Below are 72,089 nucleotides of genomic sequence, written 5' to 3'. Positions count from 1 at the left end.
CACGCCTCCACAATTTGTTTTGTTTTTAACCCCTTCTTAACCCTAAACGTACATTGAAAATACACGCAACCCTAACTCAAAATGCCGGACATTTGAGGCATTTAATCATCAGCAATCATCAGGCATCATTTGCCTGATGATTGCTAGCTAAACTTTGTCTAAATCAATTGAAGTACTTTTTTGTATTTGTACTTCAGGTGTGAAGCAGCGTCGGCACAATAAATGTCAATTTGTCTGTCCATCTATCATATACACAAAATTATTAGGCACTACGACACTGATATCACAAAAAATATATATACAATATTAAAAAAAATTCAGAATTAATTGAGTCTATTGGGCTGCTAAAAATGCCAGGAGTTAATCAATAATCGATAGTGTTGAGCTTTTAAAACAAGTCATTACGAAATGCATGTTTTTTTTAGGAAGTTAGATTGTGTCAGGGTTTGTTGTTTTTTTGTTTTTTTATTGCTGCTATTTTGATGTCCTTTGTTTTCATTAAAAAATAGTTTGTTTCTGTCAGCACAGAGCCTGCCCTTGCTTTTAAGTGGACAAAATCAACCAATCAATATCCTTTATTTAACCAGGTAAAAACTCACTGAGAATAAAATCTATTTTCCAAGAGTGACCTGGCCAAGAGGGCAGCAAAATAAAGTTACAGAAATACATATAAAAACAACAAAAACAAGCAGTCACACACCACATTAAAAATAAATGACTTACTAATCCATCCATTTTCTACCGCTTGTCCCTTTTGGGGACGCGGGGGGTGCTGGAGCCTACCTCAGCTGCATTCGGGCAGAAGGCGGGGTACACCCTGGACAAGTCGCCATCTCATCGCAGGGCCAAAACAGATAGACAGACAACATTCACACTCACATTCACACACTAGGGACCATTTAGATATATTAACATAAAAACAATGTATACAATGTTTCAGTAAAAACAACTTAAAAATAAGTACAATGCCCAATAAAAACAGTTTCTCGATCCTTTAAAAAGGCCTGAAATTCCCCCAAAGTGATCGGTCGGCTCAGATAACCTCAAATCCTTTTTGTAAGTTATTTCATGACCATGTTTGAAGTTTGATAGTTTTTTTAACAGCCTAATGAAAAGCACAGTTATAGTATAAATAAATATTCCTGAATGAATAATCATCTTTGTTAGTTAGCGTATGCCTAAAATATCTTAAGGTGAATTTAAAAGCAGATGGATAAATTCCAGCCACTGAATAGATGTATGCTTCATAAGAGGGGTTAGTGCGTCTGCCTCACAATACGAAAGTCCTGGGTTCGATCCTGCACTCGGGATCTTTCTGTGTGGAGTTTGCAAGTCGTGACTGCGTGGGTTCCCTCCGGGTACTCCGGCTTCCTCCCACCTCCAAAGACATGCACCTGGGGATAGGTTGATTGGCAACACTAAATTGGCCCTAGTGTGTGAATGTGAGTGTGAATGTTGTCTGTCTATCTGTGTTGGCCCTGTGATGAGGTGGCGACATGTCCAGGGTGTACCCCGCCTACCGCCCGAATGCAGCTGAGATAGGCTCCAGCACCCCCCGCGACACCGAATGGGACAAGCGGTAGAAAATGGATGGATGGAATCCGATTAATCGACTAATCGTTGAGATAACCCCTGACTAGTCAACTATCAAAATAGTCGTTAGTTGCAGCCTTAAAGTACATTGGACTTACATTAAAGCACATATCATCTTCTCAACCAGCAGTCAGTGTCATCTTGAAATAATTTTTTTAATGTTTTCCTTGAATGCACATCATTTATTCGCTCAAAAGTTGGTAAAGGTTTTATCCAAAGTCTTGTCAAGGGATATTTTGTAGTCAGAATCTTTTCACTCAGATTTGATCCGACGTGTGCATTGAACTGATCACTGACTGTATAACAATCATCCCTGGTTAAGGTATAAGAGCATCTATGGTCAACATCAATTATTTGATTAATCTGCATTGATGTGACCATTTTTTGTGATTAATCACGTTTTCACACTTATTTTTGACATCCATATTGTTTATGTTTATTATCTTTTTGTCTCCCAAAACGTCCTTAAAAAGTCATGGCCAAATATGCAGCCAACACAGTTCTGTGGAAAACACTAATATGTATTAACGTTACGTGTCTCGACATACCTATGTGCCCAGGGGACTGATAACATGCAAATCATGTTTCTGAGTAAAGTGGGCGAAGACATAATTCAGTGGAAGACAGACTGAAGAGGAAAACAACTACTAAAGAAAGTGAACAAATAGACTTTGCCCATAAAGTACATTTGACTAACATGAAAGCTCGTATCCTATTCTTAACGAGCAGCCGATGCTGCTGTGGGGTTGTTTGTAACGTAAACAAACAATTTAAAAAACGACGGAAGAAAGTCATTTTATATTTTTAAATATAAAGAGATACTTTTTTACTTACAGTAGATTTAGAAGATTTTAAACCAGCACAATCCATAAAATATTTGGGCGTGATTTTTAGACTTAGACTTCCTTTTATTGTCATTCAAATTTGAACTTTACAGTACAGATAAGAACAAAATTTTGTTGCATTAGCTCGTTGTAGTGAAGGATAAAAGAGCAATAATGTGCAGATATAAATAAATAGATTACTGTACAGATAAATATATTGCACTTTTGCATATGCATCCACGTTTATGGATATATGTTATATTGTCTTTATATTCCAGCGAGTTAATCCATTTTTGGGGGAATTGAGGGAATTATTTTAATGCGTTCAAGAGTCTGATGGCCTGGCCTAGCTGTTACAGAACCTGAAGGTTCCGCTGCGTAGGCTGCGGAACCTTTTTCTAGAGTCCAGCTGTGAAAACAATCCTTGGTGGGAGTGGGAGGAGTCTCTACAGATTTTCTGAGCCCTGGTCAGGCAACGGCTTTTTGCGATTTCCTGGATAGGAGGAAGAGGAGTCCTGATGATCTTTTCCGCCGTACTCACCACTCTCTGGAGAGACTTCCAGTCTGAGGCACTGCAGGCTTCAGTCCAGACAGAGATGCAGTTGGTCAGTAGGCTCTCTTTAGTGCCTCTGTAGAATGTGGTGAGAATGGGGGGAGCTGTGCTCTTTTCATCCGACGCAAAAAGTGCATGCGCTGCTGAGCTCTTTTTATAAGAGCTACGGTGTGTAGGGACCAGGTCATACTGTCAGTTATCTGCACCCCCAGGAACTTGGTGCTGCTTACGATATCCACTGCTTTGCCATTGACAAAGAGTGGAGTGTGGCTGGACAGGTACCTCCTGAAGTGGACAATGATCTCCTTGGTCTTGTCGATGTTCAAGACCAGGTTGTTGGTTCTGCACCAGTCAAACAGATGTTTCACCTCCCATTTTGAGTCTGAGCTGGTTTTACCCCATCAAATATATTGCAAAACTATTTTTTGTATCATCTTAAGAACATAAGCAAATTATTTATTACAAAACTCAGCTGCATGCATGCTGAAGAGGACCAGAGGGCGGGACCACATTACACCAGTTTTAAAGTCGCTACATTGGCTCCCCGTCTGCTTCAGGGTCAATTTTAAAGTTCTACTTTTCCTTTTTAAATGTCCTAATGCATTCCTATCGGCTGCTTATGGAAGTCAATAAAACTTCTTGTCCATCCAGGGCCATAACCGGGATATGACAAATACTGATTTCAAAAACTGGTGGTCCAAGAGGAGTTTTGAAAGGCTGAAATCATTGGTTTCCCAGCAGCCCATAAATATGGGTACCTTGAGCAACACAATGAGTTTCCAGAATAACAAAAGCCTTCATTGAGGTAGAACTATAACGTGTTATATTATTTAAAATCTGTGACAATCAGCATGATTTTGTAACAATCTACTTTTTTTCATTAATAGGCTGAAGTTTAGCGTATTAAACAATCTTAACATTATTAAAACATACATTTAAAAACCTTGCTAAAATCCCATCTCCGAAAGACATTTAAACTCAAGACCTTCTGAATCTGTCCTCACATTGTTATTATCAGTGACAGAGCTAGGTGGCTTCTCTTTCTTCCCCTCCATTTTTCTGCATTCTTTCGTATCTCAAATTATCATTACGTATATGTATTGTTGCATTTGAACAATTGTATTGTTGATAATAAAGGTAAAGTACTGGTATTGTTTATTATCAATAGCACTATTTCTATTGGTATTCATATTGCTCCATTTTTAGTGTAATAATGCTCATTGTCATTTCTGTATTTTTTTAAAAATTTTCGCTAACTGCTTATTTGCTATTACTTTTACCATCATATTTGTACATGTCGTATTTGCTGATGTTGCTCTGTTGTTGTTGTTGTGTTTGCTGTTGTTGTTTTTGTCTCTCTGTCTAATCCCCCTCTTGTCCCCACAATTCCCCCCTCTGTCTTCCTTTTTCTCTCTTCCTATCCCCTCCTGCTCCGGCCCGGCTGCACCAAATGATAATATAAATACATTTAATAAAGTCAAAATACAAGTAAGGCAACAAGAGAAGTATCCTACACGTCTCTTTTGTAAAGTAAATCTGAACAGCCGATATGGGCATCTACATCTGCTATATGATTTGCCCGAGAAGCTGGGCAGGACATTATAAAAAAAAAAAAAAAAAAAAAAACCTTGCTAAAATCCCATCTCCGAAAGACATTTAAACTCAGGACCTTCTGAATCTGTCCTCACATTGTTATTATCAGTGACAGAGCTAGGACTACGTTTGAGGTAAAATTTTATCTGAACCGCCTTGTCATTCAATAACTTACATTTGACATACGCTTATTCACGCAAAATGGGGTCCCCCACGGATCGCTAAGCCATACGCACAGCGCGTGTTCTGTGTTTTGGGCAAGGCAGCTTTGATATCTGTGAACAGAATAATCACCTGACTGACATGACAAGAGAAGAGAACAATTTATACGGCGTGGGGTTACAGTTACGTTGTCCGCAGCATTCAACATCAATTTCATTCAGGAAACCAACATTAGTTACGTCAGAATAATCTGATGTTAAAGTTATGTTAACAGCACATTTCCGATCAGATGATGTTTAGAGTGAAAGTGGACTTCATTACCTTGTCTGGAGTTGTAACGGGCTGTGCATAACCAAAGATCGTTTATCGAAAGGGAATTATCTACCGCACGGTGATGTACAGCGCAGACGATGTCCTACACAAAGTATATTTGCAGTCAGTCATTTTATCTTCTTCCTGTCACCTAAAAAATATAGAGGACATGACCTTGCCGTCCTCATTGGTAGTTACGGCCATGTGTCCATCGTCTCCATCTTAAACAAATGTTAAGTGAATTAAATTCTATGGCCAGAGCTTCTTATTGTGCAAATCTTATTACTTCTAGGGTCAGATAACAACATTACTGGGTCAGAAACACCAGTTATTCTGTGTCTTCTGATAAAGACACAGTAATTATTTTTGGGCTCTGTACCGCGGATGTCGTTGTGGCTTGTGCAGCCCTTTGAGACACTTGTGATTTAGGGCTATATAATTAAACATTGATTGATTGATTGATTGATTTTATTTTTGTGTGAACCAAGTTGCCCGTGTAAAGGGCAGTATAATCACCGTCCATCTTTTTCCCGGACAATGAGGAACGGATAAGTCCCGCCTTAAGCGAGGATTCTATGTAATCCTTCATGGCTTGTCTCTCGGGACCTGAGACCGAGTACAGGTGCCCCTTGGGGATGGTAGAGCCTGGGATGAGGTCTATTGCGCAATCGTATGTGGTGGGAGTGATGTAGCTTTAGCCTTATTAAAGGCTTCCTTAAGGTGGTGGTAGCAGGGAGGTATGGAGGTCAAATTTGGTTCCTGTAGTTATGTGGCAGAATGAGCAGAAACAGAGTTTATATTCATGGCAGTCTTTGCTGGAGCACTACCCCTTGTACATTTCCCCCCACAGTTCCTTCCCCAACCCCTGATCTTGCCTGTGGTCCAGTCTATGGGGGATAATGGTGAATGAGCCACGGATGTCCCAGTACCAGGGTGCGTGCAGGTGAGTGGAACAGGAAGAAGTTCATTAGTTCGTGGTGGTTATCAATGTCTATGGATACGGGTTCTGTGATGTGGGTCATCGAAAATAAAGCACTACCGTTAAGGGCGCTAGCTCTAAGGGGTGGTGGGATGACTCTGGTTGTTACTCCCAATTTCTTGGCTAAACCTCAGTCCATCAAGCTCTCATCAGCCCGCGGGTCAATTAAAACCTCTAATTCCATGCTAACTGAGTGGTTGGTTACCTTAATGGGTGTCAAGGCACGCGAGGTAGCACTTGAGGCAGGGACCTGATTCCCTGCCTGGATCGACTTGGAATGGCAGGCGGCCACAAGATGCCCCACCTACCCGCAGTAGAAACATCGCCCCTCCTTGAGGCAACGCTGGCGCTCTGCCAGGGAGAGTCGTGCCTTGCCCAACTGCATGGGCTCCTCTCCGCTCTCGGGCAGGGGATGGGGAGGCCATACTGTTGGTTGAAGACCTGGAGTATAGCTGGCGGTGATAGGAATCTGCGACTGGCGATCTGAATCCATCGGATCTAGGTCCACAGGTAAGTCTGTGGGTAGCAGTCGCTCCAGAACAGGGCCGGCCAGCCCCTTGAGGAAGACGTTGTAGAGGGCCGTAGTGTTCCATCCGCTCTCTGCAGCCAGGGTTCGAAAATATATGGCGTAATCTGAGACTGATTCTCTCCCCTGACGAATCCCACTGAGCTCTCTAGCCCTTTCACGCTCGAAAGAGACAGGGTCTTTTGGAGAGTCTGTAAAGTCTCGGAGTGAGCTGCATATATGAAAGCCCCTGGACCACTCGGCCATGGCCCACTTCCTTGCTCTCCCAGCCAGATAGGAGATCATAAACGACACCTTAGCTCGATCGGTGGGAAATACGTGGGGCGAGAGCTCAAAATGCATCTCACAGTTCATGATGAATTACTTGCATTGTCCGGGTTCGCCCGCAAAGCGTTCAGGAGGTTCCAATCGGGCTCCAACTCCACTATGAATGGTGGGGAGTACCACAAGGGTTTTATTTATGTTTTTTATTCCATCCATCCATTTTCTACCGCTTGTCCCTTTTGGGGTCGCGGGGGATGCTGGAGCCTATCTCAGCTGCATTCGGGCGGAAGGCGGGGTACACCTTGGACAAGTTGCCACCTCATCACAGGGCCAACTCCATATAACAAAAATGAAACCAACAATGAAAATTATTTGGGTATTGTTTTTCATATTCCGACACCAGAAGCAGAAGGGTCCGTGTACATTCCGCTCATTCTATTTTCAATTCTGAAAATCAAAAAACAAAATTAGGGCCGTTTTTTGATTTTTACTATGTATGGCAGATTTTAAAACAAACAAAAAAGGGTTGATTTTCATTAAAATATTGCCATCAAATTGGATTTTGTGTTGTTTTCCTTTTATGGATTTTTATTTTTCCAGAAAAACACAACAATCGATATGTTCATCCAAAATGCAAAAATGAGTGGTTATCTGTGTGATGACAAATTGAACCGGAAGCAGTATTTTAGCTTTTCCTTTGCGTTTAGCATGTTTTTAGCATGTTCAGCAGCAGTCTTATTGGCGTTTTAAAAAAGTGTCATTAAATAGTTGTCCAACTTTTGTTTCAGAAATAAAAATAGAAAAAATGGCCCAAAGTGTGTTTTTTGATTTGCAATTAAGAATTTGAAATAGAATGAACGGAAGGTACACAGACCTAGAAGTTGCTATTTAAAGTCAAGATCACGGACTGGCTCCTTAGACTTCCTGTGTTCTTCTCTGTTTGTTTACCTGCAAGCCCACGTCTACAGATATCTACTTCCGGGTAAAATTGACGTATCAATGAATTTTGAAAAAATTACAAATGAAAAAACAGACAACAAATCGTTATTCCAATTTCCGATTTTGTACACAATTGAAAAATGGACAAAAAAAATAACAGCCATTTTAGCGTTCGTGAAAATTTACACGCTAGTAGATATCCAGGCGTGGGCTTAAACAAAGACTGAAGTAGAACTGATGGAGTCTAAACCAGTGGTTCTCAAACTTTTTTTGTCATCCCCCACTTTGGACAAGGGGGAGTTTTCAAGCCCCACCTGCCCCCATCGCCCCAACAGAACGCTAATGCCAAGCTTAACATTTTCAAATTTATTGAACATCAAGTAACATCAAGTTTTATACATTCAAACTCAATAACATAAAATAACATCAAGTTCAATAATAAATAAAATAACTGTGCAGCTGTGGTATAACTTGCATCAAGTTCAATATCAAATAAAATAACTTGCATCAAGTTCAATAATAAATAACACAAAAGTGTTGTAACTTCTCCTCTCTGAGCTGCCACCTTACCGTGGTAGAGGAGTTTGCGTGTCCCAATGATCCTAGGAGCTATGTTGTCCGGGGGCTTTATGCCCCCTGGTAGGGTCTCCCAAGACAAACTGGTCCTAGGTGAGGGATCAGACAAAGAGCAGCTCGAAGACCTCAATGAAAAATAAAACCTATGGACCCAGATTTCCCTCGCCCGGACGCGGGTCACCGGGGCCCCCCTCTGGAGCCAGGCCCGGAGGTGGGGCACGATGGCGAGCGCCTGGTGGCCGGGCCTGTCCCCATGGGGCCCGGCCGGGCACAGCCCGAAGAGGCAACGTGGGTTCCCCCTCCAATGGGCTCACCACCCATAGCAGGGGTCATAGAGGTCGGGTGCGATGTGAGCTGGGCGGCAGCCGAAGGCAGGGCACTTGGCGGTCCGATCCTCGGCTACAGAAGCTAGCTCTTGGGACGTGGAACGTCACCTCGCTGGGGGGGAAGGAGCCTGAGCTAGTGCGCGAGGTGGAGAAGTTCCGACTAGACATAGTCTGACTCACTTCGACGCACAGCAAGGATTCTGGAACCAGTTCTCTCGAGAGGGGCTGGACTCTCTTCTACTCTGGCGTTGCCGGCAGTGAGAGGCGACGGGCTGGGGTGGCAATTCTTGTTGTCCCCCGGCTCAGAGCCTGCATGTTGGAATTCAACCCGGTGGACGAGAGGGTAGCTTCCCTCCGCCTTCGGGTGGGGGAACGGGTCCTGACTGTGGTTTACGCTTACGCGCCAAACCGCAGCTCAGAGTACCCACCCTTTTTGGATTCACTCGAGGGAGTACTTGAGAGTGCTCCCCCGGGTGATTCCCTCATTCTACTGGGGGACTTCAATGCTCATGTTGGCAGCGACAGTGAAACCTGGAGAGGCATGATTGGGAAGAATGGCTGCCCGGATCTGAACCTGAACCCTATATATATATATATATATATATATATATATATATATATATGTCCTTACGTAACATCACCAGAATGATTGACAATTAGGAGGACCAATAGTCAACATGATCCACCCATAAATAAATAAAACAAATTGCTTATCGATAAGCCATTTAAAAAAAAAAATGTTTTAATATTTATTTATATGTATCATTATTCTCCTACTCACCTTTCCAGTAGAGGCCTCTCCCCTCTCACTTTAGGTGCTCCTCTGCCCTGACTCCTACAGATCAATAGGGGTTGTGGAGTGATTATTATTATTATCTACTGATGATAGTCATACGTGAATGAGCTCAGCACTGTTCTTCTCCATATGTAAAGTGAGAAACACAGCTGACGCTCCAGAAGGAAGTAACCCCAAAGATAGCAAATGGTAAAAAAGAGTGCACTTTTAACTTTATAAATAACCAGCACCTTAATGATGCATTTCAGGCTAACTATAGCTAACTAAGTAGCAGCATTGTTTTAGAGCGGGAATGTAACTTTTTGTCAAACACAGACCTGTCGTAAAGTGGAGCTAATACATTTTACTACAAGCAGTGATGAATACTTACTTTTTTGAAAAAGTTTCTTATGTCCATTTTGCATCCGTTCACGTTCTTGTTCTGCAATCTGCAGTGCTGTGTGATAATGTGCTCCGTACACCTGCAGGACAGCAAGCAAGGTCGCAGAGAAAATGCGGACTGGATTTTGAGTGATGTGGGCATTTTCTATATGAACAAGAGGAATGGATTGGATACCGACGCACTAAAGGGGCTCTCTACCTTACGCTATGAAGTGAGGGAAAACTGAGCGAATAATGACAGGTTATATGATTATTTATTTAAACTCATATTTGGGCCACTTTATAATGAATATGTCGGCATGTATTTGTAAAAAAAAAAAAAAAAAATATATATATATATATATATATATATATATATATATATATATATATATATATATATATATATATATATATATATATATATATATATATATATATATATATATATATATATATATATATATATATATATATATATATATATATATATATATATATATATATATATATATATATATATATATATATATATACATATATATATATATAACACCAAATTATTTAGGGGGGCTTAAGAATAATTTGAGGCCCCCTAAAATAGGCCTAACAACGCCAATGATGACACATAATGTTGGTTATGTTCTGCTGCTTCTGCTCAGGACTTCTGCATCAATGATAATTTAGAGTAAGCTTTTGTGAGTTGATATACAGCCTAGGAATGGTGCAGTGCTTCTCAAATGCTCTATCTTCAGGAATAATTTTTGTTTCACCTACCATCAAGTCGTGAGCCAATTTTTTTTTTTAAATCATTCAAGTTTATTTCACAGAAAAATAGCACAGTAGACTTATCTTGTTAATCGGTTTGTCTTTGACTAAAATAATCTTGTTTTGTCACCAGAACAATGGCTACAGCTAAAGCATCTTATTTGTCACCAGGAAGATGGCTAAAAATAACGGGTTTTGTTGCCCCAATTAGATTTTTTAAAATATATTTCCATGTCTGTGCTGGAAGAGTGCTGGAAGAGGTGAGGGAGAGATGAAAGTTGATGAGTTGACTATCAATGAATGATGTCCCAATCATGTTATTTTTTTCTTTTTTTTGCCTCAGAGTCATTTGATTTTGAATATCGATGATAGAAATACAAAACCTCCCATATGAGGAAAAAAAAATAAAAAACATTTTGGAAAACAATTTCTTACAGAATGCTTTTTGTCAGGTGACTTTTTTGTCACAAGGAAGGATGGGATAACTTTGTAAACAGAACAGCTTTCGCTATTCTTATAATTCCATGTGAAAACTGAAGACCATAAAAAATGCAGATAGGAGACTTAGAACTATGTACATACTTGTAGGAAGTTGATGGACCTTAGAGAGATATGACACAGAGAGTAGACACTGAGGAACAAATGCATTACCTCAGTACATTTTTGGTGGTTAATCAAAGATCTAGACAACAACACAATCTGACATGATTGAATATTTTAAAGAATTATTTGTTTTTTTATGATAAATAAATGCTGAATATGTTTTTGTTCTCGCACACTTTGCGAGCTCTCATAAATTATTTGTGCCCCAGTACAGTACTAGGTCTAGTAACGCCCCTGATGTAAACCCACTACACCGGTATTTTTTAAATCTTTCAAGGTGAGTCTACTGACAGATATAAGTTAGAACGTTACCTATTGTCTTTTTTTTCTCGTGTCGTCCTCGCCAGTTCCATGTCCTAAATGGCTGTCAAAGTGTACCAACTCGTCGGAATACCTACTCAGACGTCTTCTGTCAAGGTGAGATGCATGATTTATGATCTAGAATAAACTTACAGGAAGCGAGGAAGCAGCAGACCACTAAATGATGTACACATAGGGACACACAGAAGTGATCACGTCGGCGCTACGAATAGTTTGTCTGCGTTAGCGCTTCTAATAACAATATCACTAATATCACAGTATTGCTGGCAGTTATTGAATGGTTATTTATTGGATTTTATGGGCGAATTAGCGGAGCTCCCAATGGCTCCGCTGTCAGCAGACTTTTATTTACAAGATAGAAAGCATTAAAAAAAATTAAAAATCCGTCGTCATGTCTTTTATAATGATTTGTACAATAGGCACAATTCCAAAAAAAAGTGCAGTTCCCCTTTATGGAACCCACAGAGTCCCTGGAATCCACTTCGAGAACCACTGTAAAACAGTAGTCAATCAAACAGTGACCTAAGTCGTTGGAGGTGAGGACATTGGTCTTAAGGTATAAATCAAAACTTTTTTTCGAACGCATCAGGACACTACAATCTCACTCTCGCCATTTTCTGAAACTTGGCAGCCCTGTGATTGGTCTATAATTGGATGCCAGTGTTTTCTGACCAGATTGAAAAATTGGTGTTATCATAGCTATCTTCCAGGATGATGGTCTCTCCTTTGAAGCCAGTGATTGGTTTACTAAGATCTTAATTGGTTTTATCAGTGCTTCAGAATATGTTCTTAAGAACTCTGTCTACGTTCGACACATCCTTCGCCTTGACGCATTTCAATGCAGAAACAATCTTTTTGACTTCTTCCTCAATTATCTGCTCTTGTTCAAAGACGGGTTGAATAGCCATAATTCAGTTTGATTTTAAAATGGCCCTCAGGCCACACTTTGGACAACTCTGCTTTATACCTTCCCTCTCATGTTTAACAACACATTTTGGGAGATCAAACCATCTTTCACTGTGGTTCTCAAACGTTTGTCACCAGGTACCACCATGATGACCACCATTAAAATACAGTAGCATAGTATGCCCAAGTATTAATAAAAAACAAGACAGGTTTTATTCAACAAGTATGTTTAATATTTTTGGCCATTGAAATATTACACCAAATAATCAATTAACTATATATTCAAACACAATGTTACCGTTCAAACAGTTAAAGAATGACTAAACTATCCCACTAACCTTAAAAACTATTTGTTTTGTAAAGAAATCTCTAAGTTACTAATACTAATACATACTAATGATAGAGAGAAAAATAATGTGAATATAACCATTGAAGAGGACATGGAGCTTATTGTGACATAAGAAAGCATGTGGCTTCTCAGTGAAATATGCATACAAAAAGCAACTTCCCCAAACAAAATGACACTTTAGTTAGCTCAAGCAATACCTATTACACGCCACCAGGTGACAGTATATTTCAGCAAACACTTTTAAAGCAGGGGTGGGCAAACTTTTTGGCTCAGGGGCCACATTGGCTTGTGAAATTTGACAGACAAGGCGGGCGAGCACGTGATGCATTGGAACTAAGAGTAGGCTTCTCAAATATGGGCTATTTTAATCATATTACATCTATTTTCAACAATATAATTTCATCAAAGAAACATATGGTATTAAAGGGTTAACACTTGCATTCTCTTTTAGTGGGAGTGGTGTTTTTAATCAGCCATTTTTGTTAGTGCCTCAAAGTCTAGTATCAGTTTTGTTGTGGCACATCTCAAAACAGATCTTTGCTCAATTCTGTTTGAATATTTGGCTTGCCGGATTAAAATTACCGACGGGCCGGATGGGGCCCGTGGGCCGTAGTTAGCACACCCCTGCTTTAAAGGGTAAGTACTTTTTTATTTGACTCGTATCTTTTCTTTCTTCCAATTTGAAGTTCTGCTGCAGTACCTGTTTTTAGCATTGCGGTCATAGAAAAGGCAAAGATTATTGCATAATATAAGCTAAAAGCAGAAATAGGCTACTTGTTGTTTTTAGAATATATACCATGTAACCTATTCTACAATATTAGTAGAATGGTTTTAGACGGTGATGCTGTTCTCCATACTGTTTGGTAACAGGTAAGTGTAAGGGATTTCTATATCAATGTTCCTCTTCTTGAAGGTTGGAGTCAGCACCTCGAGCTCCGCTTTGAACTTCCTCTGCAGCTGGCGGGGGGTCTCTTCAGTGAAGTGGTCCTCTGGGTAGTGTCCCAGGGTAACCTAAGGAATAGTTATCACAAATGCTCCAATTAAAGACTCTATTCAATTAACTGCAATAGTCCAGTGTTTGCCTTATTTTCTCTACTCTCAGCACATTGCCCTAATATTTAATATGCAAATGTTGACAAGTATGCCTTATCACTTGTAAAACATTGGTTCTCGTGTGCAATACATTGGTCAATATATGTAAGAGGTCTGAAACAAATGTTTTTAGATTTAGAAAATCTTTGTGTGTTAGCCTTGAAAGAACTCTGCACTTTTTGGAGAATTTTGGCCTCATCCACAGTCCTTATGTGGGACAAGACAATGGCTTAGTAAGAACCGGCTAACAATGCAGGTGTATGAGATATAAACTATTCCGCCTATGAAGCGCACTAAAAACATTTTAAATCCTCCAACAACACGGTTTTGTATACTGTGGAGGGGGCGTGGTCTGAGGGCCTGCCCCAGAGCGGGGTGTGTAAGGACTGGCCTCAAAGCCAGCGGCAAGTGAGTGGATTGCCCAGCTGGGGCTGGTTATCTAATCACCTGTTGCCTTTATTAGCAGCAGCCGGACTGAGACATGTGGTTGGAGTTGGAGACAGAGAGAGAGAGCACGAACAGAGACACGCCGGACTGAAAAGTTGTAAATATATATTGCTGGAAAGCACACCATACTTGTGTATGAGAAATAAAAGACTTGCTCCAACCTGTCTACCGGGCTCACGAACGATCTGTCGGCACCAGGAGAACCCTCCCACACTGAGAGACTTCCACATCTGGCACCCAACATACCTGAGTGCCGACGATGGCAGTGTCCGACCCCCTGGCAGCGTTGGGAGGATTCTTGCGGAGGTGACAGCGGCCAGTCAACAGCAGCTGGAGGCGGTCCGACGCCAGGTGGCCCAGCAGAGCTATATTCTGCAGTCGCTGGCGGACCGGGTCGGAGCGGCGCCGCCAATATCAGCAGCCGTCTCCGTTCAGTGCATGGGGGAGACAGAGGACCCCCCAGCCTTCATAGACATTTTTGAGGCCACGGCGGCGGCGTGCGGATGGCCGGAAGAGGAATGTCGCTGCTAGCAGGGGAAGCGTAGCGGGCGGCGCTTAGCCTAACGGCGGCATCTCGCGTGTGCTTCCCGGACCTGAGGCGGGTGGTGCTTGACTGTACCGGCAGCGCCAGCGAGGACCACTGACGCCGGTTCAGGGCACTGCGCCTGGGGGCGGAGGACTGTTCGTTCGTGTTGGGATACGCGACGCGCTGGCTGCAGCCGGGCGAAGGCGACGTCCACGTGATGGAGCAATTGATCTTGTAGCAGTTCCTGGAGGCAATCCCAGCACGGACATCGACCTGTGTCCGCTACCACCGGCCCCAAGACCTGGCAACAGCGATGACGTTGGCGGAGGACCACCTGGCGGTGCGCCGCGAGTCGCAGCAGGAGGAGAAGACTGGTGGAAAGGCAGAGCGCCCAGTGCCGCTGCCGCGTGAACTGCGCGCGTCACGGGACGAGGGGGTCCGCTGGTCCCGCGGCGCCGCATGACTGACTCTTCTGTCTTGTTTTCTGCTTCGCAGGTCCCGACGCGCCCAGTACTGGCACCACCCAGGTTGCGCGCGCCACAGGCCGCGGCGGGCCCACCGGTTCCACGGTCCCGGACATTTAATTATCCTTGTGTTTTTTTACAGGTCCCAGCTGCTGCAAATACAGTGCTTCCCGCGCAGACGGCCCCTCAAATGGTCATGTGCGTCAGAGACCTCCGCGCATGGAGGTGGGGCAGGTGATCCGGGTTGTCGCCCTCCAGCGCCCTCCCCCGGCTCGGGTGAGACATACTGTATTCCGGTAAGGATACAAGGGAGTATACACCGGGCGATGGTGGATTCGGGCTGTGAGCAGTCCATGATCCACCATAAACTGGTTTGACCCGGGGCTTTGAGGCAGGCAGCACGGGTGAACATTAGATGTGTTCATGGGGATGTGCACGAATACCCCATGGTGCTGGTGGAAATTAAATTCGACAAACGATTATATAGTGTCAAGGTTGCTGTAAGTGCGCACCTTACGCACCCCTTAATCCCGGGTACCAATTGGGCGGGGTTTAAAAATTTAGTGACACAGTGTGCAGGGGTGCGTTCACGACCAGTAGGAAAGTGGAATATCTGCGCGGTTCTCAGCGGCAACGTGAGTTCATACGACACTGCCAAGGGAGAGGGGGAACCGGCGCTTGAGCAGTCTCGGGATGACACTCTGCGCTCGGCCTGGGACCAAGTGATATCTATAAATGGTCAGCTGGTGCGCCCGGGAACAGCCCGGGTATTCCCTCACTTTACTTTAATCAGGGATAGGTTATACAGAGTGAGTCGTGACACTCAAACAGGAGAGGAAATCACCCAGTTGTTGGTGCCGAAACGCTGTCGGGAAATAGTTTTCCAGGCGGCGCACTTTCACCCCATGGCTGGACACATGGGGTAAGATAAAACACTCCACCGGGTAATGGTTCATTTCTATTGGCCAGGCATCCAGGCAGACGTGCGCTACTGGTGCGCGGCCTGCCCGGACTGCCAGCTGGTCAATCCAGCGGCTACCCCCAGGGCGCCTTTGCGCCCAGTACCACTCATAGAGTTCCCGTTTGAACGGATTGGCATGGACCTCGTCGGACCAATCCACCCGAGCACCCAGGGATATTGTTTTGTGTTAGTCCTGGTGGATTACGCAACTCGATATCTCGAAGCAGTGCCGGATGTGGTCCATCTCTGCAAAGAGTGTGGCGCAAGCAATGTTTCAGGTCATCTCCCGAGTCGGAATCCCGAAAGAGATTCTGACTGACCAGGGCACGTCCTTTATGTCACGCACACGGATTATTGGGAATTAAAGCCATTTGGACCAGCGTCTACCACCCGCAGACTGACGGGCTGGTAGAGCGGCTGAATAAGACGCTAAATCTATGATCCGTAAGTTTGTACACGAGGACAAACCTAACTGGGATAAATGGTTGGATCCCCTGCTGTTTGCAGTGCGGGAGGTGCCCCAGGCCTCCACAGGGTTTTCCCCCTTTGAATTGTTGTACGGCAGGAAGCCGCACAGGGTTTTGGACCTCGTTAAGGAAAGCTGGGGGAAGGTCCAAGCCCCAGCAAAAATTAAATACAATACGTTATGGACCTGGGGGAAAACTCCACACGGTGGAGTCACTTGTCACGCAAGAATTTGCTCCGGGACCAGGAATGTCAGCAGCGCCTGTATAACAGGGGGACGCAGCTAAGAAAATTTTCACCGGGAGAGAAAGTGCTTGTATTACTCCCGACATCCAGCTCTAAATTACTCGTCAAGTGGCAAGGACCCTTTGTGGTCACACGGTGAGTGAATGATGTAGATTATGAGGTCCGGCGTTCGGACCGGGGTGGAGGCACCCAAATTTACCACCTGAACCTCCTGAAAGCATGGTGACGACGGTCGAGGACAGGGAGGAGCTTGGGCCGTAGGTCCCGTGCTCCGCCCAGCCCTCCCCCTCCTCTGTGATAATCAGCTTACACCATCCCAGAAAGCAGATGTTGCCAGGCTGCAGCAGCGCTTTTGTGATGTGTTCTGTTCTGTTCTATGATGTTATGTGTGCCTTTACTAGCAGCAGCCGGACTGAGACACGTGGTTGGAGTTGGAGACAGAGAGAGAGAACACGAACAGAGACACGCCGGACTGAAAAGTCTTAAATATATATTGCTGGAAAGCACAACATACTTGTGTATGAGAAATAAAAGACTTGCTCCAACCTGTCTACTGGGCTCACAAAAGATCTGTCGGCACAAGGAGAACCCTCCCACACTCAAAGACTTCCACATATACATCCCTCCGTTTTTTATAACGTATTATTTACAGTATTTTGGTCATTGTAAACATTACTAGAGCTTCTTTCCTTCCTTCGCAGAAGAAACTAAGGTTACTTCTGTCAATAACTACCACCAATGTCTGTTTGAAATGGAATGACGACTGATGGGATGTTGTATCTTTCAGCATGTGTTCGCCTTTAGCTGCTAAATTTAGAATATTATTCACTCTTCGGATTAAAAAAAAAGACTTCCTAGCAATGTTGAAATTGTTTTATGCTGCATTACATTTGTTGAGAGCCATAGAGTATCAAGTCGGTAGTGTGTCGATTTTCAAAGTTGACCAACTTTTCGGCTTGGTGCCACAACCTTCTACTGTACAGGTGAGATGCATGATTTATAATCAAACATGAACTTTTACTAACTTAAAGGCCATACAGAAGCAACAGAAGTAGCTAGTCGTGGGCTACTCGCGAGTGGTCGGAGAAGCACCAGAAAAGTAGCTTGTCTGTGTTAGCTCCTACAACAACAATGTTGCTATAACTTAGGTAATATACAGGTCACGTGAGCGCTCTAGAGGCAGAACAGATTAATCCATTAACTCCATCATTATCCGCCTATTACAAGTAGTTGTTCATTATTTAAAACGAACAGAAAAGAGACGTGCTCTTGTCTTACATAAGTATTGTCAATGATGGGCAAAAAAAAACTGATGTGAACTTTTTTGAGATCCTTTAGTATTCAACTATGTGATGATATGGTATTATTGTACAATCTATTTGCACCACTTAACTCTATTTTGGACACTTTTGACCAAATAAAATAGAAAATCATATTATTTACAGTATATAACCATACACTTAAGGTAAAATGTATTTAATTGTAAACAGCACACTCCAAAACTGTAGATTTTAATGGTGTCCACTCATAATTTTATTATGTGTTATGTAGGCGCTGTTGATGGCCGACTGAATGGATAACATGTTAACATAGGAGTGATCTTAAAAATACAATTGCACTGAAAATATCGAGCAATTTAATTTTTAAAGCTGTTTTCCAAAAAGCGCAACAACTGATGAGCAGTAAAGGTATCACTTTTTTTTTTTAGGAAATCCCAAACTGTGTCTTGGTGGTCTTTATTTAACCACAGACATAATGAATGGATTGTAAAACTAACAAAACTAAAAGGATAAACGCCATTGTGCCAAATATGTGCCATTTGCTTCCCCAGAAAATAAAATGTATAAATGCACAATCAAATGACTTGTAAAATATATGTTATAATCAAGCAAAGTGTCCTGCGCATTTATCTGATGTATTTAATGATTACAAATTATTATATTGCAAGGTGAAGTCTAGTTTTTGGAAGCAGGTACAGGCATCAAATGTCATATACTACTTATTTTGTTTATGCAAGTTTAAATTCATCCTATTTTAAATCTTTAAGAAACGTGTGTTGATGTTTTTTACATATCTATGTTCTTCTTTATCCCAAATATATTTAAATTGTATTTTCTTAAAAAAGTAAAGTAATAGGTTACACTTTAATTATGTCCCTGAGTTTTCACTCAGTCCTGTTCCTTACTAAACAGATGTTAAACTTAAGGTCACTTTGTGTGGCCTGTGAAAGCTTGGAAATTATCTACATAATAAAGCACTTTATCATTCTTAATAAATTAACTATTTTTTAAATTCTGACAGTAAAATTGCATGTCTTTTAATATATATGTATTTCACATTATCTAATCATGGAAGACCACATATTAACATATATTCCTAAAATGTTTTTGTTAAAATTAAAAAGAAAGATTTAATAAATGCTTATAAAATGCACAAACAATTGTGTTCAATTGCATGTAGTAATATCATGAGGCGATTAAACCATGTATTTTCTTAGGGCTGTCAAACGATTAAAATATTTATTCGCGATTATTGCAGTTTGTTCATAGTTAACTCAAAATTAATCGCTAGATAGTGTACTCTTGACGGATACATTTCAAGTTTTTAATACTATAACTAGACAATTAGTTTGCTTCAGTGAAATATTTTTCAAATGTTATACTTTTCTAGATAGCTCAACACACTTAAAAAAATACCTGCAGTAAGTTGGTGTCTTGCCAAATTTTGTAAGAATACAGAATTTGTATTCCTGCTGTAGAAGCACTTGCATTCAGAGGAGTGGAGCTACACCATGTTTAGATACCCGTTTCACACATTAAGTAATCTGTGATATTTTTACTTAAATAAATGCTTCTGATATCCTGTACATTACATGTTGTACAAGTTAAAGTATTCATATTCATGCATGACAATGTTTTAACCTTCTCTATTTATTATTAAATTGTAATATTTAACCTGCTAAAGATGCTGTAATGGCGGACTATCAATCAGAACAGGTAATAAAAAAAAATATACACTTCATTTAAATCTGGTAGATACATATATCAGATTCTATTACAAAACATCTTTGACAAAGCATGATCGTAACGTAAGACAATCTTTCATTTTGTTATGGAAGTTAGACCGGACGTGACTCGTAGCGCTATTATTGTAAAGCCAGAAGTGTGTGATTGGTATATGAGAAGAGATGTCTTGACATGTTTTGACAATGTCAAAGTCTCTAAAAAAACGACTCTAGACTTCCTCTCTACTGTCTTTTTTTCCACTGAGCTTGGTTTCCGTCCTACTGAAACAGTTAGTGTCACAATCTACATTTTATGTTATCAATGCACTCAACCGTAATCCAAACACAGAAGTAAAGCTTTACCTCTCTGCTAGCGGCAAAGCCCACCAACAGGCTGTTGCTGCAGTGATGTCGTCTACCGGTGATCAAAGATAAAATAGACTTGTCTTGTCCGGAGAACAACTTGCCATGGCTTTTAATGTACCCTTTTCATTGTGCATTTCTGCTCGCTATTTTCGAGATTGTATCTCAACAGCAACTGAACGTGATTATATTTCCCCATGCCACGGAATGGACCGAGGGTCAAAAATAGCGCCTTTAAAGTAACTTCTAGCTAATGCGTTACTATCGCGTTAACTTTGACAGCCCTAATATTCATATGAATTCAGTTACAAGCGACCTTCTAAAGACAGCCAATAAGATTGAGTTTGAAACCCCTGCTACATTACTGCTCTGAAAAATTTGGATTTTTCCGCAAGTCTCATCGTCAACAGGAAGTTGCATCACTCAGATCCTCTGCAGGCCAAAAGTCATTTCACATATGTATTTACTCGATGATATTTAAACTGTCAGAGGACGGTGTTAACATCTTAGCAAAGATACTTAATTATTATTTTATTATTATCTTAATTGTTGAATGACTGTATTGTGCTCAGTGCCAATATACTATTAGCTAACTGTACATAACTTGTATTTCTCCTCCTTTTGTATTTTGTCTGGAAGTTTTGGTCTACTTACAAAGTCTGACGGCGTCCTGCTGAGCAGCCAAACTGCATTCTGGTTCTCAGCAGTGACACAGACAGGAGGTAATGTCGCCAAAATTGTGGCCTCCGTTGTTGTCCCCTTTTCCGTCGGGGGAGGACACTGCATATTTGAGGGGAAGTTGGGCATCCAGCCGCCGTAGTCAAACTGCAAATAGTGTTTTTTGTTGTTGTTGGTTTGTTCATCTAAAGCTTGTACAATACACAACAGAAGGAGGACTCACTATTCCTTTGTTTACAGCCGCATGCTGGCAGGAACAAGTGAACATCACCATTGTGACAAACTTAACCATCTCAGTCACAGTGGTGAAACTCTGAGGGAATCCTGCCAAGGACCGAAACAAGATGGATTAATTTTTGCTGGTTCGTAGTTCACAAAAGTGAGTACATTCCATTTATATTCCAGTATGTCATATCAAGGGACAACACTATAGAAAGGACATCTTGGAGATACTTTAGAGTTGTCAGTGTACAGTGTGTAAAGCAGTGAAGATTTACTGAAAACAACTCAAAATTATTGCCCGAACAAGAAAGCAAGATGTAAAAGAAGCACCTCTTTCTGTATTCGAAAGGAAGCCCTTTTTAAAAATGTCCCCGATATAAGTCTGCAGTTCTGAGTCTCTCAGGACGTCGTTGTCACTTTTGTAGTAGTACTCGAGCACTCCTTGAACAAACCTGTGAAGAAAAACATATTATTATTAGTGATATATTTTTGGGCACCGGTTCCTAATTGGGTCTGTTCAGGAGGACCGTTAACATTCTGGACAAATGATACAGCTATCTGTATTTTTTTATCCAGCTAACCGTCGTAATTATGACACGCTGTCACATTTACTTCAAGTGCCGCTGCTACGCTTAAAAAAAAGACACGGGTAGGATCTGATAATCAGCTTAGAATTATCACAAATAAGGAAGCAACACCAAACAAAAGTGTTAACACAACAATATTTCCTCTCCAAAAGTCCTTCGCACACCAATAAGAGTTAATGTCAGTTTGAAGTGAACATGCTTTACTCACGAGTCACAACTGCTGCTAGTGCGCCTTATCAATTGTTTTAACGAGACAGTAATCCATTGGCCAATATTAATCCACTAAAAAAGTGAAGAATTTAAGTGAAATAATAACCCACAAAGTTGCTCTCAAGCAAGATAGCGTCCGCTGACATGTATCTCGTCGCCGTCTGACGTCACTGGATCGCGCCGCATTTGCGTGGCATCAAAACACACCTCGATTAAATACACACTCACCAAACATGCTAACTGATTGTATAGTTTATATTATATACTTTATATGCTATATCATATAACAGGTCTATTCTCTGTACATGAATGCCATACATAAATATTATTTCCAGCTGATTGTAATTGTAATTAATAGACATACAGTGATGGATCTGTGTGGTCCTTACAAGATGATGACCTAACAAATTAATTAAAACCTTGCTCTGCAAACTTAAATGCCTTTTTTAAAACTTAAAAAGCAGGTGTTAATAAAAGACTTCCCTGCTGTGAGATGTTACATGATGTTGGTGGTGTACAACATCTTGTTCTAATAAAACATTAATTGTTTTTACATCTTTATTTACATCTAAACCGGATACTCCAGCTTCCTCCCACCTCCAGAGACATGCACCTGGGGATAGGTTGATTGGCGACACTAAATTGGCCCTAGTATGTGAATGTGAGTGTGGATGTTGTCTGTCTAGCCCTAATGCAGGTGAAATAGGCTCGAGCCACCCCCGCGACCCTGAGAGAGGCAACCAGTAGAAAATGGATGGATGGACGTATAGCAATAATGATAAGGAAAATCGATATTGGTATCGGTATTGATAAAATCCTAACAATATAATTATTTAATGATTACCCGGCGTTTTATGTTAAATAACTCATTCTTTTCCCTGTTTTCCAGAAAATATTGCTTATTTTCAAATTTAAAGGCTGACAGGTATGCTCTACTTTATGGACTTGGAAAAAAACATGTTTTCATATACTGTAACTTCAAAGCCGTTAGGATTATGACATTTATTCTTCGTAATATTTTTGTGGTCGACCAGTAGAGTCCCAAAGATCGCCTAGTCGATCGCGACGGCTTGGCGATCACTGCTCTAAAGTAACGGTACTCTTACATGAGTACTGTTACATATTTTTGCTACTCCACTCACCTTTGGGCTACATAAGACCCAGGGAACTGATTGTATTTCAATATAACAGAAATTAATCATTCTATTTTTGACAAGGTGCTTCAGTTTTACACTTGAAACACTGCTGCTTTAGAGGGTCCTATTATGCAATAAAAAAATCTTACAAATTGGTACCTGTTTTTGTGTATTTGAGATCCGTGTAAGTCCTTAAAATTTTAATCAAACTATGGAGGCATGGCAGAGAGATTTATGAAATAATATTGCCTTGCTTTATACATGAGTTTGGAATTTGAGACTTTAGCTACTTCATATGCCTTAGCGACATCAGCGTATATCTCCATATATGGTGCAGGGTTGCCCAAAGAGCTTTGCACAAGTCCGCCATTGTAGTCACTAAAGTCCTTCTTTTTCTCTATTCTCTTGTTGTGGGCAGACTGGTACAGGTATGTACGCGCACATGCATCCCTCGCTGTTGCCATTACAAAGTAACGTATACTGTAGTTAGAACTTATGTGTTAGTAAACTCAACGTGGAAGTGCAAAAACCAACATGGTTGACGGGGAGAAGACAGTCGAAGTGGAGTCATCTTAATGAGTAAATAAACGGCGTAACCTGAAGAGACGATCAAAAAGCAGTGTAAAGATGGTCTGTAAAACAAAATCTATGCACAATTTTGACCAAATGCCCACCATTACATTATATGTAGACCACAAAGAAGGGTTTTAAATATAGAATAAAAAAATCATAATATGACCCTTTTAAAGCATTACAGTTAACTGTAGTTTGGACACGTTGCCTTTGGACTTTAATTTTTTTTTTTTTAATTTGCTGACTTGAACAAACACAAACAGGTTAGCACAAAGTATTACGAACAGTATAAAACAATTGTCAATGACATACTTGTACATGGTGTTCCAGATCCTGAGCCCATCATCCCTGTAGTAGTAGTTGGGGACATCATGCATGTCGCGCTCATTGATGTCATCTGGGATACAAAGGGAAGTGTAGGTGATGTCGGACATCGATTTCGCCAGGAAATCGGTTAAAGCCTTTCCCCCAGAACCTGCATTCTGAGACAAAGTCCAATTTGTGAGTGGAAACCATAAAGAATCTTTATGATCGTCAAAGCTACTTTTTTGTTTTTACCAAGGTAATGAGTCCCGTGGGGCCAATCAGCCCTTCTCGACCCATTTTGTTGATCTGCAGGGTGTAGCGAGTGTGGGGTATGAGAAGCTAAAGGGCAAGGATGGAAGGAAAGAAGCATGAAAAAGTACTCAAAGACAAAACCCCACACTGGCAAAGCTCCTTACCTTGTAGAGGGGATGCACCATAGGTAGGTTGCGCTGCAAAGAGACTGCAAAGGCCTCGGCCAGCAGGTGCGTGCGCAGCAAGTGTGTGTTGAGCTGCTGCTCTGTGAAGTCAGCGTTTCTCACAAATATTTTTGCTGTCAGCCAATCATGGGTGGAGTCAGTCGGGAGGAAGATGGGGTTGTGTTCACCTGGGGTCTGCTTCAGCTGCGGAAGGCGTGATCCAATTAGTGATCTACATTCTGACTCAAAAGGATGGGAAGTTTTAAACTCCTGTTTTTGTGACCGTGAGCAGAATAATGCGGTCCAGTGGAGTTGGGCCAGGGCATGGATCAGACATCATGCTGTGTTTCTTCCGACTAGGGGTGGGCCTATCGATCAAAATGTTGACAGTATTGATAACAAGGTAGGAATTGATATCGGATCGATACTAGTGTGATGGGATCGATACTTTTGTGGCTGTTTTTATTCTATACGTCCGACAAACACATTTTCAGAGTTTACGCAACCTTCTAGTTTGTCAGTGCAAACAGCCCACCTCACTCAGGCACGCTTTGCCCCTTCCTTCCCTGCTCTACTGACTACTAATGTTATTTTCAACAAACATCAGCATTTATAGGAAGTTGTTTTACTGGTTGTGTTTACATTTTAGGGTTTATGTTTTTTTGTTATTTTGTTGCTTTTTGTTATTTTTCACAGACATTTGGGTGTTGTAGTAGCATAATAAGGGAATACGATTCCTGTATGACATTTCGACAATAAAATAGCTTTTGTGTCCAAATATCGGGGTCTCTTTTAAATCACTTTAAATGATGCAAGTGAGTAACAACCTGTGATTCAATATTATTAATACAAAGTGTGATTACCGGTACAAATCTGATTAATAAGTTTTTTGTTTTTTTTTGTTTTTTTTTAATAACTTTAATAAGTTTAATCAGTTGACAGTACTAATACTATTTACTGCTGTCAAAGAATTACATTTTTAAATCAGATTAATCACACATGTGATTTTTGATTAATCACGATCAATACCAATACATTACTTGCGTGCATAATTTTAATTATCTGAAAAAAGATCCCAATATTTTGGAACAACTCATCTTTCTGTGGGAATGTCTTACAGGAGTCATTTTAAATGTTTGTACTTGATTGTACATCATTTATTTGCTCAAAACTCGCAAACAGTATTATCTAAAGTCCATCCATCCATCTTCTTCCGCTTATCCGAGGTCAGGTCGCGGGGGCAGCAGCCTAAGCAGGGAAGCCCAGACTTCCATCTCCCCAGCCACTTCGTCTAGCTCTTCCCGGGGGATTCCGAGGCGTTCCCAGGCCAGCCGGGAGACATAGTCTTCCCAACGTGTCCTGTGTCTTCCCCGTGGCCTCCTACCGGTCGGACGTGCCCTAAACACCTCCCAAACCACCTCATCTGGCTCCTCTCGATGTGGAGGAGCAGCGGCTTTCCTCTGAGCTCCTCCCGGATGGCAGAGCTTCTTACCCTGATTCAGTCACAATTTTTTGTAGATAAGACCTTTGATGTTGCAGTGACATGAAAGTCCATCCATCCATCCATCTTCTTCCGCTTATCCGAGGTCGGGTCGCCGGGGCAGCAGCCTAAGCAGGGAAGCCCAGACTTCCCTCTCCCCAGCCACTTCGTCCAGCTTCTCCCGGGGGATCCCGAGGCGTTCCCAGGTCAGCCGGGAGACACAGTCTTCCCAACGTGTTCTGGGTCTTCCCTGTGGCTTCCTACCGGTCGGATGTGCCCTAAACACCTCTCTAGGAAAGCATTCAGGTGGCATCCTGACCAGATGCCCGAACCACCTCATCTGGCTCCTCTCGATGTGGAGGAGCAGCGGCTTTACTTTGAGCTCCTCCCGGATGGCAGAGCTTCTCATCCTATCTCTAAGGGAGAGCCCCGCCACCCGGCGGAGAAAACTCATTTCGGCCGCTTGTACCCGCGATCTTGTCCTTTCGGTCATAACCCAAAGCTCATGACCATAGGTGAGGATGGGAACGTAGATCGACCGGTAAATTGAGATCTCTGCCTTCCGGCTCAGCTCCTTCTTCACCACAATGGATCGACACAGCGTCCCCATTACTGAAGACGCCGCACTGATCCGCCTGTCGATATCACGATCCACTCTTCCCTCACTCGTGAATAAGACTCCGAGGTACTTGAACTCCCCAACCTGGAGATGACACTCCACCCTTGTCCGGGCGAGAACCATGGACTCGGACTTGGAGGTGCTGATTCTCATTCCAGTCGCTTCACACTCGGCTGCGAACCGATCCAGTGAGAGCTGAAGATCCTAGCCAGATGAAGCCATCAGGACCACATCATCTGCAAAAAGCAGAGAGTTAATCCTGTAGCCACCAAACCGGATCCCCTCAATGCCCTGACTGCCCCTAGAAAATTCTGTCCATAAAAGTTATGAACAGAATCGGTGACAAAGGGCAGCCCTGGCGGAGTCCAACCCTCACTGGAAACGTGTCCAACTTACTGCCGGCAATGCGGACCAAGCTCTGACACTGATCGTACAGGGAGCGGACCGCCACAGTCAGACAGTCCGATACCCCATACTCTCTGAGCACTCCCACAGGATTTCCTGAGGGATACGGTCGAATGCCTTCTCAAAGTCCACAAAGCACAAGATGACTGGTTGGGCAAACTCCTATGCACCCTCAAGGACCCTGCTGAGAGTATAGAGCTGGTCCACAGTTCCACGACCAGGACGAAAACCGCACTGTTTCTCCTGAAACCGAGGTTCGACTATCCAGCGTAGCCTCCTCTCCAGTACACCTACATAGACCTTACTGGGAAGGCTGAGGAGTGTGATCCCACAATAGTTGGAACACACCCTCCGGTTCCCCTTCTTAAAGAGAGGAACCACCACCCCGGTCGGCCAATCCAGAGGTACTGCCCCGATATCCACGCGATGTTGCAGAGTCTTGTCAACCAAGACAGCCCAACATCATCCAGAGCCTTGAGAAACTCCGGGCGGATCTCATCCACCTTCCGGGGTCTTGCCACCGAGGAGCTTTTTAACTACCTCAGCAACCTCAGCCCCAGAAATAGAAGAGCCCTCCACAGATTCCCCAGGAACTGCTTCCTCATAGGTAGACGTGTTGGTGGGATTAAGGAGGTATTCGAAGTATTCCCTGCACCGATCCACATCTGCAGTCGAGGTCAGCAGAAAACCATCCCCACCATACACGGTGTTGACAGTGCACTGCTTCCCCTTCCTGAGGCGGCGGATGGTGGTCCAGAATCGCTTCGAAGCCGTCCGGAAGTCGTTTTCCATGGCTTCCCCGAACTCCTCCCATGTCCGAGTTTTTGCCTCCGCAACCGCTGAAGCCGCACACCGCTAGGCCTGTCGGTACCCGTCCGCTGCCTCCGGAGTCCTATGAGCCACAAGAGCCCGATAGGATTATTTCTTCAGCTTGACGGCATCCCTCACCGCTGGTATCCACCAGCGGGTTCTAGGATTACCGCCACGACAGGCACCAACCACTTTGCGGCCACAGCTCCAATCAGCCGCCTCGACAATAGAGGTGCGGAACATGGTCCACTCGGACTCAATATCCAGCACCTACCTCGTGACATGTTCAAAGTTCTTCAGGAGGTGAGAATTGAAACTCTCTGACAGTAGACTCTGCTAGATGCGTTTGGGCCTGCCAGGTCTGTCCGGCATCCTCCCCCACCATCGCAGCCAACTCACCACCAGGTGGTGATCGGTAGAAAGCTCCGCCCCTCTCTTCACCCGAGTGTCCAAAACATTAGGCCGCAAATCCGATGACACAACGACAAAGTCAATCATGGATCTGCGGCCTAGGGTGTACTCGTGCCAAGTGCATATATGGACACCTTTATGTTTGAACATGGTGTTTGTTATGGACAATATTTGACGAGCACAAAAGTCTAATAACAAAACACCACTCGGGTTCAGATCCGGGCGGCCATTCTTCCCAATCACGCCTCTCCAGGTTTCACTGTCGTTGCCAACATGAGCGTTGAAGTCCCCCAGTAGGACAAGGGAATCACCCGGCGGTGCACTTAACAGTACTCCCTCGAGTGTATCCAAAAAGGGTGGGTACTCTGAACTGCTGTTTGGTGCAAAAGCACAAACAACAGTCAGGACCCGCCCCCTACCCGAAGGCGGAGGGAAGCTATTCTCTCGTCCACCGGGTTGAACTCTAACGTGCAGGCTTTGAGCGGGGGAGCAACAAGAATTGCTACCCCAGCCCTTCGCCTCTCACTGCGTGCAACGCCAGTATGGAAAAGAGTCCAGCCCCTCTCGAGAGAACTGGTTCCAGAGCCCTTGCTGTGCGTCGAAGTGAGTCCGACTGTATCAGGGGTCGGCAACCCGCGGCTCCGGAGCCGCATGCGGCTCTTTGACCACTCTGATGCGGCTCAGCTGCATACTTGCCGACCCTCCCGATTTTCACAGCAGCTTACTTACGATCTCCGTGACTCTCCTAGAAATCCCTCGAAGAAAATATTTTCAGATTTTCACCTTAACAACTGAATTAAGGGCATACCCTTATGGCTCTGCATTTATTGTCCTCAATAGGTTGTACAAACAGCATGCCAGACAGGTCCCATGTTGTATTGAGCTAGGAGACAGCAAGGCATACTTGGTCAACAGCCACACAGTTTACACTGACGGTTGCCGTATAAAACAACTTTAACACTGTTAGGTTACAAATATGCGCCAAACTGTGAACCCACACCAAAAAAGAATGACAAACACATTTCTGGAGAACCTGCGCACCGTAACACAACATAAACACAACACAACAAATACCCAGAATGCCATGCAGCCCTGACTCCTAACCTCCCCCACACCCCTTTGTATGCAGTGTTATTTCATTTTAAATTTTCGAAAAAGTTATGTGGCTCCCATTGTTTTCTTTAATTTGTGAAACTTGTCAAAATGGCTCTTTGAGTGGTAAAGGTTGCCAACCCCTGGACTATATCCAGCCGGAACTTCTCCACCTCGCGCACTAGCTCAGGCTCCTCCCCCCCCCCAGCGAGGTGACATTCCACATCCCAAGAGGTAGCTTATGTAGCCGAGGATCGGACCGCCAAGTGCCTTGCCTTAGGCTGCCGCCCAGCTCACATTGCACCTCTATGGCCCCTCCCATGAGTGGTGATCCCATTGGATGGGGGACCCATGTTGCCTCTTTGGGCTGTGCCCGGCCGGGCCCCATGGGGACAGGCCCGCCCACCAGGCGCTCGCCATCGTGTCCCAACTCCAGGCCTGGCTCCAGAGGGGGGCCCCGGTGACCCCCGTCCGGGCGAGGGAAAACTGAGTCTCGGTTGTTGTAGTTCCATAGAAGAAAGTGAAATTCGCCTCCGCCCACCTTGACCCCGCCCCCCCAATCTCCCGAATTCAGAGGTCTCAAGGTTGGCAAGTATGATTGGCAGTTAACTGTTTGATGCTTCACACATTGCTAAAGATCTCTTCCACTCGCGAAGCCTGGCTCTGTGTACGTCTATCTGTTTGGCTCTTCAGACAGATAACTTTTTCCAGTGGCTTCGTCCTTGTATGTTCTGTATGTTTGAACTACTCCTTCTGAGTGCGCTTTTTGTTACAAAACACGTAGTTTTACTTTTGAAACCTGTCCGTCTCTGCTTTGGGATCCTACATCTGGCTCAGCCATCGTAACACTCACAATAGTGTATTAGAAGTGTGTTGTCCAAAATCTAGTCTTGATATCAGAATTAGTTTTTAAAAGTTCTTGGGAAATCACCTGAGTCTTTAACTTTAAGGCTAATGAACTTTGTGTGTCTTCAAGAAGCAGTATTGTGCACTTTTTACATACAAACTCTATCTCTGTACTTGTCCAGTTTTTTCACATACAACAAAGAAACTGTGGTGTAGGACTGGAAGAAATGGATGTTAGCGACACTAGCATAACTATTGCTTGTATTCCGACACGTGACTTCTTCCTGGAAGTGAAAACCAGTCGTAGTCAACCAACTGAAGATGGCTGTTGTACAGCAAGCAGCGCACATACAATCTGAGTACAAAAGAGGCTTAAATCTTCCTGCAAGAAGCAGGTACGAGCAAAAATCTAACTATGCAATAGAATAGATCCCTATACCTTATGGCTGGGTCAAGTCTCTTCCGGACATAGTATTAAGATAATACTTGGGAAATAATAAACGTTAAAAGTATATCAAACAAAACTTTAACCAAGTGATCACTGCAAACTCATGCATTCTTTGACTCTACTCCATTGGACTGGTGTGTGAGCTGCATGATTTTCTCATTGTTTCATAAAATCTTGCACTTTTCCTCTTTTTTTAATTACCTTTTGAGGAACTCTGAAGAAACATTTGTCTTTTTCGCGATTTGAAAGATTCATACAGCCAAAAACAACACAAGGTTCGGGCGTTTTTTCTTCGAGAAAGGCTAAATGGCGTCTAGTACCCATTGAAAACAGAGCTCACTTGACCACCATGCATATTTAATGGGCGGAACGTGAGTCCGATTGTAACGTCTGTAACATTCGAGCAATATGGGCCCCAATGCTAACATTATACTCACATTTTAATATCATGCTAGGTTAAGCTATTCGCTGAAGAAAAGTGACAATTGCCAAGTTTATATCTGACTGACGAATGTTAGGCAGAGCTTCAGCCTTTGTTTTAGGATGTGTAGCAAAGCCTACATTTATATTTTTTGGGGGGTTGTGTGTATACATGGGTTGATGAGAGGCAGTATTATTCCCATGAGGGATGAATACTATTGTCCTTTTGTCCGCCTTCAAGCTTTAAAGTAAAAAAAATGCCAACCCCAAAATTCAGGAGCAACAGGTAAAATGGGAACATCAGGGGAGAGCAGTAAAATGTATAACTATTTTTTTTTAACACTGCCCTATACTAATGTTACCTGAATGGCGATAGGCATCAGCTTGTCATCTGGTCTCTTGTGAAACAGAACCAGGGGCGCCGTTAAGTACTGCTGCTTTCCTAAAACCGTGTTTGCTGGCAATCCGTCCAGGTTCTTGTAGTCGCACAGGTAAATGTTCCCTTGCTGTTTGGGGGAAAACAAATCTGGATGTCTATCTTGTCGAGTTTAATGAAAAACTAGTTGGATCATGACTTCAAGTTAATGCGGAAGAAATGTGAAACGAGCAAGTACCTCCAACTCATTAGACAGCTTTAACCCCTCAGGAAAGGAGACCATGTCATCGGTCACGGGGAAGTTTGGCGGCAGAGTTTTGCAACGTCGGATCAGGATGGGATTGATGCCGTTTAAATATTGGTATCCAAAGAAATCATCTTCCTTCCAGTGTTGCTGGACGTAATCTGAGAAAAGAGCAGACTTTTTACTTGTTGTCAGTCAATCATTGTCAGACTTTGCTGGATTTATCGCATAACTAATTGACACAACCATTACAAGTTGTATGAACATTTTGCCAAAATGGTGGGCAGAGGTGGGTGTAGGAGCTAAATATTTCACCAAGTAAGAATACCGTTACTTTCAAACAGTGGTCAGGAACCTGTTAGGCTGAGAGAGCCATGAAACCCTAATATTTAAAATGCATTTTTATGAGAGCCATATGATATATTTTTAAAGAAAAAAAAGAAGCTCTTTATTATCATTGCACAAATACAACAACATTTCAATTTAACACGAAATACAACTAAATGTGTATTTTGAAGAGAAAATATTTTAGAGTATAATAAGTCTAAAAGTATTCTTCATAATAATGTTTTTATACTGAAGCGAACCAAAAATATTTTAAATATTTCTTACATTTAATGCGGCATGTGTCGAAGTGACCCTTCACATTGGCTTGTTTTATTGAAGTAATGCTATCATTTAATATTAGAGACACCGCAGGACCTGCTCTTTCCACTCGTTCTGAAATGTATGACACAGGTTTAAAGGCAAGGCGTATACTTCTTGAACTCACAACAAGTGTAGCTGCGATTGGCTCATACCTGTCATAATATGGGAAAATGGGTACAAATTTGGGATTTTTATTTAAATCACCAATCATCGTTGAATCGATTAAGAAAATAAATGCTACATGTGCTATGCTGAATTTGAACTCTGTATTTTATAAGATTAGTTTTAACAACAATTCGATACATATCATAATTTGTTGTTGCCGATGCAATTTAGGGACGATATTTGTTTGTTTAGAGCAATAAAATCCTAAACCATTCCATGGGTTGAAATCGATTCAGTACATTTTTAACCATAAATTCAACCAGTTTGACTGTGAAATAAATACGTGGATAGTGGACACTACAGGTGAAATTTTCTACACTCCTCTTAATTCTTGTAAGGGAATTAGGTATTAATTAATTACGGATATGAACAATAACATTAACAACAATTACTGGCCGATATATTTACATTTTATTTGAATAAATTGCCACCAACACTTTAGGTCAATTAACAAGATAAAACATGTTCTGCTCTCCTTTTCAGTATTAAATAATTTTTTAATAAAAGTACAGTAACCAACATTTTTACAGAAGATTCACCTCCTACTTTTGCTTATCATCATAAAAATAATACAATATTAACATAAAAAAACAACTTCTCTTTAGGTCAAATTAACAGTAGGTTTACCTGCTATGTTTTCTGCTGCTGCAGTGAGACTGCTGCTAGTGCCCGGGCCAATGGTGTGTTTGCAGTCCCATGGCACTTTGGTTCGAGATATTTATCATTGTGTTTTACTTGACCTTTTCATACTCTACAAACAGCGAGCGACGTATTAAGAACATCGCAGTCTTTGCAAAAGCCTAAATATTTCCGAACCCTGGACCGCAACGGTGGCTTGATCATTACTTGTTCGTCTGCTTGTCTTCTGGTATCCATCATACCCGTTTTGGTGACTGATGACCAGGGCAATGACGTCACAGACGGACTCGAATAACGTTTAACATCTTCATATCATTAAAAGTTCTAAAACCAACTTTCTTTTAAAGTATTCTATTTTTAAATCCGATTTTTTTCTATTCTCTTATCGATGAAATTGATTGATTTCCTTTTAAAACATTGTCGGATCCATATACGTCTTCCAGAAGGCCAACTTGCCGAGCACAGCTTAACATAGTCAAATTTTAGAAATATAAATCGATAGATCGACATAGTGGATGACTCGTCAAACCCCTACCTAGTCTTTAACCATTGTGCCATCAACTCTTGACAGTCAGGTCAATTGCGGGCTCCTTCACATCGCTTGTAGTGCTAATTTTTCAATCTGCCTCATATATTTACTCCTTGGATTTTACAGAAATCATTGCCAACTCTCTCTTGCATCTCTCTCTCGCAGCGCTGCAAGTGGTTATCCATCCATCCATTTTCTACCGCTTACCCCCTTCAGGGTCGCGGGGGGCCCTGGAGCCTATCTCAGCTACAATCGGGCGGAAGGCGGGGTACACCCTGGACAAGTCGCCAACTCATCGTAGGCAAGTGTTTATCTAAATAACTAATTGAGTAAGAGTAAATCTTAAGTATGTATTTTTCAATGGCACTGACATTACAACTTTAGTTGGTGTGTGTTCGTGAGAGAGATAACTTACTACAGCATGTACTACAAGAGATGCATATACTTTCATGTCTTCCTTGCGATGTCTAAGTTGAATTTCAAAGGTGACCAACATCTCGGTTTATAACCACAGCCTTTTACTATGTATGTGTGATGCATGATTTATAATTTAGCGCGAAAGTTTACCAACTGAGAGGCGATACAGAAGCTCCCCGACTAGGTATGTCAATATGCTGTTAAAAGTACCTCCTCGGCGTTAAAAACAACGTTGGTAATACAAGTCACGGCATGTAAATGGGGTATTATTGGCGTTTTTTTAGAGGGTTCTATGGGTGGAATAGGTGACTCCTATTAGCTACGTTGTTAGTCATATAGTATGAGCCGTATATTACAAATTAGAAGGCATAAAAAAGAGAAAAAAGTGTTCCTGACTCACAGGAATTGCGAATTTAAGGCCAAATTCCAAAAAACTTGCACTTTCTCATTAAGCTCAGGTAACTATAACAAAGTAAATGTAGCGTGTTACTACCCACCTCTGGACATAGATTCATCAAAACATAAAAAGCTAATTCCATTGGTGAGCGCTTTGTGAGTAGAACCTTCTTTTTTGTCTTTACCAGACCACATTAGATCCCACCGTACCATATACGTCGGACGTTTTGGAACTCAACACATTGTGGATTTCGTCGAGATTCTTCCAATTGTTGCGGTTTTCTGTCAGCTTTTTCACCATCATCCCAAGTATCCTTGAAAACACAATCAGAAGCAGAATGATAACACAATATATATAATAGCAGAAAGACAAAACGAAAACTCAGCAAAGTGGAGACAGTGGAGCAACATTGTCACTTCCTGTCAATGAGAAAGGACGCAAAAGAATAAGGCTCCTCTTCTGCTACCGGAGTTTTTTGTTAAATCTGAAGATTTTGACCACTGATTTGCGATCACAGCCACAGGGGAGTACCCTGGCATCTTCGATCTGATTTTGGACAGTAGAGAGGCATTGATACGCTGAAATAAGGCGAGTTGGAAGAGCCGTTAGCCTCAAGCCAAAGGCACCTTGCCGCAGTTCAAAGCGGTTGCCTAGCAACCAAAAGCTACGGCGAGTTTACAGCTGTTTTAAAGTGATCCCGACGTCGCAGAGTGATATAAGTTGACAGGCTGACACCTCAAATTGATCTCTGAATGGCACAAGATACGAAATTGTTGGAAAAAACAAGTTAAAGTGCCGCAAGTCGCCAAAGAAGCAACTGCCGTTAAGATACAAGAGACTCTGACGTCAGCGACTGCCGCGATGCGAAAAGGTAAAGGAAAGATTGAAATCCCGAAACGTTCGGGGTCAGCTGACACAGAACACAACTGGGAACAAGATTTGAGGTTGGACACAGGACATGATGGGAATCAAGAAGCGATACTACAAAAACTTAACAAAATATAAGAAGAAATGAAAGAAATGAAAGAAGAAATGAAAGAATATCTGAGAAAAATAACAGCAGAACACCAACAAGATGTGAAAAGTCTGCAGCAAAATATAGAAAATCTGCAATCTCAGAACAACAGAAGAAATAATGAAGCCACTGAAATGAGCAAACAAATGAAGATCCTTCAAGAAGACAACAACATGCTGAGGAATATCATAGATGAAATGGATCAGGACAAACGAATGAATGATATCCTCGTGACAGGGCACCGAATTAAACCAAGATCCTATGCGAAAGCTGTGAATAATGAAGGTGAACCTGATGAAATGGATATGGTCTCAGCAGAACAGCAAGTGGTCAACTTTCTGCAATCAAAGGAAATTGAAATTTACATTAATACCATCGAAACATGCATCCCACTGAACGGAAGAAACAACAACGCCACTCCAGTCGTGCTTGTGAAACTCGTTAACGGAAAATCTAAAATGGCACTGCTGAGACAGGGTAAGAAGCTGAAGGGAACAAATGTGTACATGAATGAACATCTCACAAAACGTAATGCTGGAATCGCCAAGAAAGCACGCGACTTGAGAAAGGAGGGAAAAATCCAGGGAACTTGGAGCGCCAACTGTAAAATCTACATCAAGCTGAATGGAGGTCCAGAAGCAAGAGTAATTGTTGTCCATGACATCAAGGACCTGGACAATTTTTAAAGTTGAAACAGCTTCCACAACAACGATGATAATGGACTCTGACAGAAAACAAACACCCAGCATCGACACTACTATGTTCCAAGGGACGACTAAACAAGAAGACCTACATTCAGGATTGCATCCACCTACACTTATAGAGATTATTGAAACAACATCAAAGATTGTTGAACAAGAAAATATGGAACTAAAAAATTTCTGCAACAAAGATCACAAAAACCAGGATTTGGAAAATTATATAGATCCAGATACAAATTTTTTCTCCCACATCAGTAATAATTGTTTTTATTATACAGATGATCAATATAATAGCAACATTGAATGTGATAACAAATTGTCAATTATTCATTTTAATAGTAGAAGCTTGTATGCAAATTACAACAACATTAAGAACTTTTTGGAACACATCAACGAACCCTTCAAAGTGATTGCTGTCACAGAAACATGGATTGATGATAAAAAAGGAATAGATTTTGATCTGGAAGGATATGAACTAAACTACATTAACAGAACCAACAAAAATGGAGGAGGAGTAGCTGTGTACGTGATGAAGAACCTGAACTACAAAGTGGTAAAAAACATGTCATTTGCTATAGATAATATCTTACAATGTATAACCAATGAAATATGTCAGGAAAAAAGCAAAAACATTTTCATTAGTGGTATATATAGATCACCTAAGTCAAGTATAGAACAATTTGAAGAATGGATCAAAGCAACTTACATGGAAAATGGTCAAAGAATAATGTTCTTATGTGGTGACTTTAATATTGACTTATTGAACCCCAACAAGCAAGTCTATTGATGACTTCATTGATATAATGTACAGCATCAGTCTATATCCTAAAATCACAAAGCCAAGCAGAATCACAGCACACTGTGCCACGCTTATTGATAATATTTTTACCAATGATTTTGATAATAACACTACAAGTGGTCTACTTATAACCGACATTAGTGATCATCTGCCAGTTTTTACAATATATGATGGAAACTACAAGAAGAACATGGAAGACAAAAGGACATTTCGAAGACTGTGCACAGAGAAGAGGATGATTGCCTTCAAAATTGAGCTACAAAAGCAAGATTGGGTCAATGTGTACAATGAAAAAGAGGTTGATGAAGCATATGAACATTTTTAAAGATTAAGATTAAAGTACCAATGATTGTCACACACACACTAGATGTGGTGAAATTTGTCCTCTGCATTTGTCCCATCCCCTTGGGGAGCAGTGGGCAGCAGGGGCGCCGCGCCCGGGAATCATTTTGGTGATTTAACCCCCAACTCGCCTTTGTTGCTGAGTGCCAAGCAGGGAGGTTATGGGTCCCATTTTTATAGTTTTTGGCATGACTCGGCTGGGATTTGAACTCCAACCTACCGATCTCAGGGCGGACACTCTAACCACTAGGCCACTGAGATGGATTTCTTAAACAAGTTCATAATACTTTATGACAAACATTGTCCATGGATACAACTTAGTAATAAACAGAGAAAGAATAATCAACCATGGATGACAAAAGGATTAAAAAATGCTTGTAAGAAGAAGAATACACTATATAGAGTATTTATAGCACAAAAAACTACAGAGGCAGAAATTAAGTACAAAAAGTATAAAAACAAGTTAACAGACATAATACGATCATGTAGAAAAGAATATTACAGTGAATTATTGGATAGGAACAAAAATAACATGAGAGCAACATGGGGCATCCTCAATAGCATTATTAAAAATGGCACAAAGAGGGACTACCCCCAATACTTCTTAGACGGAAATAAAAAAAATGACAACATAAAGGAAGTAGTTGAAAGCTTCAATAATTATTTTGTAAATATTGGACCAAAATTGGAAGAAAGGATTCCAGACCCAGTTTCAATCGAGGACTATAATGATACCATAGAGCGAAATCCCAACTCCATGTTCCTCAGTAATGTGACACAGGAGGAAATAGTTACAATCGTGAAAAAATGTAAATCTAAGACTTCAACTGATTGTAACGGAATTGATATGGAAACGATAAAAAAGGTTATAGAAGAGATCTCAGGACCATTAATGTATATTAGTAACCTATCATTTCAAACAGGTACTTTTCCGAACAAAATGAAAATAGCTAAAGTTGCACCAATTTATAAGACTGGAGACAAACATCAATTTACAAATTATAGACCTGTTTCTTTACTTCCACAATTTTCTAAAATCATTGAAAAACTGTTCAATAACAGATTAGAGAGTTTCATAAATAAAAATAGAATACTCGAAGAGAACCAATATGGATGCAGAGCTAATGTTTCAACTTCAATGGCTTTAATTGAAATTACAGAAGAAATTACCAATGCAATAGATAGTAAAAAATGTGCAGCAGCAGTGTTCATGGATCTAACTAAAGCATTTGACACTATTAATCACAATATTTTAATCAAAAAACTAGAACGATATGGCATCAGAGGGTTAGTCTTAAACTGGATAAGAAGTTATCTAACGAACAGGAAACAATACGTGAAGCTAGGCGAACACACGTCTACAACGCTAAATATATCCTGTGGTGTACCTCAGGGATCAATACTAGGACCTAAATTATTCAATCTCTATATAAATGACATTTGTAAAGTTACAAAATATTTAAAGTTAGTACTATTTGCGGATGATACAACAGCGTTTTGTTCAGGAGAGAACACTCAGAAGTTAATACAAATAATAACAGAAGAAATTAACAAATTAAAAAGATGGTTTGAGAAAAAACAGACTATCGTTGAATCTCAGTAAAACTAAAATAATGCTATTTGGTAACAGTAGAAGAGAAAGTCAAACACAAATACAAATAGACGGAAAAGAAATTGAAAGAGTAAATGAAACCAAATTTCTAGGTATAATGATTGATGATAAATTGAACTGGAAATCTCACGTAAAAAATATACAACATAAAGTAGCAAGAAACACGTCAATAATGAATAAAGCAAAACATGTTCTAGACAAAAAATCACTTCATATTCTCTACTGCTCACTAGAGTTGCCATATCTGAGTTACTGTGTAGAAATATGGGGAAATAATTACAAAAGTACACTTCATTCATTAACGGTGTTACAAAAGAGATCAGTTAGAATAATACATAATGTTGGATATAGAGAACATACAAATCCTTTATTTATTGAATTTAAGGATACTGAAATTCCACGACATAGTGAATTTGCAAACAGCTAAAATTATACACAAAGCAAACTATAACCTGCTACCCAAGAATATACAACAATTATTCTCAAAAAAAGAGGAGAAATATAATCTTGGAAAAAATGTAATTTAAAACATTTGTATGCACGTACAACACTTAAAACCTTCAGTATATCAGTATGTGGAATTAAATTATGGAATGGATTAAGCAAAGCAATCAAACAATGTACTAATATGATCCACTTCAAGAAACTCTTCAAACTTAAAGTGTTTACAAAGTACAAAGAAGAAGAACCATGATAAACATTCTGAATTTATTTAATTCATCCATTCATTCACTCTCAAAATAATCTTACTTATCTCATCATATGAAATGTAACTTACTTCACCAATTATTATTTATCTATTTATTTTTATTGTGATTACTTATGGAGTACATTGTGAATAAATTGAGAACAGGAAGTGAACAAAAAAGTTTAGCAACTGTTATGTAAAAGAAAAGGGGTAGGATTAAATAAGCTCTGCTTCTTCCTACTCCTTTTCGAACATGTTGAAAAGAGAAACTGGAAATTGTGATGTATCATGTTGTATGCTTGCATGTTCGAAATAAACTCAAACTCAAACTCAAACTCAAACTAGCATTAGCATGTTTTTTTTGGTCAATTTCCATCTTGTATCCATCAAAAGATGACAAATCTGCTCCACCAATGAGCAATCAGCATAGGTCACCCATTCAGTACATTACATATCTTACCCCTTGATCGCTGTTCTGTAAAACGGTATAGCTTTAGTCCAGGAGAACTTGTCCTTATCCTGCAGGGCTTTAATGGTGTGTGGCAAGCCTGAGTCATACACGTCCCATCTGTTGGGGGGAGGGCATGATGGTTAATTTTAGTACGTTAATAAATGTAATAAAGAAATTGAACTTTCACCTGTATTCCTTACGCCGCTGGATGAGCTCCAGCTTCCGTGCGTGCAGACCAAGAGGGTTTTCTTCCTCATAGATCCTTAGAGCTTTCAGGAAAAAAATACAGATTATTAAAAGGGGACCTATGAGGATTTTCCTCTTTTCTGACAATGTTAAAATATTGGATACTCATGTTAAACAATGCCAAAGCATCCAATCATACGCTTCATATATTCGGGCGTGAACTCGCATGCATTTCTGGTTGAGCATTGAGGGTTTCGGTCACAATCTAAAAGGAACGTCTCAACAAACTAAGCATTTTTAGACACACTTAAAGGGGAATTGCACTTTTTGGAGGAATTTTGCCCATTTTTCACAATCATTATGATGAGATGGGCTCCAGCGACCCCGAACGGGACAATCAGTAAAAAATGGATGGATGGATGGCACAATGGGAGACAAGAAGAAATGTTTTTTTTTGTTAGAATTTTAAAGATGATAAAAAACGCTTGGAAGATGCAGCTAATGGGAGTCACCGTTGTAGCTTTCAAAGCCCTCTAAGACAACTTCAAAACCCTCCATCAACATTTTATACACACGCTGCAAGTGTATATATATATATATATATATATATCAGTGGCGTGCCGTCACTAGAGGCAGGGGAGGCACGGCCTCACCTGCCATCATGGAAAGAAAAAAAAAAGTAAAAAGAAAAAAAAAAAGTAAATTGTTATATGTATCCAGTGATTATACTAAAGTTATTTTCCATTTAACTTCACCAGTTTTAGATTATTTTTATTTTTATTTTCACATTTGCCGTTCAAATACTGAGAAGAGACGGTGCGGTGATCAGCAGCCAGTTGAGGCACGTCACTGATTTGTGCCTCAACATGGATTGTGCGCAATGACTCGGCTAACTGCTGGCCTGCTGTGCAGTGAGACCGTATTGCTATATGAATTATATTATACATTTCCATAGTTTAGTTAGCTGAGGTATATAATGTACAGTGTATTTTGTCAACAACTGTATGTGTGTAACGTATTTTTAGTGCTGAGCATTCAAAAAACTCTGCTGCGAAGACACACTGTGTGAGGCTCGTCTCATAACCCCGCCTCCTGGTGCCAAGCATCTCCGCCGCAGAATGCACCGCCCGACGGGAGCGCCGCGGCCACACCAACCAAAGCCCACACCCAAACCCTCCACGTGCAAGACCGAATCCACCCAAAAAAAGTCACTTAACAAGAAGCCAAAAAGTGCAAAAACAACAATGCTCGCTTCTGCAGGAGCCGCGAACGACCGCAGGGACACAACATTAGGTAAACCTGCACTGCAGGTTCATATGTTTGTAAATCTGACTGTGATGATGCAGTCGTGCCTCACCAGACATTAACCTCACCGCACGCCACTGATATATATATAATGTAGTAACAGACACGTTCATAACGATATGTAATCAGTTCAATACTTACCGTATATTGAGCATTTCAATCATTTCCGGGAGTGACTTCTTCCGCGCATTGATTTCTGTTTCCAGTGTGTTCCCTACTTCCGGATACAAAACGCTTATAAACGACTATTTTTGGACAAATGAGGATTCACAACTGTGGGGAGGCGTGGCCGGCAGACCGACAGCGAGGCAGGGCACGCCGGGCCGACCCCAAGATGGCGGCGAGGAGGCGTGGCCGGCAGGCCAGCGGCGAGGCGGGGCGCACCGGGATCGACACCGAAACAAATATCCGGTGCGTGGATCGCCCAACTGGGCACAATTATATAATCTCCTCCCACTGTGTAAAAGGGCGGCAGCCAAGAACGTCGGGGCAGAAGGAGTTGGAGAGCCAACAGTGGATGCAGCGCTGAAGAGAGCGAGAGGCAGACAAAGACGACGCGGCAGGCTGAAAAGCGGACCGAAGAGCAAGCAGGAAGAGGAGCTGAAAAGCGACCCGAAGAGACTGAGTATAAATGAAAAATAAACAAAGTCAAAACTGCTCAAAGTCATGTCTGTTCTTGGTGGTCCATGGAACCCGGACGACAGCGGAAGACTGTCAAATTTGGCGCCCAAAGTGGATAGACCACTGGAGGCGGGGGAGGAAGATCCCCTGTGGGCTCTCGCTGAAAGGATTTAGTAGAGAACATCGACGATAAAGTTTTGGTCGCTGATAAAAAAGCCTTGCCTGTACCGGAAGTAGCGTGACGTCATAGGTTGAAGGGCTCCTCACATTTGCACATTGTTTACACCAGCAGCTAGAGCGTTTCGGACCGAGAAAGCAACGATTACCCCATTAATTTGAGCCAGGATGAAAGATTTGTGGATGAGGCACGTGAGAGTGAAGGATTAGAGTGCAGTGCAGGACGTATCTTTTTTCGCTATGACCGTAACTTAGGTACAAGGGCTCATTGGATTCCACACTCTCTCCTTTTTCTATTGTGGATCACGGATTTGTATTTTAAACCACCTCGGATACTATATCCTCTTGAAAATGAGAGTCGAGAACGCGGAATGGACATTCACAGTGACTTTTATCTCCACGACAATACATCGGCGAAGCACTTTAGCTACGGAGCTAACGTGATAGCATCGTGCTTAACTGCATATAGAAACAGACGAAATAAGCCCCTGACTGGAAGGATAGACAGAAGATCAACAATACTACTATTACTTTTTGCAACTCAACGCTAAGAAAACGGAAATGCTGATTATCGGTCCTGCTCAACACCGACATCTATTTAATAATACCACCTTTACATTTGACAACCAAACAATTAAACAAGGCGACTCGGTAAAGAATCTGGGTATTATCTTCGACCCAACTCTCTCGTTTGAGTCACACATTAAGAGTGTTCCTAAAACGGCCTTCTTTCATCTCCGTAATATCGCTAAAATTCGTTCCATTTTGTCCACAAGCGATGCTGAGATCATTATCCATGCGTTCGTTACATCTCGTCTCGATTACTGTAACGTTTTGTTTTCGGGCCTCCCTATGTCTAGCATTAAAAGATTACAGATGGTACAAAATGCGGCTGCTAGACTTTTGACAAAAACAAGAAAGTTTGATCATATTACGCCTATACTGGCTCACCTGCACTGGCTTCCTGTGCACCTAAGATGCGACTTTAAGGTTTTACTACTTACGTATAAAATACTACACGGTCAAGCTCCTGCCTATCTTGACGATTGTATTGTACCATATGTCCCGGCAAGAAATCTGCGTTCAAAGAATTCCGGCTTATTAGTGATTCCCAGAGCCCCAAAAAAGTCTGCGGGCTATAGAGCGTTTTCTATTCGGGCTCCAATACTATGGAATGCCCTCCCGGTAAAAGTTAGAGATGCTACCTCAGTAGAAGCATTTAAGTCTCATCTTAAAACTCTTTGTATACTCTAGCTTTTAAATAGACTCCCTTTTTAGACCAGTTGATCTGCCGTTTCTTTTCTTTTCTTTTCTACTCTGCTCCCAACCCGGGGTGGACCGCTAGCCTGTCCATCAGATGGGGACATCTCTACGCTGCTGACCCGTCTCCACTCGGGATGGTTCCTGCTGGTCCCACTATGGACTGGACTTTCGCTGATGTGTTGGACTTTCACAATATTATGTCAGACCCACTCGACATCCATTGCTTTCGGTCTCCCCTAGAGTGGGGGGGGGGGGGGTTACCCACATATGCGGTCCTCTCCAAGGTTTCTCATAGTCATTCACATTGACGTCCCACTGGGGTGAGTTTTCCTTGCCCTATGTGGGCTCTGTACCGAGGATGTCGTTGTGGCTTGTACAGCCCTTTGAGACACTTGTGATTTAGGGCTATATAAATAAACATTGATTGATTGATTACTATTAAACCCTGGACTTGTAACCACACGGTTAATGCTGTACCGCCTGGCGAAGCATAGCAATGCTGTTGCTAACAACGCCATTGAAGCTAACTTAGCCACAGGACCTCGACAGAGCTATGCTAAAAACATTACCTCTCCACCTACGCCAGCTCTCATCTGCTCATCACGACCCGTGCTCACCTGCGTTCCAGCGATCGACGGCGCGACGAAGGACTTCACCCGATCATCGATGCGGCCGGCGGCCCGGAGACGGAGGAAGTCAAGGTGAGGACAGCGGCGCGGCGGCGGGCATTGTAGCTTTCGACGACACCCCGGCCGCCATCAGAGTCGGCAAGAAACATATATTTCCCCAAAATTACGTACATGACATGCACATAGCGCCACGCACATACGGGCAAGCGATCAAATGTTTGGAAGCCAAAGCTGTGCTCACGGTAGCGCGTCTGCTATCCAACTCAAAGTCCTCCTGGTTGTGTTGCTGTAGCCAGCCGCTAATACACCGATCCCACCTACAGCTTTCTTCTTTAAAGTTTCCATTGTTAATTGAATGAATTGGAAAAGATTCACCAACACAAATGTCCAGAATACTGTGGAATTTAGCGATGAAAACAGACGATTTAAGCTGGCGACCGTGCTATTCCAAAATGTCTCCTTCAACCCTTGACATCACGCGCAAACGTCATCATACATAGACGTTTTCAGCCGGAAGTTTCCCGGGAAATTTAAAATTGCACTTTATAAGTTAACCCGGCCGTATTGGCATGTGTTGCAATGTTAAGATTTCATCATTGATATATAAACTATCAGACTGCGTGGTCGGTAGTATTGGGTTTCAGTAGGCCTTTAAATGAGGAGTAAATATTTGTCTCTTTTTTGGAATAACTTTGCAAAAAGTGCCATGATGCCATTTTGAAGATAAAATTGTTCAAAACTGTATGTTTAGCCCGGTAATCTTGTCGTAAATGGGGGGAAGAAAATGCAGAAAATATCATTTTTTTTGGTCAAAGGTGACTCAAGGGTTAAGATGGTCAAAATAACCCTGTGTCAAACTAATTTTAGATCGGGGGCCACATGGAGAAAAATCTACTCCCAAGTGGGCAGGACTGGTAAAATCACGGCACGATAACTTAAAAATAAAGACAACTTCAGATTGTTTTCTTTGTTTAAAAATAGAACAAGCACATTCTGAAAATGTACAAATCATAATGTTGTTGTTGTTTTTTTTACACATACATGGTGCGGTTAATTGTATTCTACCTTTATTTGTCCTTTATACTTCCTGACTAAATGATGTGATAATGTTCAACAGTGAACTCATGGTGATAATTTTCAATCTATGAAGATAAAAAAATAATATCAAAATCTAATTACAGGATGTTATTTATGTAGTTTGCTCAGTTTCCTCGACTGGTGCACTAACATCATGTGGTTTGTTTATTTTTTTTTACATATGTAGCATAATCTACAAAGAAATTGCTATTGCGACATCTAATGGACACATTTAGAACATTTACTTCTTTCATTCAAAAATTTCGGCTCATTTTTATACTTAGCAAACTCATAAAACCTGTTCGCGGACCTGATCCGGCCCGCGGGCCTCACGTTTGACACCCCTTCTGTAAAATTACTACTGCTAATTGGTAGTATGTATGTGATTTTTTTTTTTACGTACATTAGCATCAGCCTGGAACGTTTGTTTACGTTGAATGATTCTGTATTTTATGTAAGTTATAATTGATATGATTATATTTCAGTTTATTCATGCTTTAAAAAGGAATGCTTTAAAAAGGAACTCAACTGGAGTCTTTATTGAGGGACAGCTAACTGTCTGCTAAGCTAGCAAGTACAGACTACCTAGCAGAATAGCAACTATTTAAAGACAAACATGAAGGTATGAAAGAGTCTTGAATTCACATTGATATACAAAACAAAAATGAAGGAAGGATGGCAGACAAGCGCACAAAGCAACCCACCTGTCCCCTCTCTGAAGCGGTGAGTCTCGCTGTCACTGATCCAGCAGTAGACGGGGAAAGTGTAGACGTCGCCCTCGGGTGTTTTGATTTCCACCTTTTCAGGGAGCCAAGCGTCACTCAAGAACCATGTTCTTTTGTCTACTTCGATCAGAATCAGCTGTCCCAGGGTGTGTTCACAGTCCACACAGTAAGTAACCTCCTAAGAGAAAACAAATGACAGGACACGGGGTAAACTAGCATGTTGCAACACTGTGTGGAGATGATGGCGTCTGCGCCGAGCAGATACAAATAGCCTTGAAATCGTGCCTGTCGAGTCTGCTGAAAACAGTTTTTTTTTGCTGGTTAATAGGGTTTTAACTAACAGCTGTTTAGATAGTCGACTAGTCATTGACTATCTTAAAGATAAATTGACTAATCAGAATATGAAAGTACACCTCTTCAGTGGCTTTAACAATTGTTTTTAAATTCAGATTGAGATATTGTTAGGCATGTGCTAATGTACAAAAATGAGGACTACTTCATTCAGAAATATGTATTCATACCGAATTTTTATGCTGCTCATTTGACCGTTACAAAAATAATAACTATTAAACTTTTAACTGTTGACTCCATTTAAAAGCTAGGGCAAGCAAAATGCTGATTAAAAAAAAGGAATGTGTTTGTATGTTAACAAAAGGACAGTCAAAATAGGAGCAATAACAAAATGATACCAAATACATCGAGCTTCCTCAAAAAGAAAAGAGCTTTTTGTAACGATGTGTTTAGGAAGATACACAGAAATAGACAACGTTTAGTTGTTCACACAACTTTGTCTCTCTGTTGTTAGCTAACAGGCTAACTAGCTTACAGAGGAGAGTTGTAAACCACGTTTTTTCTGATGTCTGATGTCTGCATCACAGACGTTTTGCCGTGACAAGCTAGGTCCGCTTTGCAAATTGGGCGAGGTTTTCGCGTCTGTGACAAATTTAGTTTTTTTTCTGTTAGAAAAATCCCAATATGACGTCACTGGCTACAATCGCCAAAAAAACTGTAATGTTTATTTTTGTCAACAACGAACATGAATGGTTGCACCCAAGTTATGGCGAGTTATTCACTATGTATCGTTTTTCATGTGAAAAATGAGGCGTGTCCGTCGGAAGCATGGAGAGTGAGTTAGTTGACTCTTGACTTTGAGTACGTCAGGGACGCTTCTAACTCAAATGCTGGATCACGCTACAAGTAGAGGTGGGCAGATTGACACAAACTTTGATATTATTAATAGCTGGCACAAAATGTATGTATCATACTTATTGTCTTCATAGTATCCCAAATTGCATTTGGCAAGTTTAACAAAATACACACAAGACAAAAAACCTTGAATATCATCGTTTGAATGTTGAATGTCCGATACCACACAAACATTCAATATCTATGTATTTTTGGCACTTTTCAATTTGATGTCATTTAATTTTGCTCTTCCTGGCTACTTATCTCAAACTGCAGTATTGTAAATTTAATGTGTCTTCCAATAACTGAAGCTGTTCAAGGTGTGACTCAGATGGTACAGCAGCCATCCAGTGAATTGAGGATTCTTGGTACGAATCCAGCTTCCTCCATCCTAGTCACTGCAGTTGTGTCCTTGGGCAAAACACTTCACCCACCTTGCGCACAGTGCCATTCACACTAGAAAAAAGCACTATATAAATTAAATCCATTATATTATTATTAATATTATTATCTTACTCTGCATGTGTTTACTAGTTGCACTGATCATTTGATTTAATGTACTTGCGAGTTAGCAAAAAGCATTTACAACACAGCAAAAAGTTTGTATCCAGACTTACTGATCCCCAGAAGATGGGCGAAATGTTCAGCCATTTGCGGTCACTCTCGCCTTTTGTGCCCACCAGCTTTATGTAGATGCTGTTCACGGTTATGGCACTGGCTTCTTTGCCAGTGTAGACGGTCAACTCGTAGGAAACCATTTTTGATGCAGAATGATGAGTCCACAAAATGTGTCTTCTTCCGAATTGACACAACAGGTGTTGCCGTCTCTTTTTATATAGTAGCAAGTGGGAGGTTCTTGGAGCAGGTTTTCATAAAGAATGTCAGACGTGTAAGAGCAAAAACAGCAACAAAGTTGCAACATTAGATTTCCCAAGAAATTATTAGTCTCATGCAACTTACATGCAGCTTGAAACATCAAAGAGACCAATCCACGGGGTGTGTCAGGTTAGTTGGAATCATTTTTTCAGTGATGTTATGATGTAAGTGTGTTCATGTTCGAAATAAACTAAAAGAAAGAAAGAAAGAAAGAAATGTTACTAGGAGCAGGTCCTGGGTCCCTGACAAGTTCAAATCTGAAAGGACGTTGTGAACTTACTCTCATTGAGTCACAGAAACATTTTTCCCATAAACATATGGACTTGTGTTTAAAATCACAGTAACTAGGAAAGGTGGAGCAATTTGTTGTTGTTGTGGACAAAAATTGTTAAAGAAGTTTGTTGCAGACAAATTAATTTGTCAATAATAGTCAGTGATGTCATCGCTCTTGTTTTGCCGGACAGAAACAGAGATGCACGTGCTAGCACGACCAGTAATCACCGCATAACAGGAAGAGAAAAATGTGAAAACTGGACAAGTCAAAAAAAAACAAAAAAAACTTGCATTAAAAGTTTACTTTTCTTTGAACCACAGTACATCTGTGATGTGGAAGCATTTAAAGCAGAGGCTTGTCAGACATCTGGAGGATGCAAGCTCTGATTTTTCTTTGTAAGTGATTTAGTTAGCTTGTTCGTAGTTAGTGTCACGTACGGGTGGGTCGCAGCTTGCTGCAAGGTTCGTTTCCCCGGGGTGCAGACGGACCACTCCAGACAGGACGTGCAGGTAGGAACATGATATATTGTCGAAATCAAACAAGTACAAAAAATGGAAAACAAGTCAGAGGAAAAACGTGCCATTCGCACTGGACGCTAAGACTAACACTTAGCATAGACTAGAGACAAGGAATACTCACGTAACGGTAGCAAGAAGCAAACAATGAAGCCAGACTGAGCGTGGCAAGCAAGGTAAATAATTAATCCCCATGGAAACTAAAACAAACCCAGAGGTGCACAAACAGGAACTTAGGGAGTCCAAATCTAACAGAACATAACAAAACATGATCCTGGCCATGGATCATGACAGTTAGCTACCAAGAGAACCAGAGTTGTGTAAAATAATAGATTTAAGTATCATTTTAGTTCAAGTCTGCCAGCTAAACTTAATCTATATACTAGTGTGCATCTTTTTTTTTTTTTTTTTTTTTTTTTATAATGTCCTGCCCAGCTTCTCGGGCAAATCATATAGCAGATGTAGATGCCCATATCGGCTGTTCAGATTTACTTTACAAAAGAGAAGTGTAGGATACTTCTCTTGTTGCCTTACTTGTATTTTGACTTTATTAAATGTATTTATATTATCATTTGGTGCAGCCGGGCCGGAGCAGGAGGGGATAGAAAGAGAGAAAAAGGAAGACAGAGGGGGGAATTGTGGGGACAAGAGGGGGATTAGACAGAGAGACAAAAACAACAACAGCAAACACAACAACAACAACAACAACAGAGCAACATCAGCAAATACGACATGTACAAATATGATGGTAAAAGTAATAGCAAATAAGCAGTTAGCGAAAAATTTTTAAAAAAAATACAGAAATGACAATGAGCATTATTACACTAAAAATGGAGCAATATGAATACCAATAGAAATAGTGCTATTGATAATAAACAATACCAGTACTTTACCTTTATTATCAACAATACAATTGTTCAAATGCAACAATACATATACGTAATGATAACTTGAGATACGAAAGAATGCAGAAAAATGGAGGGGAAGAAAGAGAAGCAACCTTAACCTTGTAGATTGTTATAGTAACCTTAGGTTAAGCTTTGTCAGTGTGCCATGTGTTATACCCAGTTTACCCTAGGGCAACAACGTTAATATATGTTTGATGAAACGTGATTATGTGCATGAGTGTATGTGTGCATATGTACTTGTATATGTACAGTATGTGTATGTGTGCTTGTACAGTGAATGTATACGTACAGTATGTGTATATGTGTGTACAGCGAATGTATATGTACAGTATGTGTATACAGTATGTGTGTTTGAACAGTGAATGTATATGTACAGTATGTGTAAATGTGTGTTTGTACAGTGAATGTATATGTACAGTATATGTATGTGTGTGTTTGTACAGTGAATGTATGTGTAGTATGTGTATGTGTGTGTTTGTACAGTGAGTGTATATGTACAGTATGTGTATACAGTATGTTTGTATAATGAATGTGCGTGTGGATGTACGAACTTTGAGTGTGTAAATATGTACTGTATTTATTTGTATATGTATGTGGGAGCGTAGGTACCTATGTATGTCTGTATGTATGTGTGTGAGTATATGTGAATTTGCATGTACAATACATTTGACTCCCAGTGTGTGCGGGAGCCAGAGTACGGCCCCAGCCTCCCCGAGAACCCATCCCACAAACAGTAGGTGTGGTGCCCAGGGAACCAGGGGCCACCGCCCCCACGCAGCCAAGCCGGACAGCGACAGGAACCCCAGAGCCTGGCCCACCGTGCCGCCCACAAGGGCCAGCAGCAGGCCGCAGACAGACGCACCCGGCAGAGGACAAGGCACGGGAAAAACAGGGGGCAGCCAGACCCCAAGCCAGCGAGAGACCACACCCCACACGGACAGAAAGGCGGGACGCCCCGCCCGAGGGGCCCGGAGACCCCCCGCAACCGGACGGGAAGACCGCCCCCGCCCCACCGGCAACAGGGCCCCCACGACCCCCCCCCCCCCCCCCCCCCCCACCCCCGGAGAGCGCGGCGAGGCCAGCCCACGGCCACCCCACCCAAGCCGGCCGCCACAGGACCACCCAGCACGGGGCCACAGGAACCACCCACCCCACCCGCAGGGACCCCAACGGTGGAGATGGAACAACCAGCAACCGCCCCGCCGGGTCCCCCCCCCCTGAGGTAGGGGAATAAATAAATAAAATAAATAAATACATAATAATAATAATATTAATAAAATATATTTAAAAAAAGGAAAAAAAAAAAAGGAAAAAAAATAAATAAATAAATAATTAAATCTATTTATATAAAAAAATAAAATCAATAAATAAATTAAAAAAAAAAGAATTAAAAGAAGATCACAGACATGCTGACACACAAGGTCGCTACCCCAACAACTGGCCGACTCGCAGCACCTCGGAATACCCTGCAGCACCAAGCCGCCACAGTAGACGCAGGGACCAGACCCAGCAGGCCCCAACCAAGACGGGCACCCGGAAGGGATGGACGGCGGGACCCAGGAGCTCCAGACACGCAGTCTGGATGCAGTAGCCTGAGGCGCCGACCCCCACCCGACAGGCAGGCCCAGAACGTACCCCCAGAAATATACATACATATATATATACATACACATAAACATACACATGTACACATACACACACATACACATGCATACACATACACATATACATACATACATACATACATACATACATACATACATACATACATACATACATACATACATACACACACACACATACACATACACAGTTTGTCAGCCCCGACAACCACCACGCGCGCGCGCTGCCACCAGTCACAACATCAGCCACCCCCCTGCACCAGACCCAGCAGCCACGGGCGCCCACACCACAAACAAACGGCAGCAGAAACAGCAGCCACAACACCCCCAGACAGCCAGCACCACCCAATCAAATCAAAGCGATCAAAAAAAAAAACCGCGACCGGCAACCACACGCCAACAGGATCACAGATACCAGCCAGCGCCAGCCCGCCAGCAAGCCCAAACGCCAACACGCAAACAAGAGACAATTGGGGGACATCAAGGTCTTGGTGGGTCCCAACCAAGCCGAGCCCTCCAAATCCTAAGTGTCTAATATGCAGCTAAGATTGAGGGATGGACGAGCAGGGGACAAGACAGGAGGACCGGAGCCCCATAGGAGGCATCCTCAACCCCCCGCCATGCCTCCCCGCAGGACAATCCCCCAAAGTCCTATATTTGTGTGACTGTGTGTGCTATAAGTAGGAGGAGTAGAGGGCCCGGACATCCCCCCCAGTCCATGCGGCCGACAACCAGGAACTACGGCCAGGAAGCCGCCCCCCCCACGGCCCGTGACCCACACCAGACCACTTTAGCGTGACGTCACGCGAGCCCACCCCCCGCCAAACAAAGCCATCCCCCGCCCGCCCCAACCCAACACCGCAGAGCCCATACCAGCAACCAAACGCAGAAAAACTGCACAGCCCCATGCCCAATGCAAACACCGCATCCCGGCCATCCACACAGCAACGCACCCATACGAGTTCCGGCCAGGGGATGGTGCCCCCCAACCGGGGAAGAAGTCAATGCACCCCGTCCGCACGCCAGCCCCCAAACCAGCCGTCAAGCCAACGCCAGCCAGCCCCCACAACCCCACAAGCGCACAGATACCAGCCACAGTCCCCCAACCACTCCAACCCAACACAGCGACGCCAACCGCCGGCAGTACCACATCAACCATCACCACCACCGCCCGTCCGCAGTGCAAACACCCGCGGCCGCCGAAACCTGAAACAAAAAAAGCGACCTACCCCGTAAACCACAACAACGCACACCCCCAGCTACCACAGAGGCCGCCAACCCACCTACCCCAACTCATCCACATACAGGCCAATCGATCCACCGGACATCCACACCCATACACACACCTACACATACATACACACATACATACACACATACACATTTACATACATATATGTATATACACATTCATACACATACACACATGCATGCATATACATATACACACACACACACATATATACACTTACATACATATACATATGCACACATATACACACACATACATACACCAAAACAAAACAAAAACAAAAACAAAAAATATAAAACATTAAAATAAAAATAAAAATAATAATAATAATAATAAATAAAATAAAATAAACCCTTTAAATAAAATAAAATAAAAATAAACATGAGGCCTGGTTGCCAACAGTGTCCAGCGCCACCAAACCCCGCAGCCATACCCGCACGTCCAGGCCCCCCCGCCCACCACCCACCAGGCACCCCATCCGGCAAAAAGCCATAAGGGCCCAGCCCCGCACCCACAGCCGGCCTGCCATGGCATCTCTGCAGGCCTGGTGCCGCGATCGGCAATGCACACCGGGGCAGCGACACACACACATGTACCTACATACATACACACAGATTCCACCATACATACAAACGTACACACACACACACACACACACACACACACACACACACACACACACACACACACGCACACGCACGCATGCACCTATATATACATGTATATAATTTAACAGAATAAATAAAATTTATTAAATAGATCATTAAAAAAAATATATATATAAGTATATATATAAATAAAATTAATAAATAAATAAGGGCGGAGTAAAACACAGGAGGGAGACCCCCGCAGGGCAGTCGGGCAGCAAGGGAGGAAAGCAGCCCCCGCAACCCGGCACCAGGCGGGCCCGCACAGCCGCAGCGTAGGGCGACCCCGGGCAGACCCCGCCCCGCGCCCCAGGGGAAGGAGGAAGCCCACGGACACCCGAAGCCAGAGGGGCACGAGCCGACCCCCGCCCGACAGCGGCAAGGCCCCGGCCCCACGGGCGCAACCCCCCGCCCAACCACCCAAGAGAGGGGCAGCCCCCCACCCAACCCAAGGCGGCCACCCCCAACAGCTCCACCCGCACCCCAACCCCCGCCCAGGCACCCCCATCCACCCCCAGCCCCCCCCACGGATCGGCCCGCCAGGCCGGCACCAGGGAACACACCCCAGGCCCACCCGACCCCGCGGCACACGGCCCCCCCGTCACCCACGACCCCCCACCCATGGAGCAAGACCCCCGGGACAGAGCCCCAGCCCCGGCCCCCATGGGAATCAGGTCAGGAAATCAATTAGCGGTGCCCAAAGAGATCTGAATTCTGTCAGTTGTTGTTTTGATTCAGCAGACATTCTTTCCATAACTACATAATCTAATAAAATGTTTTTGTAAAGGTTTATACATAAATTATTTTTTGATTTCCAATTCATGAGAATAGTTTTCTTGGCGATGCCTATTGCATTTATAAGGAGGTATGTTTTGTTTATATCAAAGTCAGTTGCGGAGAGATCACCCAACAGGCAGAGTGCGGGGGAGATGGGAATAGGAATCTCTAACGCTAATGATAGGTTCTCGCACACTCCAAGCCAAAAGTTACTCACGGGAGCACAGGACCACATTGAGTGTAAGTAGTTATCTACCTTATTATCTGAGCAGTGTACACAAATGTTAGAGTCGGCTAAACCCATTTTATACATTCTTAGACCGGTGTAATGTATTCTGTAAAGTATTTTGAGCTGAATCAGTCGTAAATTTGGATTCTTAATCAAACGAGAAGTATTGGGGCATATTTGTTTCCAGAATTCTGGGTCAAGGCTTGTGGATACGTCTGAGTGCCATTTGGAAGTTGGGATACTTATTGTGTTATCTATTTTTGATAAGAGAGCATATCATTTGGATAAAGCTTTGGGGGAAGATGTTTTGAAGAATTTAACGGTTGTAGGATTACTTTCCCATGTTGTTTTGTTGAATCTTGCGCTAATTACAGATTTGATTTGTATATATTCTAGGAATTTATTAGGATTGATTGCATATTGTGTTATTAAACTTTTAAAAGAGATAAAACTGTTTGCATTGATGATATCCCCAAGACATCTGACTCCTTTATCATACCATGTTGGAAAGTTCAATGGCTTCTTGTTTAAAAGAAAATCAGGATTATTCCAAATAGGCGTACATTGACAGGGAGTGAGCGGGGATCCAGTTATTTTCAAAAACTCCCACCAAGCTGTTAAGGTAGTGCGTATATTAATACATTTGAAGCAGTTGTGTTTTCGGAGAATTTGGCTAATAAAGGGCAAGTTAGAAATTGGGATCTCCTGGCTAAGTGATTGTTCAATCTCTAACCATAAACTATCTAATAAAGTGGGATTGGTCCATTTTAGTATATATTGTAGTTTATTTGCAAGGAAGTAATATGAAAAGTTTGGGAGTTCTAGACCCCCGTATTCTTTTGGTTTTTGTAAAGTTTTAAGGCTGATTCGTGCTGGCTTACTCTTCCAAAGAAACTGATTGATGTGTCTAGTGATTTAAACCAGATTTGAGAAGGTTTGGTTGGAATCATTGAAAATAGATAATTAACCCTAGGCAAGACCATCATTTTCACGGTAGAAACCCTTCCCATAAGTGAGATTGGCAGTGCTTTCCAACGCGCCAGATCATCCTCAATCAATTTTAAGATTGGGGAGTAATTCAAGCGATTCCGATCTGACAATGTGGAGGAAATATTGATTCCCAGGTATTTAATGTTCCCTTTATGCAGTGGAATCGATGAGGTGCTCTGGAAGTCAAAATTTATTGGTAACACAGTAACCAACAGCTGTTTTGATAGACGACTAGTCATAGACTATCTTAAAGATAAGTTGACTATTTAGAATATGAAAGTACACCTCTTCAGTGGCTTTAACAATTGTTTTTAAATTCAGATTGAGATATTGTTAGGCATGTGCTAATGTACAAAAATGAGGACTACTTCATTCAGAAATATGTATTTATACTGAATTTTTATGCTGCTCATTTGACCGTTACAAAAATAATAACAATTAAACTTTTAACTGTTGACTCCATTTAAAAGCAAGGGCAAGCAAAGTGTTGATAAAAGAAGAGGAATGTGTTTCTATGTGAACAAAAGGACAGTCAAAATAGGAGCAATAACAACAAAATGATACCAAATACATCGAGCTTCCTCAAAAAGAAAAGAGCATTTTGTAACGATGTGTTTAGGAAGATACACAGAAATAGACAACGTTTAGTTGTTTACACAACTTTTTCTCTCTGTTGTTAGCTAACAGGCTAACTAGCTTACGGAAGAGAGTTGTAAACCACGTTTTTTCTGATGTCTGATGTCTGCATCACAGACGTTTTGCCGTGATAAGCTAGGTCCGCTTTGCAAATTGGGCGAGGTGTTCGCGTCTGTGACGTATTTAATTTTCACCCGCTGTGTTTTTGCAGTGGCCGGTTTGTTTTCTGTTTGAAAAATCCCAATATGACGTCACTGACTACAATCGCAAAATAAACTGTATTGTTTATTTTTGTCAACAGCTTTATGTTGATGCTGTTCACGGTGAGGGCACTGACTTCTTTGCCAGTGTAGACGGTCAACTCGTAGGAAACCATTTTTGATGCAGAATGATGAGTCCACAAAATGTGTCTTCTTCTGAATTGACACAACAGGTGTTGCTGTCTCTTTTTATATAGTAGTAAGTGGGAGGTTCTTGGAACAGGTTTTCATAAAGAATATCAGACGTGTAAGAGCAAAAACAACAACAAAGTTGCAACATTGGATTTCCCAAAAATGATTAGACTTCCACTGTGAAGTGTCATGCCACTTACATGCAGCTTGAAACATCAACGATACCAATCCATGGGGTGTGTCAGGTTAGTTGGAATCAATTGTTCAGTGATGTTACTAGTAGCAGGTCCTGGGTCCCTGACAAGTTCAAATCTGAAAGGACGTTGTGAACTTACTCTCCTTGAGTCCCAGAGACATTTTTCCCATAAACATAAGGACTTGTGTTTAAAATCACAGTAACTAGGAAAGGTGGAGCAATTTGTTGTTGTTGTGGACAAAAATCGTGAAAGAAGTTTGTTGCAGACAAATTCATTTGTCAATAATAGTCAGTGATGTCATCGCTCTTGTTTTGCCGGACAGAAACAGAGATGCACGTGCTAGCACGACCAGTAATCACCGCATAACAGGAAGAGAAAAATGTGAAAACGTCAAAAAAACACGAATAACTTGCAATACAAGTTTACTTTTCTTTGAACCGCTGTACATCTATGATGTGGAAGCATTTAAAGCAGAGGCTTGTCAGACATCTGGAGGATGCAAGCTCTGATTTTTCTTTGTAAGAGAGTTAGTTAGCATGTTCGTTAGTTAGCTACCCAGAGAACCGGACTTGTGTAAAATAATAGATTTAAGTATCATTTTAGCTAATGTCCGCCAGCTAAACTTCATCTATATACTAGTGTGCATCTTTCTAAATAAATCTTCATCATCATCATTATCATCACAAAATACTCTTTTCTTTTTTGAGGAAGCTCGTCAGATATGGTGTTGTTTTGTTGTTATTGCTGCCATTTTGACTGCCTTTTTGTTTATATAATATATAATAATCAATCTATCAAAAGAAATCAGTCGTTTACATACAATCTTTTTTAAATGAACAGAAGTTCAAAGTACCAGTAAAATGGAAAAACAAGATGCCTATATTAAAGCTTTTATTATATACCTGTCTATCTGATTTATAACACTAAAAGACTTACAAAGTTTGTGAGTAAATAGATATGATCAAAGTAGTATCAATCTCACGGAGATTCCAGAGCCATTTTGAGAGATAATGAGCAAGCCAGTCACGTAATCCGTGACTTAGACGTAGGAACCACATCCCTTATCCATCAACAACAATCGAAATCATGCAGACTTTATGAGCGCCAACAATGATTACTTTGGAGAAAACCTTTTATTTTTAATCCTGAAAATAAAGAGGGTGACCTACAAGTTTTAGAAGGTGTGTGCTAAACGGATCCAGCTTTAGTGAAACACTATAGCAGGGGTGTCCAAATTTTTTGACCCGGGGGCAGCAATGGCCAAAAAAAATTTGGCCGAAGGCCGAAAGCTGACTGCATGTAAAGTAACAATATGTACACACACGCACACACATACATAAATATATATGTATACATATACTGTACATCCATCCATCCATCCATCCATTTTCTACCGCTTATATATCGTCATATATATGTGGACTTGGAGAAGGCATTCGACCGTGTCCTTCGGGAAGTCTTGTGGGGAGTGCTCAGAGAGTATGGGGTATCAGACTGTCTGATTGTGGCGGTCCGCTCCCTGTATGATCAGTGTCAGAGCTTGGTCCGCATTGCCGGCAGTAATTCGGACACGTTTCCAGTGAGGGTTGGACTCCACCAAGGCTGCCCTTTGTCACCGATTCTGTTCATAACTTTTATGGACAGAATTTCTAGGCGCAGTCAAGGCGTTGAGGGGATCCGGTTTGGTGGCTGCAGGATTAGGTCTCTGCTTTTTGCAGATGATGTGGTCCTGATGGCTTCATCTGGCCAGGATCTTCAGCTCTCACTGGATTGGTTCGCAGCTGAGTGTGAAGCGACTGGGATGAGAATCAGCACCTCCAAGTCCGAGTCCATGGTTCTCGCCCGGAAAAGGGTGGAGTGCCATCTCCGGGTTGCAGAGGAGATCCTGCCACAAGTGGAGGAGTTCAAGTACCTCGGAGTCTTGTTCACGAGTGAGGGAAGAGTGGACCGTGAGATCGACAGGCGGATCGATGCGGCGTCTTTAGTAATGCGGACGCTGTATCGATCCGTTGTGGTGAAGAAGGAGCTGAGCCGGAAGGCAAAGCTCTCAATTTACCAGTCGATCTACGTTCCCATCCTCACCTATGGTTATGAGCTTTGGGTTATGACCGAAAGGACAAGATCACGGGTACAAGCGGCCGAAATGAGTTTCCTCCGCTGGGTGGCGGGGCTCTCCCTTAGAGATAGGGTGAGAAGCTCTGCCATCCGGGGGGAGCTCAAAGTAAAGCCGCTGCTCCTCCACATCGAGAGGAGCCAGTCAGGATGCCACCCGAACGCCTCCCTAGGGAGGTGTTTAGGGCACGTCCGACCGGTAGGAGGACACAGGGAAGACCCAGGACACGTTGGGAAGACTATGTCTCCCGGCTGGCCTGGGAACGCCTCGGGATCCCCCGGGAAGAGCTGAACGAAGTGGCTGGGGAGAGGGAAGTCTGGGCTTCCCTGCTTAGGCTGCTGCCCCCACGACCCGACCTCGGATAAGCGGAAGAAGATGGATGGATGGATATATATATATAGCCTATTTATATGTAAATATATAACTCCGGTTCACTTCTTAGATAACTAGAGAACAAGCTAACTATCTTTCAAAGAAGAATTGGAGCTTGCACCCTCCAGATGTCTGACAAACTTGATCTCTTGTGTTCTTGCCATTGGGTCAATAAGTTGTGTATACATATATATATCAGTCATCAAAATACCATATTACCATTAATATTATGTCATCATTTCTTGTGTTGGTAAAATGTTGTCAAAAACAGATGCACTCTTTGTATGAATTCTTGTTGGATTTGTTATCATAGAAAACAATACTGTGCTGTACATAATGTCCAAAAACTCATCTGATGTTCTCAGTCCTCAATATCGTTGTTAATATCACTGAGTCATACCAAAGACTATAAAAATGTGACCCATCACCTCCCTGCTTGGCACTCAGCATCAAGGGTTGGAATTGGGGGTTAAATCACCAAAATGATTCCCGGGCGCGGCGCCGCTGCTGCCCACTGCTCCCCAAGGGGATGGGTCAAATGCAGAGGACAAATTTCACCACACCTAGTGTGTGTGTGACAATCATTGGTACTTTAACTTTAACTTTAACATAGAAACCCTGATTTAAATGGTCAAACAACTCCATTAATTAACACATGTGACAATAATATTTTTACTTGATGGAGTTTATATAATACAAAGAACACCTGTATACTTTATATTTGTTTTAAACCGTTTTTGTTACTTTGTTTCTGGTAATAAATATTATTCAAGTGTTTGCTTGATAGTTTATTTAATTGTTTGTTTTTGTACAATAGAATTTGTTCAATCAATCAATGAATGTTTACTTATATAGCCCTAAATCACGAGTGTCTCAAAGGGCTGCACAAGCCACAACGACATCCTCGGCTCAGATCCCACATCAGGGCAAGGAAAAACTCAACCCAATGGGACAATGAGAAACCTTGGAGGGAACCGCAGATGTGGGGACACCCCCCCTGGGCGACCGGTGCAATGGACGTCGAGTGGATCTAGCATAATATTGTGAGAGTCCAGTCCATAGTGGATCTAACATAATAGTGAGAGTCCAGTCTATAGTGGGGCCAGCAGGAGACCATCCCGAGCGGAGACAGGTCAGCAGCGCAGAGACGTCTCCAACCGATGCACAGACGAGCGGTCCACCAGCCAACTTTTGTATATATAATAATAATAATAATGGATTAGATTTTATATCGCGCTTTTCTATTATTAGATACTCAAAGCGCTCACAGAGAAGTGGGAACCCATCATTCATTCACACTGGTGGTGGTAAGCTACATTTGTAGCCACAGCTGCCCTGGGGTAGACTGAAGTAAGCGAGGCTGCCAGTTTGCGCCTACGGCCCGCCCCTCCGGTATCTGAGTGATTTTATTGTTGTATTTAATTGTTTTCTTGCACTAGAAATTATTTTTGTACATGGCTGTTGCATGTTTTGTTACCAAAATAATAAACCAAATCAGGATCAGAATCAGCTTTATTGGCCAGATATGTTTAACTCACAGGGAATTTAATTATGCTTTCTCTGTAGCATGTAAAAATTAATTAATAACAATTAGCTAAAAATAAAAAAAGGTAATTTAAGACTATGTTGTGGTATGGTATGGTAAAACTAATATGTACAAAACTGATTAGGCAAGATTTACTGTAAATATAAAGCTTTATCACTTTGAATTTTCAACCCTAGGCCACTCTTGTAGCTGAATGTTCTACATTTTGAAATTAGGAACCATATGTGGCAGTTTGGACGTCATTCATTAATTGGTATTTGTGGAGGTCTTGCTCCTCCGGGTTCTCTGGACCATCAAGGATGGACATTACAGCCGTGTCCATCTTTTCGAACAATGATTTATTTTTCAATAAATGGTGCTTTTCAGCTCTCTCAGTTTCTCCACCATCAACAACCTTTTTCCTTCCCGACCGCTGCCTTTTGCAGAGCGGCAGGTGATCAGACAACTCTTTAGTTTCCTAATATTCCCAAATGAGCTGGTAAACATTCAAATACTACTAATTTTAACCCGCTCTGTTATGGAGAAAACATACCCCTACTTTCTAATATGTACAGAAGTCTCTCATTGACCATACACTCCATAATCTGACAAATGTTTGATGTCGGGGCTATTTGTCTATAACTTCCTGGTTTACTGGCATCTTTTCCTGGTTTATTTACTATGAGGAACTATGAGTGCTTATTTCCAGCTCTTGGGCAAAGATCGTACATCCCATACCTTATTAAATAGATACAAAAGCTTTTTGAGGCACGCATTGCTCAGAAGTTTCTTCAAGCTATATGTTACTTCAGCAATTTGTTGAAGTTTGTTTTGTCTTGTTCAGTGAATACTTCAGTTCCTCTAGTGTAAAAGAAGAATTCTCGGGTTTATCAAATACTGCTGTCTGGTCTGCCCAAAAAGAATACAAAAAAATCTACAATTATAACAAAACTCAGCTGCATGCCTGCTAAAGAGGACCTGAGGGCGGAACCACATTACACCAGTTTTAAAGTTGCTCCATTGGCTCCCCCGTCTGTTTCAGAGTTGATTTTAAAGTTATATTATTTGTTTTTAAATGCCCTGTGCAGCTGAGATAGGCTCCAGCACCCCCGCGACACCAAAAGGGACAAGCAGTAGAAAATGGATGGATGGATGGATGTCTTAATGCATTATTATTTGCTGCATATCCCGCTCTCGGATTAAACGATGATACCCCTTTATTTTTTGTCGCAAATGTTGGAGAGCAAAGCGCTGATTTTCCCCCCGCTTCCTCAAGTCTTGTGCTTTCTTGGCGATATCAGCATCGTGTTTACTGAGGTGCTGGTTCATCTACACATTTGTACGCTTCAGCTTCTTTCCCTGTTTCAGCAATGCAAATTTGGATTTCCTGTTGGCAAGCTTCTCGATGATGACTGGCGTGGTGTTGCTTTTCTACTCAGGGGAATGCACACATCGTTTGCAGAAAGTTGACCACTTGTTGCTCCGTTGAAGCAGCATCCGTGTTGTCTGGTTTTCCTCTGTCAACTACTCTTGCATAGGATCGAGGATTGATGCGCAGCCCTGCAATGATGATGTCCTTCTGGAATGTAAACTGATCAATTTCCTTCCTCATGGTTGCTAGACAGCCAAGTGAAGCCGTTGATGTTGTTAGCTTCAGCGGCAAGCGGCGCCTCTAACAGGTTTTTTTCACATACCTTGCGTCAGCTAGAGCTGTGTCAGCCTTTCTCGTATATCACTTGTGTGGTCAGAAATGCCTAAAATGTGTCAATTTCAGGAAGTATATATTTTGCAAAACTTTTTTTTTTTATCATCTTAAGAACATAGGTTAAGGCCGCCTGTTTTTCTCTCTGGCCAACACAGTGGTGCTCATGCATGCTTGTACAAACCCTGTTTCCATATGAGTTGGGAAATTGTGTTAGATGTTAATATAAACGGAATGCAATGATTTGCAAATCATTTTCAACCCATATTCAGTTGAATATGCTACAAAGACAACATATTTGATGTTCAAACTAAAAAACAAATAATCATTAACTTTAGAATTTGATGCCAGCAACACGTGACAAAGAAGTTGGGAAAGGTGGCAATAAATACTGATAAAGTTGAGGAATGCTCATCAAACACTTATTTGTAACATTCCACAGGTGAACATGCAAATTGGGAACAGGTGGGTGCCATGATTGGGTATAAAAGGAGATTCCATGAAATGCTCAGTCATTCACAAACAAGGATGGGGCGAGGGTCACCACTTTGTCAACAAATGCGTAAGCAAATTGTTAAACAGTTTAAGAAAAACCTTTCTCAACCAGCTATTGCAAGGAATTTAGGGATTTTACCATCTACGGTCCGTAATATAATCAAAGGGTTCAGAGAATCTGGAGAAATCACTGCACGTAAGCAGCTAAGCCTGTGACCTTCGATCCCTCAGGCTGTACTGCATCAACAAGCGACATCAGTGTGTAAAGGATATCACCACATGGGCTCAGGAACACTTCAGAAACCCACTGTCAGTAACTACAGTTGGTCGCTACATCTGTAAGTGCAAGTTAAAACTCTCCTATGCAAGGCGAAAACCGTTTATCAACAACACCCAGAAACGCCATCAGCTTCGCTGGGCCTGAGCTAAGATGGACTGATACAAAGTGGAAAAGTGTTCTGTTGTCTGACGAGTCAACATTTCAAATTGTTTTTGGAAACTGTGGACGTCGTGTCCTCCGGACCAAATAGGAAAAGAACCATCCGGATTGTTATAGGCGCAAAGTTGAAAAGCCAGCATCTGTGATGGTATGGGGGTGTATTAGTGCCCAAGACATTGGTAACTTACACATCTATGAAGGCGCCATTAATGCTGAAAGGTACATACAGGTTTTGGAGCAACATTTGTTGCCATCCATGCAACGTTACCATGGACATCCCTGCTTATTTCAGCAAGACAATGCCAAGCCACGTGTTACATCAACGTGGCTTCATAGTAAAAGAGTGCGGGTACTAGACTGGCCTGCCTGTAGTCCAGACCTGTCTCCCATTGAAAATGTGTGGCGCATTATGAAGCCTAAAATACCACAACGGAGACCCCCGGACTGTTGAACAACTTAAGCTGTACATCAAGCAAGAATGGTAAAGAATTCCACCTGAGAAGCTTAAAAAATGTGTCTCCTCAGTTCCCAAACGTTTACTGACTGTTGTTAAAAGGAAAGGCCATGTAACACAGTGGTGAACATGCCCTTTCCCAACTACTTTGGCACGTGTTGCAGCCATGAAATTTTAAGTTAATTATTATTTGCAAAAAAAAAATAACGTTTATGAGTTTGAACATCAAATATCTTGTCTTTGTAGTGCATTCAATTGAATATGGGTTGAAAAGGATTTGCAAATCATTGTATTCCGTTTATATTTACATCTAACACAATTTCCCAACTCATATGGAAACGGGATTTGTATTTCCTGTTGTATTGTAATACCCTGCTGTATGCTCTTCCGGAAAAAAAAAACACATTAGAAATTCAAATCATTTATTACAAAACTCAGCTGCATGCATGCTGAAGAGGACCAGATGGCTGGACCACATTACACCAGTTTTAAAGTCGCTACATTAGCTCCCCGTCTGCTTCAGGGTCGAATTTAAAGTTCTATTTTTCCTTTTTAAATGTCCTAATGCATTCCTATCGGCTGCTTATGGAAGTCAATAAAACTTCTTGTCCAACCAGGGCCGTAACTAGGATATGACAAATACTGATTTCAAAAACTGGTGGTCCAAGAGGAGTTTTGAAAGGCTGAAATCATTGGTTTCTCAGCACCCCATAAATATGGGTACCCAATGAGTTTCCAGAATAACAAAAGCCTTCATTGAGGTAGAACTATAACGTGTTATATTATTTATAATCTTTGACAATCAGCATGCTTTTGTAACAATCTGCTTTTTTTTATTAATAGGCCGAAGTTTAGCGTATTAAATAATCTTAACATTATTAAAACATACATTTAAAAACCTTGCTACAATCCCATCTCCGAAAGACATTTAAACTCAAGACCTTCTGAATCTGTCCTCACATTGTTATCAGTGACAGAGCCAGGACTACGTTTGAGGTAAAATTTTATCTGAACCGCCTTGTCATTCAATAACTTAATGCGCTTAATCACGCAAAATGGGGTCCTCCACGGACCGCTAAGCCCTACGCACAGCGCGTGTTCTGCGTTTAGTATAGTTCCTTTATCGTGCGTGAGATAAAGGACGTGCCCTGGTCAGTCAGAATGTCTTTCGGGATTCCGACTCGGGAGATGACCTGAAACAGAGCTTGCGTGACACTCTTTGCAGAGATGGAGCGCAGGGGCACTGCTTCGGGATAGCGCGTTGCATAATCCACCAGGACTAGCACAAAGCGATATCCCCGTGTGCTCGGGTGGAATGGTCCGATGAGGTCCATCCCAATTCTCTCGAAAGGGACTTCCATGAGCGATAATGGGCGCAAGGGCGCCTTCGGGGTGGCCACCGGATTCACCAGCTGGCAGTCCGGGCAGGCAGCGCACCAGCGGCGCACGTCTGCCCGGATTCCCGGCCAATAGAATCGGACCATGACCCGATTGAGTGTTTTATCGTACCCCAAGTGGCCAGACATGGGATTAAAATGCGCCGCCTGGAAAACCATTTCCTGGCGGCGTTTTGGCACCAACAACTGGGTGGATTCCTCTCCGGTCTGAGTGTCACGGCTCACTCGGTATAACCTGTCCCTAATGATTGAAAAGTGGGGGAATACCCGCGCTTTCCCTGGGCGCACCAGCTGACCGTCGATGTAATCCACCTGGTCCCAGGCCGCACGCAAGGTTTCATCACGGGACTGCTCGAGGGGAAAATCCTCCGTAGGGTGCCAATGGGGGGCCTCCCGCGAAGCCCCCGCCGTTTCCCGCTCTGCAGTCTCGGATGAACCCGCGTCGCCAATGAGAACCGCACGGACATTTCCCTTTCCTACGCCCCGTGAACGCATCCCCACACATTGTGTCACTAGATTAAATCCCGGCGAATTTGTCCCTAAAACTATGGGATGCGTAAGGTGCGCCCTTACGGCAACCTTGCCACTATGCTTTTGTCCCTGATACCAAATTTCCACTGGCACAATAGGATACGCGTGCACATCCCCATGAATACACCTAATTTGCCCCCGTGTCGCCTTCCTCGGTGCCCCGGGTTGAACCAGGTTTTGGTGGATCACGGACTGTTTGCAGCCCGAATCCTCCCTTGTACCCTTACCGGGACACAATACGCCTCCCCTGGATCGGGGGCAGGCACTGGGGGTCCGACAACCCGCATCACCCGTCCCACCACCTGCCTTCGTTGTGTTTGTGGCACGCGTTCATTCCACATAAGTTCTGTTTATGCCATGTCCTAGCCCATGCAACGTCTTTACTCTAGGTGTTTTAAGCACGCATGCTTTTTTTGTTATTTTCTTGTCGTGTGTTTATTAGATGATTTATGAGAAATAAATAATTTCTTACTTTACGCCTTGGTCCGGAGCTGTCCGTCTTTTTGCATTGGAAGAACAACCGCGCAGCAGGCTGCGACCCCCACGCGACAGAACAAAGGCAGCAGACGTTTTTCCGCAGACGGGCCACGAGTAGGTGATGGAGACGCGCAGGCGAAGATGGAAGCCAGCCAGAAAGGCTTCTTTTCGCCAGCATGACGCGTCGTTCCCCCAAAATCCTCCTCCGGACAACAAGATTCCCCAACCAGCCCAGTCTTCCTCGCCGCCGCAGGAGACCCATGCTGATGACGTCATCCCGCCCACTAGTGATGACGTCAGAGACCAAGACTTTTTTTAAAAATTCTATTTACTCCCTCTGTCAGCCGTAGGGTTGGGTATCATTTGAATTCAAACGATTCCGATTCCGATTCTTTGTTTCGATTCCGATTCCTGACAATTCTCGATTCCGATTCTTTTAAGAGGCAGGGTCAAAAAAAAGTTTAGGATATTTTAAATGAGCTAGCTAACCTACAGTCTTTCTGAATGAAATAGTCTGACATTCTCCATCAATTTTAATTCTATTAACTTTTTATGAACTTTACTATAAATTCCTCACAGGGCTGTTTTCAACTAGAATATAAATATCAAATCTATGAACTTGAATATAAATATTATAAATTATGAATACATTTTCCGAGGGGTTCACTTTCCTCAAGAGAGCTTTATTTTAGAAAACGTACAGTATAAAATCAGAGACAGTTCTTGTTGAGAAAAATGACCATATCTGCCTTCTCGGGCAGGATGCGCGAACGTTCTGGACAGATAGTGTCTCCTGCTGTGGAAAATACACGTTCGCTGGGTGTTGATGAAGCTTGAACGCATAAATAAGAGAAAGCGAGTCCTGACAGCAAAGGATACGTTTTTTGTTGGTTCCACCACCATGCAGCAGGGTCGTCAGACATAGGGATCGGTAGAACGTCCTGGTACATCTGCAGCTCTCTCTCCACTCTCCTCTTGATGGACATGGAGCTCTGCTGTGACACTATGGTCTGTGCCTCTTCCTCAGCAAACAGCTCCTCCAAGGGAGTCTTCTTGGGCAGTTTGCAGGGAGGCTGTTGCTATAAAACCAAAGGGTTCATCAGTATTATCACTAAAAAAGGGAAAACCTCTATTAAAGGCATGATCATTATTTGGATTTAAAACCTATATAATCATCAGCTATTAAACTTACACTCTCCTGCTCATCCTCGTTCTCCTCATTTGCCTCATTCTCAGACTGCATGGTGTCCCCATCAGCTCCACAGACTTCCTCTGTTGACTACAAAGAACATAATTAGCATTTAGATCTTAGATTTTAATAGCTGAAAAGAACAGTTGTGCATGAATGACCTTTTCAATCAGCTTTCTCTGGATCCAGTCCCAGATGGTGTCATCATCCAATTTATGTTTAAAGCGTGGATCCAATGCACTGGCCAACTGGAGAAAAGCCCTGATCTCATCATTCTGTAAAACACATGTTCTTTAAATGTTTTAACAAGCCACAGGAGATTTCTATTTTTCAACAGTTTCTTTCCAGGTGCCCTGCCTCAGTCACTTACCTGGTAGCGCTTGGATAGGTTTGCCCAAACCTGTTTTTTGAGGTTTGACACGAAGACTGTCTCTCCATCTTTTACAGCCAGGTGTGCCTCAAGCTTTTTGAGGATAGGCAGAATCTGTCCGCATGTGGGACTCTTTTCGGAAGACACGCAGAGTGTTGACGTGTAAAGCACCTTCATTAGGCTGATGTAGTCCTCAGCTTTTCTAAAGTCCTCCTCAGTTAGCCGAGCAAGTCTGTATGAAAAAGAATTAAGAACACAGATTCAAGTTAGAAATATTCTCTTTTTTTCTTAACAAAACACCTAACATATGCACTCCCTAGTAGGGAGTGCATATGTTAGGTGTTTTGTATTAGAACAGTATTAGAGTGAATGTGCTAATGTAGGGACTCCCTACATTAGCACATTCACTCTAATACTGTTATTTGAATTTGTATTATGTGTGTACTGGTATTTTTTGTCTAAGCTTGTCTATCTAAATCTACCTGTCCCTTTCCATATTTTTTCTCAGCCGTTGATCCAAGGTGGCTGCTTGAATTGCAGGGTACTGCTCTGTGAATCTCTCCAGCATTAGGTACAGAGAGTTCCACCGTGTTCTCACATCAAGTATTAGTGAGTGTCGGGGCAGCTCAGATAAAAACAAGAACATCAATTTTAAGTCATTTAGCAGATGCTTTTCATCCCAGGACACAAACAATACTTTTGTAAAATGGACTCATACTAAAGTATGACTCCGCAGAGCTCATAAATATAATAAGAGATCAGACATATAAAGTCATTATGTGTCAGTGCACAACAGTTAAATAAAGAGAACTTTGTGTGACTTACGTAGAAGTTCTTGCTTCTCTTTGAGGACTACCTTGGCCATCAAGCACCTCTTCATCCACACAACAATGGCTCGGACCCTGGCCACCCACTGACTCACTGAATTTAGGGAGTATAGACTCTGTGCTGCTAGATTAAGTGTGTGAGCAAAACAGCAGAGTTTCACAAACTGCAGGCGCTTTATGGCCACATCCATGTTTGCAGCGTTATCTACCGTGACTGCTATGATTTTCTCAGATATAGCAAACTCTGATAGGACATCACTTATTTCTTCTGCAACAATACAGCCTGTCTGTGCTTTGTACACAGCCTTTGTTTTTAGCACTTTTTGCTGCATTTCCCCCTCAATTATGTAGTGTGCTGTGATGGTGAGATAGTGGTCCTGTGTGATGCTACTCCAGCCATCACATGTCAGTGCTACAGAGCTGATTTCACTGAGCTCTGTAATGATGTTACACTTCTCTACCTTGTACCATGCCGGGATCAAGGTGTTAGACAGGTAGTCCCTGGAAGGTGGTGTGTATTTTGGATTTAGAGTTTTCACCATATCCCTGCAAACATAAACAAACATGTAATGTTGCTGTTACTGTTTAGCCCAGTATCAATTAGCTTAGACAGTTAGCTGCCTCAACGTTGGCGCAAAACACATTAATTATTGCATATATTTTTTTTTACTTACCGGATTCGGACTGCAGTGCAGTCCCCGAGGTGCCAGGCTGGTCGTCGGAGCCAGAGGAAGAGGAAGAGGCAGCGGAGGACGGTCGGCGCAGCGCGTCGAAAACGGGACAGGCATTTATATGTACTCCATGAACTAGTCAGAGGTGCTTTATCATGTTTGACGTGCACCCTCCTATGCACGAAACACTCCTGTCGCACGTGTTACATTTTGCGGTTAAATCATTTTTTTTGGTGAAGTACAGCCACACTTTCGACCGCCGGCGCCCGCTATCCATGCTTGAGCTTTACTGGCTATGCTAACACTTCCGGCGGTGGGCGCTTCTTGTTTGGTGTTAAGCGGCTTCTTCTTCCGGTTGGCGGACATATTTTTTTCCGGTCGGCGAACTGGGTATCGAAAGTAGGAATCGAAATTTAAACTTTTGAATGATTCCGGTAGAATCGGAAAGTTAGTCCCGGTTCCAATCGATACTCGATACCCAACCCTAGTCAGCCGCCCACTAAGGACTTTGTTTCTAAAAATAATTCTTTTGAGAAGATTTTTTCTAAATTTAGATTTTTTCAGACCCAGTCTAAAGTGGGGGTGGTGAATAGATTTTCTGAACAATTTAAAGGGAAGGAGTCTACCCCCCTCCTGACCACCCTCCACCCACCCAAAGAAACGGTTCCAGACCGCAGGGAGCGCGTCTGGTATCCGCTCCTTGAGGGGGGGGCTAGGGCTGGGAACTTTTCAGGTGGGGTGGCTCAGCATCACCATGCCAAGCCACAGAACCCAGCGAGGCCACCTCCACCTGCACCACGGCCAGCTCCACGACCAAGTCCAAGGCTAGCACCAGCAGCACCACGACAAGTTCCTGTACCAACTCCACGGCAGGTTCCAGTACCTGCACCCAGGCAAGTGCTGCCAGTAGCAGCTCCAGTGCTGCCAGTAGCAGCTCCACGCCAAGCTCCAGTGCGGTCAGTAGCAGCGCCGCCTGTAGCAGCTCCACGCCGCCAAGCGCCGCCAGTCGCAGCTCCACGACGCCAAGTGCCGCCAGTCGCAGCTCCACGACGCCAAGTGCCGCCAGTCGCAGCTCCACGACGCCAAGTGCCGCCAGTCGCAGCTCCACGATGCCAAGACCCCCCAAGCCAAGACCAAGACCAAGACCCCCCAAGCCAAGACCAAGACCCCCAAGCCAAGACCAAGACAAAGACCCCCCAAGCCAAGACCAAGACCCCCGAAGCCAAGACCAAGACCCTCCATGCCAAGACCAAGACCCCCGAAGCCAAGACCAAGACCCTCCATGCCAAGACCAAGACCCTCCATGCCAAGACCAAGCACCGCCGTGCCAAGACCAAGCACCGCCATGCCAAGACCAAGACCCTCCAAGCGACCAAGACCCGCCATGCCAGGACCCGCCACGCCAAGCTTCGCCCCCCGACGCGCCACGCCAAGCTTCGCCGCCTGCTTCATCTGCTGCACCCGCACCTGCATCATCTGCTGCTTCCACGCCTGCCACGACGACGACGCGCCTGTCTTCTCGTCGGCCACGAATATGGCCGCTACCTGGTCGTCCGCCACGCCAAGTGCCCCCACCTCCCCGTCGGCCACGAATGTGGCCATTCCCGGGTCGCCCGCCTCACCTGCTGCAGCGGCGTTCTACTCACCGCTGCCACTTGACTTTGCCTCTGTGGATTCGGGGACACTTGACCTGGCGACCCACCGCCAAGTCCTCCCTCCGCCCTCCCGTGACTTTTGACCCTGCTTGTTTTTTGTTTTGGACATCTAGTATCTGTCCTTGAGGAGGGGGTTTTGTCATGTTCCGGATCATGTTTGTTTAGTTATTTTCTGTTAGTTTTGGACTGCTTTAGTTCTTGGTTGTGCTCCTGTGAGTTTGTTTTGGTTGTCATGGTCACTCATTGTGTTCACCTGTTTTTGATTAGTGCTCGCCCACTCACCTGCTTCCCGAGCGCTAATCAGAGGCATTATTTAAGTTACCTTTGCCAGTCACTCGTTCTGCCTTCGTTGTGTTTGTGTCACACGTTCATGCCACGTAAGTTCTGTTAATGCCATGTCCTAGCTCATGCAACGTCTTTACTCTAGGTGTTTTAGGCACGCATGCTTTTTTTGTTATTTTATTGTTGTGTGTGTAGTAGAATTTCTGACCTTTGACCTTTATTTCATGTCTGTCAAGAATGTATGCTCATTTTGATGTCTCTTCTATTCTGTGTCCCCGGCCGGGTGTGGGACAAAAGTGAATTTTAAGTCATGCCAACCTGTCTACAGAATGTGTTGACTGTCTAAAGGATTTGAGTTGTTATGGAACAGATAGGGAAAACAAAAAAGACATTGACGCACTAACAAGAGAGATAAGAAAGGGATAAAGTCAAACGAAGAGAGTGTTTTGGGAGCCATTATTCCATGCTGTCGGGCGCCCCCGGGGGAAAACTTTCTGTGTGCTCGACAACTCAACCCAACCATTGTACCATTTGATTATGAGTAAAATAAAACTCTTGTGTTAAATCTACTTTGGTTCTCATTGACAACTTGGACTTTCCACTACACAAAATTGGCGTCACGAACAGGATGGTCCAGAACTCTGCAAGTCAACATCCGCTCCCGGCTTCTCTCTCAGGCAGACAACGCTTGCACGCGCGCATCTAATACAAGGTAAGCTATTTTGCTTATTGTGTAAAAGTTGTCTGTCTGAAGAGAAACGGGATCGGTAAGACGAAAACTGAATTTTTTTCATAAAAGATAGGCCTAGCAGGTTCTCCAAAAACAACCTAGACTGGGGCATGTGTTGGTTGGATTGAGTTGTTTTATATGTGATCATTTGTCTGTGTGTTTGTTGAAAACTTGTGATTTCTTGTTTTTAGCTATAAGAGGATTGTAATAGAATTTTGGTGGTTTGGAGTGTTTTTGAAGCATAGACGATGTGAGACGAAAAATTTCTTTTAACCTCTTCATCCTCTGTTGCTGTTGGCAGAGGATGCTTTTTTCTGCAAGTACATTAGGTTAGCCGGAGTTGGACACAGCGAAATTTAAGGCAAGGTTGGCTAACT

At 42.6% G+C, this 72,089-nt stretch overlaps 1 protein-coding gene across 1 annotated transcript; it reads right to left on the bottom strand.

Moving 5' to 3' along the window:
• Positions 1 to 12,648: 12,648 nt before the first annotated feature.
• On the bottom strand, positions 12,649 to 47,944 carry LOC133633958 (arachidonate 12-lipoxygenase, 12R-type-like). Its single transcript, XM_062026811.1, has 14 exons — positions 47,786 to 47,944; positions 45,963 to 46,161; positions 40,188 to 40,269; positions 40,010 to 40,117; positions 34,602 to 34,705; positions 31,592 to 31,758; positions 31,340 to 31,483; positions 24,447 to 24,650; positions 24,283 to 24,369; positions 24,037 to 24,206; positions 21,549 to 21,670; positions 21,220 to 21,320; positions 20,973 to 21,143; positions 12,649 to 13,761 (listed from the first exon to the last, which is right to left on the bottom strand). The coding sequence occupies exons 1-14, from the start codon at positions 47,924 to 47,926 to the stop codon at positions 13,582 to 13,584; spliced, it is 1,980 nt and encodes a 659-aa protein (XP_061882795.1). The 5' UTR covers positions 47,927 to 47,944; the 3' UTR covers positions 12,649 to 13,581.
• Positions 47,945 to 72,089: the final 24,145 nt, after the last annotated feature.

The sequence above is a fragment of the Entelurus aequoreus genome, linkage group LG18 (assembly GCF_033978785.1).
Source record: "Entelurus aequoreus isolate RoL-2023_Sb linkage group LG18, RoL_Eaeq_v1.1, whole genome shotgun sequence".
In the NCBI taxonomy this organism is placed as follows: domain Eukaryota; kingdom Metazoa; phylum Chordata; class Actinopteri; order Syngnathiformes; family Syngnathidae; genus Entelurus; species Entelurus aequoreus.
The sequence above is the reverse complement of the archived record's forward strand: the minus strand, read 5'-3'. Positions and strand labels throughout refer to the sequence as shown.

Bases quoted from the DNA above. Each gene is read 5' to 3' on its own strand.
- LOC133633958 (XM_062026811.1), bottom strand. From the start codon at position 47,926: ATGGTTTCCTACGAGTTGACCGTCTACACTGGCAAAGAAGCCAGTGCC. The intron at 24,370-24,446 runs GTAAGGAGCTTT...CTTGCCCTTTAG, and splicing joins TGGTGCATCCCCTCTACAAG to CTTCTCATACCCCACACTCG. The intron at 13,762-20,972 runs GTAAGTAGACCA...ACTATTCCTTAG, and splicing joins GCAGGACGCCGTCAGACTTT to GTTACCCTGGGACACTACCC.